Source organism: Lygodium microphyllum, chromosome 23 (assembly GCF_053477565.2).
Source record: "Lygodium microphyllum isolate KBCC chromosome 23, Lygodium_microphyllum_v1.1.10, whole genome shotgun sequence".
Taxonomy (NCBI): domain Eukaryota; kingdom Viridiplantae; phylum Streptophyta; class Polypodiopsida; order Schizaeales; family Lygodiaceae; genus Lygodium; species Lygodium microphyllum.
This window is the reverse complement of record NC_141157.1, coordinates 76,635,353-76,707,441: the sequence shown is the minus strand read 5'-3', so window position 1 is coordinate 76,707,441 and position 72,089 is coordinate 76,635,353. Positions and strand designations below refer to the sequence as shown.

Sequence of the window (72,089 nt, the reverse complement as noted above, 5' to 3'; positions counted from 1 at the left end):
GGTACACGAAATGGTGCAAATTGACATATGAAACACTGAAAGTGGACCTCAACTCTAGCTCGGCTAGCCTAATTACTTATTTATATAGAACGACAAATAATTGCCACATGGAAAGCCATGTAGACAACCACATGGATGGCCCGCGCAAACCCTAGCCAATAAAACAGTGCCACATGTTGCCTATCCCATAGGTATAAAAGATCAATGCTAGCTTACGTGGCTTACTTTTCGAATCCACGAGCGTGAATACACAGCAACGTCAAGATCAACGATTGTCACATCGCCTTGTACCGATCATCCACAAATACGGCGCAAGTAGGTGATTTTTAAACCTGTGCTTCATTGTATTCGTGCCGTATCGGTCATGCGTAAATACGGCACGAGTAGCTTCATTTCCAAACTGCGCTTTCCCCCTATCGTGCCATATTGGTCATTTGTATGTCATCCGCAAATACATCGCGAGGAGATTTATTTCAAACCCGTTCTTTTCTCCTATCGCGCAGTATCGGTCATTCGTATGTCATCTGCAAATTCGGTGCAAGGAGTATCATTCCAAACCTACACTTTTCTCCTATCATGCCATATCGGTCATTCATATGTCATCTGCAAATACGGTGCAAGGAGTATCATTCCAGACCTACCTTTTTCTCCTATTGTGCCGTATCGGTCATTCGTATGTCATCAAAAAATACGGCGCAAGTGCTTCATTTCCAACCCGTGCTTTACTCCGACTATCGCGTCGTATCGGTCATCCACAAATATGGCATGAGGAGCTTCACTTCAAACCCGGACTTTTCTCCTATCGCACCGTATCTGTATCTGCAAATACGATGCAAGTAGCTTGATTTCGAACCCGTGCTTCACTTCTTTCGCATTGTATTTATTGTTTCTGTTTGGGGTTTAAGGTTTCTTATTTACAATTTTAAAATGTTCTAACTAGTCTCATTTTTCAATAGGTTCATGGTTAGGACAAAGCAGACTGCAAGGAAGGTGTATATAGACAGCAAAGAGAGTGAGGAAGAGACAAGGCCATCAACTCCTCAATCTTCCTCTCCTGAGATCCCACCTACCCCAGGTTGCCCTTAGTCTCCTGCCATGGAATCTAAGCAATCTACTGCAAAGACATTGTCTTCTCCTATCCAAAGTACGCTTCATCATGTAGAGTCCTCCCTTACAACTGCCAAGTTTCCAACCTCCCTTAGAGCCCCTATTCAACAGATAGAGCAACCTGGACCCTCTTATGCCCATGGAGAAGAAGACCCTTCCAAGTCCAAGAGAAAGAGAAAGTCTAGATTTTTTTATGTTTAGAAATGTTTTAGTGAGATAAGGAAGGCACAAAGAGCTATACAACATGTGATTCCAAAGGCAACATTTATCAAAGTTGTCAAAGATATTTCTTATAGATTATCAAGGGTGTCTACTAAAGTTGGCATGCAAAAAAAATGGCAGCTTAGAGCCATTCTTTGCCTTTAGGAGGCTACTGAAGACTTTGTTATTGATTTTATGAACGATGCTTACATTGCTGCTGTCCACGCTCATAGAGTGAGTTTGATGAACAAAGACTTTAGTATGTTCAACAGAATCAGGTATAGGTTCGACAAGGTATTGAGGCCCTTGTCCACTACTAATAAAAAAGCATTTGAGATCATTAACGTTCCTCCAAAATTTTCTAGGGAAGCGAGTTGGCGAGCGATTGAGAAGGTGACACATTTACCTTTTGATGCTTCTTGAGTCTCCTTCTCTCCTACACAATATGTGTAGGGCTCTCCTCTTGGAGCTTGATTTCAGCAAAGCTTCCACAGCACTTGCACCTTCTCTTCTCCTCTTGGAACTTGATTTCAGCAAAGCTTCCATAGCACTTGCACCTTCTCTTCTCCTATTGGAACTTGATTTTATCAAAGCTTCCGCAACATTTGATTTCAGCAGGGCTTCCGCAACACTTACACCTTCTCTTCTCCTCTTGGATGCATGCAAAGTGATGCTTCCTTCACCACTCTCACACCCAAGGAGAGCCTCCTCTTTTATAGTCTTTCAAGAGCTTCTCTTCTTGGAGAGAGACTTAACTTGATCTTCATGCAAGATGTGGCTGTTCCAGGACCTACTCTATAGCACCAATTTCAAGATATCTCTCTGTCCGTTGATCGGATGAAAAAACGTCCGACACAAAAGTTGTAAATCTTGTTGTTTCCAATGACCTCCATGGGCCATTTTTAGAGATTGTCTTTCTATTGCGAGATATTTTAAAAATGGATTCACCATGTCTTTTTTTTTTAAAAAAGCTTCTTAAACTGTACTCTTAACTTGTGGTCCATGCAACCATCTTGAGCCATAAATAAGGAGAGTTCATTAGATTGCCTTGGGCCTCAACCTTAAGATTGAATTCCACACAAAAGCTTGTATCATTTTAGACCTTAGAAAAAGAAAATCACTTCTCTCCTCACTTCTAGAGGATCATGTCTCTAGTCTTTCTTAGTGAGAGAATTACCTCTCTTGTCTTTCTTAATGAAAGACCTTAAAACCTTGACTTGTAAGGGAGAGGATGACCCCAAATGAATGCAATGCTCATTACACACAAGTAAAAGTTTCCATTCATCCCCGAATGCACACATAAATACATATACATAATGCTAATGCACTTCCTCTTCTTAGAACTCAATCCATCTTCATTTATGTGTAACTCCTTGGTTCTTGTGTACACTCTTACACTTGGCAGACACCTCTTTCCCCCTTCATAACTTGTACTGCCTGTACCAGATATCCCCATCACAGTGCTCTAATCACCCCATTAAGTGATGCACTAGGAATAGTGGTCTCTAAATGGTCTCATGGCCATGCTAGATCATCATCAACACTTAAAGAAAAGTGAATCATTAATTTATTGACATAAATTCATTAAATAGAGAATAAGCAATCAATTTAGTGATATCCCTCTAGCTTCTAAATAGTTGACCTCAACTGTAGAGGGGATATATAGTCCTTAAGAAGATTTGGAAAGTCTAGTTCTCTTTCAGTCACATAAACTGAGCGTCCAATGGGGGATAATTCTTAAACTTAACCAGATACTTCCGTAATACCTTACCTCACCTTAGAGTATTGTCATGATGGTGTAAAATTCTTTCAAGCACAAGGAACTTTTATGTTTCTTCTATGTCAAGTAAATCTTCCTTGATTAGTTCCATTGGAGGTTCTCCAATATAGGGACATAGCAGACTTATATGGAAAGAATTATGAATGTTCTAATGACTTAGTAGATCCAAACAAAAAGTTACATCGTTTATCTTATCTGTGATCTTGAAAGGGCCATAATAGCGATTAGAAAGCTTACCCACTTTACCCTTTTGACTTTTTTGCTTTTTCAAGCAAGCTTTCTCAAACTTAAGAAGAACATATTGTCCCAACTTGAGATCTAACTTACGACAATGCTTATCAACTTTGCGTTTATGCTTCTCTTGTGTCCTTTGGATAGCAGCTTTTACTTGAGTGAAAGTTGTATCAATGTCTCTAACAAACTCATCTGCTGGAAAGATCTTATCCTTCGTAAGAAGAATGGGTGGTAAATGAGGCTTACCATAGATGATCTCTAAGGATGACTTACCAGTACTAGAGTGCACCGTATTATTGTATGCAAACTCTACTAAAGGCAAATACTTTTTCCATTCTCTTTGATTATCAGAGACATAGGATTTCAAAAGGTCCAAAACAGTAGAATTAGCACTTTCACTCTACCCATCTGTTTGAGGATGATAAGAGGATGAAAATTTTAACTTTGTCCCGAGGTTCTCGAAGAGAGCTTACCAAAAGAGATTGGTCATGTGGGGATCTCGATCACTTATAATGGACTTAGACATGCCATAATGCTTGAAAATATGAGCAATGAATAGCTTATCCATATGATTGGCTTTGATTGTCTTTCAAACAGGTATAAAGTGAGCTTGCTTACCGAATCTATCAATGATAGTCCAGATTGCATCGTTGCCTGCTTATGTGCGAGGAAGCTCCATGAGAAAGTCCATGGCTATACTTTCCCAAGGCTCATTAGGAATAGATAATGGCTTCAGTAGACCAGGTGGTTTATGCCTGCCATACTTTACTTTTTGGCATATCTTGCACTCGCGGACATATCTTTCAATGTCAGCTCTAATAGTGGGCCAAAATAAATATATTTCTAATGCTTGAGTAGTAGGTAGAATACCCCTATGTCCAGCATATGGAGATGCATGTGCTTCATTCATTACCTTGTGTTGCAATGGTAATGCTATACAAATTGCTTGATGATGATATAAATAACCATCTAAATCCAGTAAGGTGTAATTAGACTTTGACCTGAGTTAAGTTCATCCCATATGGTTGAGAAGTTAGGATCAATTGCATATATTTTGGGTAAATGCATGAACTCATTATGGTAAACAGTTGTGATTGCATTCACTCGAGGGAAGTCGCCATGATAGAGCATCTGCTACCACATTCTTAGTTCCAGATGTATGAAGGATTTGAAAATGAAACAAAGATTAAGAAATTTGCCCAACGCATCTGTTTCTCTGAGACCTTCTTTTGAGTGAGGAAGTATTTTAGACTTTGGTGATCTGTTTTAATAACAAAATTTGAACCAAGTAAATAGTGTTTCCATACTTGAAGAGCATGTACCACCATCACACACTTTTTCTCATATACTGGAGCATGTAGCTCATGATCCTTGAGGCGTCGACTCTCAAATGCTACTGCATGATGCTCTTGGTTAAGCACAACTCCAATGCAATCCCTAGAAGCATCGCAGTGAACTTCAAAAGGTTTTTGAAGATTCAGAACTATGAGAACTGGTTCTTGAGTCAAAAGAAACTTAATTCTTTCAAAGGCTTGTAGTTGCCTTGATCCCCAGTGAAAAGGCATTCACTTCTTAGTAAGGTCATGTAGATACACACAACCTCATATGAACCTCCTGTAGTATGAACATAGGCCCAAGAAACTTCTAACTTCATGTATAGAAGTAGGTATAGGCCAATCAACAAGCTCAAACATTCTCAAAATCCATTCTCACCAAATTGTGAGAAATAATATGGCCCAAGTAATGAATTTTTGAAAGGAAGAATTCACTCTTCTTAGCATTGACCTATAATCTATGCTTGCAAAGCTCTTGAAAAACAATAGATAGATGTTTTCTATGCTCTTCTTCAGACCGTGAAAATATTAGAATGTCATCAAAGAAGACACCTATGAACTTTGAGTGAGGTCTGAAAATTCTCTCCATCATTCGATTGAATGTGGCATGTGCATTAGTCAAACCAAATGGCATGACTAAAAACTCATATAGTCCAAATGTTGTACGAAAAGTTGTCTTATGAACATCTTCAGGTGCTATCCGTATCTGGTGATAGCTGCTCTTGATATCAATGTGACTAAAGATACTAGCCCCTTGCAACTTATCCAAGATATCATCTATCCTTGGGATAGGAAAACAACGCTTGATTGTGATCTTGTTCAAAGATTTGTAGTCTATGCACATATGGAAAGAGCCATCTTTCTTTTTGAACAAGTAAGATGAGAGAGCAGTATGGAGAAGAGCTAGGTTGAACTAACCCTTTTTCCAACAGTTCATTTACTTGTTTTAGGATCTCCTCTTGCTAACTTGCACTTACTTGGTAAGGCGGTTGGTTAGGTGGTGAACTTCCTGGGATAAGATCAATTGTGTGATCTTCTGGGCGCTTTGGAGGTAACTCTCCTGGGAGTGAATCACTAAAACAATCTTCATATTGTTTAACAAAATCATGTCTGACTTGATCAATTAAAGAGAGGGGTTCTTTTAAAGTCTAAGACTTAGAAGCATTAGTTGATATTGTGTGTTCATTAGAGGCATCAAGTGCTTCTTTTGACTCTCTCACAAAAATCATGTACGCAAAAATAGCTTTCTTCATTTCTTTAGGGATGCTAACATGACTAACCATTGGCACAGGCCAATCTCTAGCATCAGCAATGCATACTATGTTCCAACCCTTGAATTGAAATGCAAGGGTCTTCTAAACAAAATTAGGAAGAGGTCTAATCTTGTAATGCCGGGGCATACCTAAGATAACATCACAGTTACGAATGGGTGCAAGTAGAAAAGATTCTTGGTTGCAGTAATCCCCAATTCTAAGATTCAACTTCCCTTGGATAGGAGTAGAATTGTTTGTAAGTCCTTCAAATGCCAAACCTGATCCAATTGGTGTTCCCAATCGATCCGGTGGAATTTGTAGTCTTTTAACAGTATCTACTAACACAAAACTATCTGTGGACCCTGGATCAAAGAGTATCAAAACTCGTTGATTGTTGAGTGTCCCCCAACCCTTTAAGAGTTGTCTTTTCTTCTCATTTGAATGAGTGTTAGATTGCACATCCGGAATAGAATTTGAGGATGGTGAAGGAAGATCTTTAGCCACATTTTCTTCCTTCCTTTTGTGAGAAAATCATGCTTCATATGCCCTAACTCACCACAAAGAAAGCACCTTCCTTCCTCTTCGTACTTTTGTATCTCAGAGGGTGAGAGATACTTGCGCTTCTTCTTGTTACCCTCTGGCTTTGAATATTGGTCATGGGTAAGATAAGTCCTATCTCTTGGTTGATCATAGAGTTGCTCTTGTTTAGCTCTATAAGAACTCATCTCCAACTTTCGAGATGTACCAGGTGTATGCAAACTTTTAGCTATGATGGCAGACTCCATCATCCGAGATAAGGTTTCATGTGGATACACCTTCATGGTTCTGTGTAAATGAGGGAGTAGGCCAGCTTCAAACTTCCTTTTCTTCTCTTCATCGCTGATCTCCATGAAAGGAGTAACCTTGAGAAGAGTAGACCAAAAATTTTCCACATAACTAGTGACCTTCTCATGCTCTTTCTGGCCTAGCCAATCCCACTACTTCTTGACATCATTCTCAAAATCAGGAGGCAAGAGCTGAGCATAAAACTTCTTCTTGAACTTTTCCCAAGTCGTAGGTTTCCTTCCCTCCAAAATGAGAGTCAACCACCGATTGCTAGAGGTGTCTTTTAAGTGCATGCCTACACGCCTGAGCTTGGACTTTTTTGAGAAATTACCATCAGAAAAAGCAACTTCAAATTGCCTGACAAAGGCTAACGCCTTAGCAAGATCTCTCTTACTGAAGTAAGAGTCAAACTTTATGTCTTTATCCCCAAACTTGAAAGTCTTAGTCTTCTTAAGATTGCTCCTCTTATGGTCCCTCTTTGTCCGTTTGCAGATTGCACGAGACTTAGAACCAAGAGAGTCGGAACTAGAAGTTGATGAGGAGAAGGAGGAACTTGAGTAATCAGGGGAGTAGCTGTTTGTTGAGGGAGATGACTCCCTCCTTATTCGCCTCACTCGACGTGAGGTCTTTTTACTCATCTTGACCTTCATCTTGACCTAAGAGTCCTTCTTCCTTGTAGGAAGCTTCTCAATAATTGGATGCTTTACACCTTCACCATCAATTGGTGCAATGGTATTTCCTCCAGTATCACCATATTTTGGAGGATTTGTTCCTTCATAAGTAGCTTCTTTCCTTGCCCTTAAGCTATCAATCAATTGACATACTTCGAGAATTTTCAACAAGCTACAATACTCTATCAATTGGGCCTATAATTGCTCACTTGTAAGCACTTCATCAATTGCCATCTTTACCTTCTTCTTGCAAGGATCGCCTTTACTTTGAGAAAAGCAAAAAAGACATGCTCTGATACCACTATTATAATATCCAAGATACACACTCAAATTTCTTATATACTTAAAATATATATAGTGAATATTATGCTGGCGCAGAGAGAGAACATATGAGAGAAAAGAAAGATGTAGAGAGAGAGAGAGAGAGAGAGAGAGAGATATATATATATATATATATATATATATATATATATATATATAGAAATTGACAACACACTAGGGACTGGAAGATGGGCCAATCCCCCCCCTTGTGGAGTTATATTATTGACAAGGAGCAAGCTCCTCCATTACACATAAACCAGTTCTTACTTGTAGTATTTGGAAACAAGATCACGGTTCCTTGCACGATATACAACGGGCTAACACTTGCACAACTTGGAAGTTGGCACCTTTTGATCCTTCTTGAGTCTCCTTCTCTCCTACACAATATGTGTAGGACTCTCCTCTTGGACCTTGATTTCAGCAGAGCTTCCGCAGCACTTGCACCTTCTCTTCTCCTCTTGGAACTTGATTTCAATAGAGCTTCCGCAGTACTTGCACTTTCTCTTTTCCTCTTGGAACTTGATTTTAGCAAAGCTTTCGCAACACTTGATTTCAGCAGGGCTTCTGCAACACTTGCACCTTCTCTTCTCCTCTTGGATGCATGCAAAGTGATACTTCCTTCACCTCTCTCACACCCAAGGAGAGCCTCCTCTTTTATAGACTTTCAAGAGCTTCTCTTCTTGGAGAGAGACTTGAGTTGATCTTCATGCAAGATGTGGCTGTTCCAAGACCTACTTTGCACTACCAATTTCAAGATATCTCTCTGTGTGTTGATGGGATGAAAAAACATCCAACACAAAAGTTGTAGATCTCGTTGTTTCCGATAACCTACATAAGCCGTTTTTAGAGATTGTCTTTCTATCGCGAGATATTTTAAAAATGGATTCACCATGTCTTTTAAAAAAAATACTCTTAACTTGTGGTCCATGCAACTACCTTGAGCCATTGATAAGGAGAGTTCGTTAGATTTCCTTGGGCCTCAACCTTAAGATTGAATTCCACACAAAAGCTTGTGTCATTTTAGACCTTAGAAAGAGAAAATCACTTCTCTCCTCACGTCTAGAGAATCATGTCTCTCGTCTTTCTTAGTGAGAGAATTACATCTCTTGTCTTTCTTAATGAAAGACCTTAAAACATTGACTTGTAAGAGAGAGGATGACCCCAAATGAATGCAATGCTCATTACACACGAGTAAACATTCCCAGGTGTCCCCGGATGCACACATAAATACATATACATAATGCTAATGCACTTCCTCTTCTTAGAACTCAATCCATCTTCATTTATGTGTAACTCCTTAGTTCTTGTGTACACTCTTACACTTGGCAGAAACTTCTTTCCCCCTTCATAACTTGTATTGCATGTACCAGATATCCCCATCACAGTGCTCTGATCACCCGATGAAGTGATGCACCATGAATATTGGTCTCTAAATGGTCTCATGGCCATGCTAGATCATCATTAACACTTAAAGAAAAGTGAGTCATTAATTTATTGATATAAATTTATTAAATAAAGAATAAGCAATCAATTTAGTGACAAATGCAAATCCTCACTTTTTATTTTATTGTTTATTTTATTTTATTGTCCTTTTTTTATAACATGTTTCCATTTATAGTGCTGGTAGGTTGGTGGTTACCTTTTTGGACACTACATATGAGGATCTTGCTGATCCTTAAAAACCATATAGCTTTCTCTTACAAGAAGTGCCCATGCAAAATGATGCGTATTTTTGTGGATGGAGAGTACTTTCAAATATTTGTAGGAAAATAAATTCAAAGATTCTAAAGATAGATGGGATTAATGTAAGTATCTTTCACATTCTTTTTTGAGAAACATGTCTATCTGTTTTCACAACTACTGCATTATCATCAAATTTTATAATCATTCTATTTCTTTGTTTTTACTCCCTACAAGTACGAACTATCAGTGCCCTAACAACTTATTACAACTTTCATTGCAGTGCCAAGATTACCCCGATTCATACATACGGTGGATAAGAGAGAGATGTATTGAGTTAATTTTGGACAGAGCAATCACACCAGTCGACCCCGAGAGTCTCATCCACTTAAATCCTTAACTAAGAGTAAGAGTAAGGCAAAAGGCAAGTTATCTAGAAAGACAAGTAAGGTAAGCTCCAAAAAGATAGAAATGCCAACACTTTCTCATCCATCTCCTCATCAGCCCCCTGAAGAGAAGAGGCCCCCTGTCCAAGTCAAATTCTTCAACCAACCAAAGAAAAAAGCCACTACAAGGAGATGATGCCAGGAGGCATATTCCACGGTGGATTCCGTGCCACGGTGGATTCCGTGCCACGGTGGATTCCGTGAGGTTTTACGGTGGATTCCGTAAACTTAGAATGACCGAGGCTCATACACAAAGTGGATTCTTTGTGCGAGAAGTTGATGGGGACGCCTGTCCTTTTCGGGCGTTTCATTAATTTAGTGTGTACATGGGTGATTCCATAGCGGGTGATTCTGCAAAATACATATTAAATTAATAAACGTTTATGAGTTTAGAGTGCGCACTCGTAATAAATTAAGGTTAGGATTTATTTCTAACCCGTTGATTTATTTATGTAGCTGAAGACTGCTAGGTATTCACTTTTGTCGGTTTAATTGTATTATTTTACTAACGAATGTGAATGCTTCAGTTGATGTGTAGAGATAGCAGCAGTGGCGGAGGAAAGCATTGGAGTCTAGCGAGTATTCGACCTATGGATTATATTTTGATAGGCGCCACGCCTATATTTTGTCATGTCTATTGAGACATCGATTATTGATTATTATTTTGTATGCGCCTATGCGCACGGATATGTTATTTCTATTTGGGACATTGTGTTGGGCGTGCCAGACTCCATGGGCACCGTCCATTAGCTTTATTTCCTATTTTTGTGGAAAGCAAACTCAAAAGCTAAAAGCTTGTCATATTTTTGTAAATTGGGCTATTATTGAGCATGAAGATGGAAATATACATAAAATACATGCTTTGTGAAGCGCACACACAAGGCATGGGGGGAGATTGAACCCAACTGGTCTCTTGCTTCTTATCGTTCATGCTTTTACATTGTTTTTTGTGTAAAAAGGTAGAGTTCATTATTCTTGGGGACCTTTCAGGATTCATTACGTGAGCATACTGCGACCGATCTGCGCACTAGTGGTATCAGAGTGGAGCTGAGATCAAGAGCTTCCAATCGCTACCCATCTCGTGCGAAGGCGGAGCTCCTGGAACGATCAGGCTCTACAGTCAATCTCGTCGCGAACCGTCGATACAGGCAGACTTTTGGCGATCAAGAACCCCTGTTTCTACTCTCAGATCGCGAAGGACCAGGCTGTACAGGCGGAGGACCACGCATTCATCTCCATCATCAAGTCATCAAAACAGAGAGAGAAGCTTTCTTAATATCATAGTTAATTACTTCAAAAAAGCTTAAGACCAAGCTTAGAAGCTTTAAAGAAGCTTCAAAGCTTCAATTTTTCGCCGTGGTACAAGAAGAGGTGTCCGCGTTTTTCGCCGTGAAGAAAAATGCCCCCCCCCCCCCCCCCCCACGATTCGCGCCGTTGCTGCCCATTAACCCCCCCTTATTAAGCTTAAGCTATTAAGCTTAAAACACTAAGCTTTCTGCAAGTCAGACAAGACAATCAAGTTAACAAACTCCAGGTCCTGCACTTCCGAAGTCAAGTCCTGCAAGTCGACTGTAATCAAGTTCTGCAAGTTCACTAAGTTCTGCAAGTCGGCTAAGTCTGCAACTCTGCAAGTCAGACTAGTCAACTGGAGTTAGAACTGACTAGTGCTCAAAACTCCTAGAAGGGTTGTTCCTACGCAGAAACTCTGAACTGCAAAGTTGTTCGTGGCAAGGTATTCTACCCATACGCAGGTTCGCTGAAGTATTTTCAGCATACGAAGAAGGAAAAATCGCAGATTTTCTGAAAATTGACAAAGAAATACCCAAAAACACATAGCCTTGTAACCCCGAATTTGAGCTACACTCATCCCGCTAACCTGATTTTGAGTGAGAAAGGTCTTTTGAGTTTTACAGGATGACGGAACCACATATGGATGATCCTATGGCTGAAGACGACCTACCTAAACCTACCATGGAACAAAAGCTGGACCTAATCATGCTGCAATTGGAAGAAGAATGAAGGGCTAGGCAAGCATTGCAAGCGCAATTGACAAAATTACAAAGAGCGTCTACCGACAAAGAAGAACCTCAAGCTGAAGATTTGATTCAACGTACCATCGACGCCACTCTTGAAGCTCAAACCATTCGCAAGGAATCAAAGATAAGTAAACGAAGTTTCAAATTTCGCACTTTCAATGGCATACGAGAAGGAAAGACTGTTTTATCCTTTATTAGTCAGTTTGATGACTATTTCCATGAGGAAACCTATCCAGAAAAAGATAAAATCAAGTGTGTTACTAATCATTTGGTAGACAGAGCATCACTTTGGTGGACTGTAGTACGCAAGAGCATAGAATGTCCTGCTACTTGGGAAGATTTCAAGAAGAAGTTCATGCAGAATTTCCTTCCACCACAATTTCATGAGAAGGCTATCAAGCAATGGGATCTACTTCAACAACGGGATCGTGAGCCTATACCACAGTATACAGAGCATTTTTGGAATGCACTCCTACAGTTACGCATGCTTGAAGACGTACTAGAGAGGACACATAAGCGAAAGTATATGTCTGGACTTCTTGGACATTACTACGCTGAAGTGAACATGTTCAAGCCTGCTACCCTTGAAGACGCCATCTCACTAGCTCACGACACTGAAGATAAGTTACGCCGTAGAGACAGACGACCACAGCAATTCCAAGCCAATGGTAATTATGGATCTAAACAATTCAATTCCAATTTTAGAAGGTTTAATCCAGGTCGTTTCTCTTCACCATCTTTCCGCAAGAATTGGGCTAAACCACCTGCATTACCATCCAATGTCAATCCAAATCCTAAGCCTATTCCACAAGCAAATCCAAATGTACCCAGACTTCCAGCCATTGCAAATAATGTAACCAAAGCCAAGCCAATAGTATGCTATAAATGTCACCAGCCAGGACATCTCGCAGCAAATTGTCATTCAAAGAAGCCACCAGCACATATCAACTATCTTGGAGCCATGGACGAAGACGAACATGAGGATATGCCTGATTTCACTGAAGATGAAGACGACACTACTACTATTTCCGACACTTTACCAGGTATGCCTACTCCACATTCATTATTGACTATGAAATGTTTGGTGCATGGAAAGGAAAAGACTATCTTGCATGATGACGGTAGTACTCATGACTTTATTTTAGCAAAATTGGTAAAGGAATTGAAATTACAGACTGTACCTACGCATTATCGCATAAAAGCTGCATTTTTAGGCAGTAGGTATAATGGTACACAAGAAGTACAAGATTTAGAGATTCAAATTGGTTCATACACTAAAAGAAGAAATTTCTTAGTTGTTCCATTACAGTCGAGTGACATTATTTTAGGAATGCCTTGGCGACACCAACATAATCCAAATATAGATTATTCCACACACACAATGAATATTAATTTTCAAGGAAAATCTATTACATTATATGGTATGCATGCATCTAATATTTTTCCATTGCTTTCGCATACTCAAGCAAAAACGTGCATTACACAAGAGTAGTAAATCATATCTCATTTGGGTGAATGAATTGCAAGCAAAGGAAAATCATATGCACCCTAGGCATAAGGAATTTCTTGCATATTTTAAGGACTGTTTTGCAGAAGACCTACCACCAGGTTTACCTCCTTCACGTCCAAAAGACCATAAGATTGATTTGATCCCTGGCACACAACCACCTTGCAAAGCACCATATAGGCACAATCAAATAGAGCAAAAAGAAATTCAGAGTCAAGTTGAAGAATTACTAAATAGAGGCTTAATTCGACCTAGCAGTTCTCCATTCGGTGCACCTGTACTCTTAGTCAAGAAAAAGAATAATACCTATCGTATGTGTATTGACTACCGAGCTTTAAATAAGATCACTGTAAAGAATAGGTATCCTATACCTAGAGTTGATGACCTTATGGATAAATTGCAAGGATCTTCTATATTTAGTAAAATTGACCTTAAGTCTGGATATCATTAGGTGAGGCTAGATAAATCTGACATATTTAAGACTGCATTCAGAACACAGTTTGGCCATTACGAATTCTTAGTCATGCCATTCGGATTGACTAATGCACCTGCCACTTTTAGTAGAATGATGAACCGTATCTTTTTAAAATATCAGTACTGTGTGATTGTTTTCTTTGATGATATTTTGGTGTTTAGTCAAAATGAGAAAGAGCATTATGAGCATTTGTCATTAGTTTTTCAATTATTGAAAGAAAATCAACTGTTTGCAAATCCTAAAAAGAGTGAATTTTTTAAGACAGAAATTGAGTATTTAGGTCATATTGTATCATCTGAAGGAATTAAAGTTGATCCTAAGAAAATTGATGCAATATTGCATTGGCCTGTCCCTAAATACGTGCATGAGTTACGCTCATTCCTTGGTCTTGCTAGTTTCTATAGGAAGTTTGTACATAATTTTTCATTACTTGCTTTACCATTAACAAAACTTCTCAAGAAAGGAATTGTTTATCAATGGACTGAAAATCAACAGAAATCCTTTGACTTACTGAAACATGCATTAACCAATGCCCCTGTTTTACAGTTGCCTGACTTTAATAGACCATTCTTTCTAGTTGTGACCGATGCTAGTGGATCAGGAATAGGAGCCGTACTTATGCAAGGCAATCATCCAATAGCATATTCTAGTTCTAAGCTGAAACCCTCTGAGCTGAAATATTCCACTTATGACAAAGAACTATTAGTAGTTGTACAAGCATTAAGACAGTGGAAACACTACTTAATGGGTTCAGAATTCATGATAAAGACCGACCAGCAAAGCATTAGACATTTACTTAGCCAACCCCAAATCTCTGACCGTCATATCAAATGGGCTTCCTTCATTCAAAGTTTTCATCCTATCATTCAATACCAACCTGGAAAAGAAAATGTAGTTGCTGATGCATTGAGTAGAAGACCTGCAATTCATAATATTTTAGTCATATCTTTTGATTCTTTGATTGCTATGAAAGATACATATCACCAGGATATTACTTTTCATTCTGATTGGAATAAATTAGTTCAAAATAATTTTATTCCTGTTGATTCATTGTCATATAATGATGGATTTATGTTTTATGAAAAGAGACTGTGTGTTACTATTCCATTCCGATCTTTTGTTTTGAATGAAATTCATTGTCCCCCATATCAAGGTCATAGAGGTATCATATCTACATTACGTATGTTAACTGAAGATTTTTATTGGCCGCATATGGATGCAGATGTATCTAATTTCGTTTCTGAATGTTTGATTTGTCAAAGAGTAAAAAGACATCATGGTAAACAGTATGGATTACTAATGCCTTTGTCTATTCCATCTAAACCTTGGGAACATATTTCTATGGATTTCATTACTGGTTTACCAAATACTAAATCTAACCATGATATGATTTGGACTGTTGTAGATAGATTTAGTAAGCAAGCATATTTCATTCCATGTAAAAAAACTTTAACAACATCACAAGCAGCACAGTTATTTTTGAAAACTGTTTTTACGAACCATGGATTGCCAAAAGTGATTATTTCAGATCGTGATTCTAGATTTTGTAACAATTTTTGGATTACACTGTTTGCTAATCTAGGCACAAAGATTGATTTCTCATCTGTATTTCATCCAGAAACTAATGGACAAACAGAAGCCACAAACAGCACCATTCTAGATCTTTTACATGCATATACTATCTCTAAACCTCAGACATAGGACACTTATTTGCATTTATTACAGTTTGCATATAACAATACACCGCACACATCTATAAAGAAAGCACCTTTTGAAATCATTTACGGATATAGATTGTCTACACTTGTTGCATCTTTATCTAATAGAATTCAGAGTGCTGATGATATTGCTAGTATGCATAATAGTATTTTTGATGAGGTTAAGGATATGATTGCTAAAGCCCAACAATCATATACCAAACAAGCCAACAAGAAAAGACAAGCCATGAATTTCAAAGTTGATTATTATGTTTGGCTGAGAATAGAAAAACGTAGACTGCAAAGTGTAGATAGACACCCAGTTGTCAAATTAGCTCCTAGATTCTATGGACCATTTAGAATCATTCATAAAATTAATGATAATGCATTCAAGTTAGAATTACCATCTCATTGGAAAATTCACAATACATTTCACATTAGTTTATTGAGACCATTTAGAGGCCAATTACCTATCCACCCTGTTTATGAAAACCCACCTTTATTAGAGGAAGAGACTGAAATACTTGAACCAGAAGCCATCATAGACACTGACTATATGACCACTAGAACTGGCCGAAGGTATTCTAGATATCTAGTTAAATTTAAGAACCATCCTGTAGAGGAAGCACAATGGATGCACGCTAGAGACTTAAATGCTTTCCCCACTCTGTTAGCTCCACATTGAGCTAATAGCAATTGAGGTCAATTGCTATCCCACCCCGAGGGTATGATGCCAGGAGGCATATTCCACAGTGGATTCCGTGCCACGGTGGATTCCGTGAGGTTTTACGGTGGATTCCGTAAACTTAGAATGACTGGGGCTCATACACAAAGTGGATTCTTTGTGTGAGAAGTTGATGGGGATGCCTGTCCTTTTCGGGCGTTTCATTAATTTAGTGTGTACATGGGTGATTCCATAGCGGGTGATTCTGCAAAATACATATTAAATTAATAAACGTTTATGAGTTTAGAGTGCGCACTCGTAATAAATTAAGGTTAGGATTTATTTCTAACCCGTTGATTTATTTATATAGCTGAAGACTGCTAGGTATTCACTTTTGTCGGTTTAATTGTATTATTTTACTAACGAATGTGAATGCTTCAGTTGATGTGTAGAGATAGCAGCAGTGGCGGAGGAAAGCATTGGAGTCTAGCGAGTATTCGACCTATGGATTATATTTTGATAGGCGCCATGCCTATATTTTGTCATGTCTATTGAGACATCGATTATTGATTATTATTTTGTATGCGCCTATGTGCACGGATATGTTATTTCTATTTGGGACATTGTGTTGGGCGTGCTAGACTCCATGGGCACCGTCCATTAGCTTTATTTCCTATTTTTGTGGAAAGCAAACTCAAAAGCTAAAAGCTTGTCATATTTTTGTAAATTGGGCTATTATTGAGCATGAAGATGGAAATATACATAAAATACATGCTTTGTGAAGCGCACACACAAGGCATGGGGGGAGATTGAACCCAATTGGTCTCTTGCTTCTTATCGTTCATGCTTTTACATTGTTTTTTGTGCAAAAAGGTAGAGTTCATTGTTCTTGGGGACCTTCCGGGATTCACTACGTGAGCATACTGCGACCGATCTGCGCACCAGGAGATTAGATATCTTTTTAGAAAGTGATGAATAAGTTACAAAGCTAAAAGAAGACAAATAGATGCAAATGGCAAGATCCTTGTATATCTACACTTACATAATATTTTGAATTTAAAACTATGCATGGTTGCCTTATCAAGAACCTCCCAAATAAGATATGAGAGACTTGGCAATGGCAAATTCTCGATATGTCCCTATATACCCTCTTTAGACGGAACCACATATTGTGCGTAATATATAAAAATTATTCTCACTGAAAGAACCGATGGTCTCATCAGCATATATAATGTCTGCAAATGCCTTATGAGTCGCATTGAAAGTTCCACTCAAACTCTCCACAAGTTGCCATTCAATACTTGCTGATGGAAATATATCTACAACCGAGAATTCAATATTAATACTTGCTTAAATGAAAAAGTATATCATATATGTTATCAAGTTAAGACTTACAATGTGTCTGCTGCTACTGGCAAACACATTCGTTAGGAGACAAGTGCATATCCTTGCCCATGTAAATATGTTGCACTTTGACTAACCACCTCTTCATGCTTAATTTTGAAAGCAATGATATGCCCTTTCCAGTGATGTTTTATATCCTCTATTTTTCTCTTTTGACCTTGTGAGGAGCCTTTGCAAGAGGGCAACATGGTCACCCAATCGTTTATGCAAAAGGTTTTGGGCTCCCAATTTCTGTCTACTCCTTGGCTATAGAGAGTGCAGGAGTTTATTTAATGAGACGAGCGCCTTTTGGATACCATACTTAGATTGAATTCATAGAGAAAAGCGCTCACTGAGAAAGGCAAATGAGGAAAGAAATAAGCTCACCGAGAAAAAGACGAATGAACAAAGAAGAAATACTAAAAAGACTAATGAAAATATATTGGGGGCACCAAAAGCTCATGACTTTCAAAAAATTCATTATTAACTTCACAACATCTTTATCATAACCGGTTTTGTTACATTTTATAAGTAAATAAGGACTTCGAGACTATCAAAACATGTCAGAGTTTGGAGATTTTGGCTAAAAGAGAGAAGAGAATCACGAAGTGGACTCTACTATCTCCAAAAAGGAGGAGACAAGAATACCAGATTCTTGCATATGTGGCAAACTCTCTTTGGCCCTTTCCTTAATCCTGTGATTAACAAAAGTGCATTTTTTGAAGCGGTTTTGACCCTAATGGAAGGCACTCTATGGGTAGAAGCAATCACATAGAGGATGGTCTGATAAGATCAGAGAATATCTTGTCAATATTGGTTTTTATATTTTTTATGCTGATCACTCACTTTATGTGAGAAAGGGAGATACAGGTTTGGTCATCATAGTCATCTATGTGGATGACTTGATTATTATAGGTGACAGTGATAATGGGATTGCTAAAGTCAAGGACTTTTTGAAGAAAAAGTTTGAGATGAAGGATTTGGGTGAGTTGAGATACTTTTTTGGTATTGAGGTGATCACATGTGATGATGGTATTTGGCTATCCCAAAGGTAGTATGTCTTGGATATGTTATCCAAGTATGGTATGACAATATGTAAGCCTCTTTCAATACCATTGAAGCAAAATGTGAAGTTGAGTTCTGATGTTGGGGATGAGACAGAAGACCCTACTATGTTCGGGAGGATAGTAGGGAGTTTGATTTACATAACTATCACAAGGCTAGACTAGAGCTATGCTGTTGGCCTTGTCAGTTAGTTTAAGCAGATGCCTAAAAAGCCTCATTTGGATGCAATTAGGATACATATTGAGGTATGTAAAGTCCACTTTACATTATGGACTTTTTTATGAGGCAGGTAAGGATATACATGTGTTTGGATACCTCATTGGATACATAGATGTGGATTGGGCTGGTAGCATGTCAGCCAAAAGATCTACTAGAGGATTCATGTTTTCCCTTGGTAGTGCAACAGTTACATGGAGCAGCAAAAAGCAACCTACAATTGCTTTATTGAGTACAAAGGCTGAGTATAAAGGTGCTACTATGGTAGCATGTAAGGCGGTATGGTTGTAGAAGTTATTGGGTGATTTGGATGTGCAGGGAGATGGTCCATTTGTCATTCATTGTGATAACATGAGTAGCATATAACTAGCTGGAAACCTAGTGGTCCATGCTAGGACAAAACACACTGAGGTGCACTACCACTTTGTGAGAGAGAAGGTACTTGCAGGAAAGATTGACTTGGTATATGTCAGCACACAAGATCAGATAGTTGACATTTTCACAAAGGCATTGGGTGCAAAGAAGTGTCGAAAGTTTTGAAGCTTACTTGGAGTTGTAGAGATACAATTGAGCTTGAGGGGAAGTAAGGGCAGCATCCACAACTAAAACCCACGAGCCAATCCCAGAAGTGTCATCGCAGAGACACAAAAGCAAGTACATTATCTACAACATAAGATGTAGGAAAAACGACGAGTATATAGGACAAACTAACAATATTGAGAAAAGAATCCAATAACATCAAAGAAATCCCGTTAAGAAAATGAAGAAAGACATTAAAACATTGCATCCGTTTGAGGATAACTTCGAGGTTAACATAGAAGTAATAGTTGATAGCATAGACAAGGCTAAGAATTTTGAGCAAGCCACCATCTGTAAGAAAAATGCAACCCTGACATGGTACAACAATCTATACAGACACCTAGCAAGATGTAAAAAGTATTATTTTCTGAAGAAAAAAAACCTCATTTAACATAGCCAAAAAAATGTCAATGTTCGAAGTCACGATCATTCAACTGAACTATATATGTATATATATTTCTCTTTCAAGATTCTCTATGTATTTAAGCAATAATAAAACTTTTATGTAAACATAATTTGCTTTAAAACATGTCACATGTCTACACACCATCAATAAAATTGCTACATAACAAACATGCAAGAATCACATATGGAAATTTGTATTGCTTCATTAAGCTGCATTTGTCAATCTAGCTTTTCCCTTCTATTCCTATTCTTCGTTTTCTTCTCTTCTCCTTCTTCTTCTTTTTTCTCTTTTCTCATTTTTCCTCTCTCTCTCTCTCTCTCTCTCTCTCTCTCTCCTTTTCATTCTTTCTCATCTAAACCATGCGCACTAACTATGATACCATAACAAGATTTTTTTTCTAAAAATAAAACCATACAACCATGATTTTCAAGGCAATACCACCCCAATCGAAATTGATAAAATCAAATGATTTTTTAATGAATAAGAATAAAAAATATAATCCTATCCTAACTAGAATATGTAAAATGATTTTTTTTTTCAAATTGTTATTGCAAATCAACACTCTCAATAATCCAACAAAAAATATCAATTTCTAACTACTCGTGAAAGCATTTTGAGGTTATCATCACAATGCCCCTTATTTCACATTGCGATATATGCGTGAGTGATCATGTGGTCAACACGTCCTTGTTCCCAGCAGCGGAATCAAAATGTTGTGCTACACGAGCTCAACGTATTGGAACATTAGCATGTATCACGTGGGTTCAACATGAGGGATTTTTAAAATACCATTTTTACACATAGAAAGGTCCCATATAAAGGGGTTACTTACATATTGAATAGAAAAGAGTTATGCTTTATTAAGGAAAAATTAACAGATAAGGATATTTATAAATAGGCTTTGAATGCACGTGATATAGAGGGTATACATATAGTGAATTGCCTGGGAACATTGGACACACTCTTGTTCCTTCAAGAGCTTCGATGCACGAGAATCAACGACTACCTCTCAGGTAGTCTCTCACACACAAATGCAAACATTCGTTTGTAGTGAGTGGCATGGCCTTCCCTCAATGTTGCAATTAATATTAGGGTTGGGTCGCACTTGGTGATAGTTGGGGGAGGGGGACTCTCCCTCCCCCCACTAGCACACAATCACACATGTTGCATATCATATTAGCAAGGTTTCTAAACCCCAAGAAGTGCCCACAAAATCTTGTAAAAAACAAAGGTCTAATCTAGTACTAGTAACGCTGTCGACCTCCAATGGTATGTAGAATAGGTGAATGGGTCCTCCACCAATGACTCTCTCAATCTTTGTCATTGTGCTAGAGACTTTTTGCATGATGATCTTTAGTAATTACTAATACAGTGCAACCAAGAGCTTGAGAAAGCTTGTTGGTGGACCCTGCGTCTATCCCACCATCCTTGGGGCGACATGGCTCGTACATTAAACCTTGGTTTTAAATGCTTAGTACGATGGCTATAATACCAACAGAAGGTCAAATTGGAAAAAGAAATAATGACAATAAAAGGGCAAGAAACTGAAAAAAGAAATAATGAAAATAGTGACAATACAAGGGGAAAAAAGAAGGGTGCCTGCAAGAGGACCAAGTGTTAACACGATGAAGCAACACGTGGGGTGGTGAAGGCGCAGACAGACATGGACCCTGTCCTGTGTCTTTAATCAGACCTCCTAGAACTAGAAAGAGCTTGGAAGACGAATACGCGGGAAGAAACGTAGGAAGGATCAAATACAGTCACCTTAGCTGCTTCTTCCTCTCAATCCAGCACAGTAACATCTCCATTAATCTATATTTGTGAGGTATGATCCTTTTACTAATTGCTTGTTTTCCATTACCATCCTTTCTTCAATTTCTGGTTAATGTCATTCAATGGAAGAAGAACATTGATCTTGCAGAAGTGTCTTTCCTGTTTAAAGCTGTATTGTTATCATTATTATTGTGCTTCAGTTTGTGGTTCTTCTATTACAAAATGCCAAATATTGATCAATGGAAGAACAAGATAGACCTCGCATCAGTGTTTTCCTGTGTAGTGTCTGTTTGGCTGCTTAATCTCTCTCGTCCATAGCCAATCACCATGCTTTTTCATGCAGGGCTGTTAATAATGTATATGGTTTTGGGGGTTAATTATGAGCCGTGTTCTGATGTGATGTGAGTTCCGATCAATCTACCTGCTGACATGCATGCACGACAAGGTCTAGACAAAGTCCCGCTATAATTGCCCACATTGTGAATAAAGACAACATCATGAGCTTCTGCACGGGATGCAATGCATACCTAGCTAGGTGTGGGTTGGGGGCGGGACAGGGCTGGCAATTGTGAATTAAGACAATATCAGGACCTCCTGCTCCAGAGGCTTGGCTCCGCACACCCAGCTAGGCGGTGGTGGGTGTGGGCAGGGGATAAGAGCCCTGCCCCCAGCAGCACCTAGCTAGTTATGCGCTGCCTCTTGAGCAGAATCTCATGATTTTGAATAATGTACGGGAAAAACAAGGGAAAAGAGCCCGTTCTAAACATGGGAAAATGACAAAAGCTTCTTGTGATGGTTCACACAAAAGATGCTTGCAGGCTTGTTACCCTGTGCCTTGACAGACACCCCAATACCTCAAGTTTGTTCAATTAGTTCAAATATTGCTGATCAACATGTGAGATTCTGAGTTCTCAAGCTTGTTTCTCAAGCACTGCATGTATTCTGCATTTGGCATTGCCCCCGTCTTGCAGTCTTGGTGGCCAAATTACATATGTTGTATCCCAACATCCCAATGTAAACAGTTTCTAAGCTCATTTGTTTCAATATGGTGCTTTCATATTCACTTCTGTTTCTTGATGCCATGTGATTTACCTTATGCACAGGAATTTCTCGATATCAGGCATGGCATCTGCTCGACAAAATCAATCCAGCCATGAAAATGATAATGGGCATCAAGAGAAGTACAGTGTTATTGCTTTCATAAATCAATAAGAGCCGCATTACTGTTGTTGAATAACATGACAAAATTTTAGTGTTGTCCTTCATTCAATATCTTATTTTTCCTTTTCCAAGTATATAACCCTCACCATATCAATGCAGGTTCTGGTTTGAGCCTAAAGGTTGAGTTTTTTGCACAAGTTACCCATATAATTATTATGCAGTGCACCAACGTCTTACATGAAAAAACCAGCAGTTGGTGAAAGCCTTGTTGTATTTACATGAAGAGTCACTTGATAACCATGCTGCAATGCACTGCTGTACATTCTACATCTTAATTTGTAACAACAGAACTTATGGTCACGTACATGTAGGACAAAGGAAATGCATGATGCACAATGTACCTGGATGATTTGGTGCAAGCACATATGCATGCCCATGATACACATGGTAAAATGCATTTTATGTGTACCTATGTATGTATGCTGAACTGCTTGATCTGCACCCTCAATCACTTGATCACAATCATCAACTGTATGAAGAGGACGTATGACCCTTAACTAGGGCTCCTTCAGCTAGCTTTGCACAAGCGATTTCAGATAGGATGCTATTGGTTCTGAGGCTGTCCACATTCACAAGTTAACAACAGCTTGAATTGGTTTGGCTATCTGGCCACCACCATTAGATGTATCCATTGCTCGGAGATCTTTCATGTATTGCCTTTCAACTGTTCTGGCTATCCGGTCAACAAAAATTTTAGGTGTTGGATGACATTTGGTTTATCCTTTCTTTGAACTATGTTAAGTATTGCTGTTCTCTCCACTAGCTTAAGGGCTGTAACTTCTGTTTCCAACAAAATCTTATATCCTGGCTGGGATGTCTGGGCTATGGTGGTCATCAACCATCCTGATCAGGTATTGCTAGTACTTTCTTGAATCAATAAACGTTTCTGATGGTAACATGAATGTCGGCAAGTGCTTACTTTGTGAAGATGAGGTTCTTGTAAAAAAGAATATATTCATGCCCCTCAAAGATGCAGGCTGCTTTAATCCTCTTCAAGATGTGGCTAATACATGGCTCATGGCTTAATGAAAATTATCACAACACGAGAACATTGTCAAAACTCAAGCGACTACACCTATGTAACAGTTTTGTCACAAAGAAATCAAATTCTAATCTCGAAACTGCTAGGACAGTAGTTGGGGCTGCAAACACAACATGCCCTTTGGGAAAAGGTACCAATGCCTTAAAATCAGGCAGCCCAGAAGTGGGGCATAAAATATGTCGGTCAGCCATAAATCAGGCTGCTTGGCCACATAAAAACAGGTGCAAATAATGCAGCCCTCATCACGATTAGTACACAGCCCACGAATACAATACAGACTCACACATGAACTGAGAATATCCACTAACGGTAGTGTATTCGCGCCAAGGTGGAAGAAACGAGGTCTACTCTTTAGTGTTGTCTTGTTAAAGGACAAAGATTATGAAACATTTGCAAAGCGTCTGAGATTTTGAAGGGAATGAATGAAAAGATGGGTGAACTCGTTTATGCACATTCTTTAGATTGAAGTTAGAAGATGGAACTAAAGAAGAACATCATCTTCATCATGGAGAAGTTAATGCAAGCCTTATTCATTGGAGAAGCTGCAGCTCTCCCTTTCAAATGTGAAGAAGTAAAAAATGCCAAATGCAAGTGGACAAAAGGAAGGCTTATGCATTGGCTTGAAGCATGCAACAAACATGGGCCAAGTAGCGATCACTACAAATTTACTAGACCGTGATGGTGCCTCTTGACCAAGAATATAAGGTAATGGCTTCTAGAAGCATGAAAATTGGAGGATAGGGAATTTTTGAGAGAACTGTTGGCTGTAATTCATTGTGTGCAGTGGAGAGATGTTATAACATCTTATATTAGGAGAGAGAATCAAGACTACTTAATGAAAATATTTGACATTGGGCAGAATATATGGGAATCAGCTAATGGCCACATGTTGTAGTCCTGGTACTAGCCTAGCCTAAAGGATATTGAGGTATCTTGTATGGAATATTTCAGCATTAGAGGAATGTTGTCAGCGATTCACAATGGTTGTCAAGTAATTGGGCAACTTTGAATTGTCTTGTAATTCCATTACTTAGTTCATCGCCATGGTTTCAGCAAAGCAAATAGCTATCAATATATTTTATAGTTTCTGAGTATAACATGTCAACAGAATAGCCTTCTTATTCAAGTATTTTCTCATGATCTTTGCTGCAGACATGTGGGAGTTCCAATGCTAGGTCCCTTTACTGCAGGCCGGCAGGTTGTTGAAAGTCATCCGCTAGTAATTGAGAGAGCAGAGGTAAAGTACTTCAAAGCACCAATATAATGTCAAGACATCTTACTTGCAGATTTGGAACACCATGGATTTTATTTTGACTAGTAGACATCTTTTGGTCTGGACTTGCATGCACTCTCTTTTTTCCAGGGTATCTATGTTTATGATAGTTCTGGGAAGAAATATCTGGATACAATGGCTGGTTTATGGTGTACTGCTTTAGGTACGAAAAGGACTTGGCTCATCGTTGTCAGAAGACATTTGGTTTCATTTTGTATTGTAGGCTGACGATATAGCTTTCTTACATGTCCTGATCACTGTACATCAAAAGGTGGCAGTGAAGAGTGCCTAGTTGAAGCTGCTACACAACAACTCCGAAAACTTCCGTTTTATCATTCTTTCTGGAATCGAACCAACAAGCCTGCATTGGTACGTGAAGTAGTCTATACTTACTTGTTGGTAGTCAAGCTCACTGTAAGATTCCATATGTGTTGTAATAACATGACCACGTGCAGGAATTGTCGAAGGAACTTTTGGAATGTTTCAAGCGGTTTCATATGGGAAAAGTTTTTTTCACTAACAGTGGATCAGAGGCTAATGACACCATGGTACTTGACAAAGTTTTGTTGTTGTTTTCGATGGAATGTCCCTCTTCTTGTTCAGGTTTCTGATTTTCTTGCTTCCTAACGGGGATGGGATTTTTGTTTTATAATCTGCTAATGGCTTCCAGTGCTTGCAGTGCATGTCAGTAGGATGGATACTGTTAGCGTATGGAATATGAGGGAGTGGTTCAGAGTAATACAGGTTGTAGAATGTATACTGCCTGGGATTCCACTAACATGACTTACACTGCAATCAGTAGAACTAATGAATTGTGTGCAGCTGTAAGCTGACGGGATAACAGAATAGCCTGAAAACTTATTTTAGATGATAGCGGATTAGGATAAGGTCTTCCAGTGACCCAGATGCAGCATGATCCAGCTCACTGCTATCCGAGCACTTTGGCCAGGCTAGGAATGCAGAAGTGAAGGATGAATTGTGAAGGTGAGAGGGAGGATGCTTCACATCAGCAACACCCAAGATGAGGGATGCACAAAAACTGTGAAACACAAGGTGCAAGAGGTCCAAGTGTGCTAAAGCCAATAGATGCATGAAAGGTGATGGCAAAAGATATCTAGGAACTAGGAATGACAACCAAAATAAGTTTGCAAGCAGATAAAGTGTTTGGAAGGGGCAATCAAGGACCTGTAGAACCCTTTAGATCAAGAACATGCAGCATGATATGTGTGTGACAAGGGTCGGGACTTAGGAGGCATCAGCAAGATAGTGAGATCTGATAGATTGCATCAGCAAGACGAAGTGCTTCTTAAAGGTCAGCCCTATGTGTCCCAGCCATTTTACCCTAGCACCAGGATACCTCTTGCTCCAGAGTGGAGGAGAAGAGTATGAACTTATTTAGACCTAGGTTGTCTCGAAGTTCACTTCTATTTGAGTATAAATATGTGAAGTCAAATATCATAGACATGGATGTGGGCACCACCAAGTGGCCTGTTAGGAGGAACTTAAGACTCTCAAAAGGGCCTTTTAATAATCAAACCCCCCTCTTTGCTAAAAAATGGGGTCATTATCAAATTATTGCAAATTCAATCAAAATTTGGCAGCCTTTTTACATTTAGAAAGTACTGTTCAACTCTTTCTAATAATATGTAGCATGCCATGAGATTCTTCATATTGGAGAAGGCTTCATTTTGTGATGTCATAGCTTCTTCTATTTGAGAAGAATGTACTTGCCAAGCTTTTTGTGTTGTTATATAGCATGCTATGAGATGATGGGATTCTTCATATTTGAGGAGGTTCTTCATATTTGAGAATATTTCAACTTTATATTTGAGAGAATATAATCCCCAAGGCATTTTTGGTATTATAAAGCATGCCATGAAATTCTTGAGAGATTCCTTATACATGCAAATATTTATTACAAGTCCTGTCAACATGAAAAATCTCATGGCATGCTTTAATTACTAAAAAGAGCTTGAAGAGTACATTGTAAGCATATGAGTTTTGAATTTTGAGTGAGTGTGTGAAAATTTCAAAATGAACCATGTTTGAGAGGAGTGGGAAACTTCATTCTTAAAGGGCTGTTTGAGGGTGCAAATTTCTCCTAATGCTTGTATTTGTTTCCAGTTGACTTTATAGAAGTGGTCCCTCTCAAGATCAAGCTAGTGAAAAAGGTAGTCAAGTAGATAGTTGATTGCTTAATAATGGCTATCTAGGAGCTTGGGGTTACAGGGCCTCAGTTTCCTAGCCTTGAGCTAGGGTTTCATGCCACTAACCCAAACCCAATATTTGTGTGATGTGGTAGACCACAAAGATCAACATGAATCAATCTAAGAGAAGCCTCAGCTCTACGTGTAGACTGCTGAGAGAATGGGGTATGATGCTGTTTTCCGAGTTGAGAAGCTTTAAAGACATCCCGCGATAGCTTCAGGTGGGGAAGGCCATCAACCATCTGCCGGCATGAAAGCTCATAAAGAGAGTCGTATCCGGGATTTCCTAAGCGAAAATGCCAAAGACACTCAGTGCTTGTAGGCTCCAGTGTAATGCCTAAAACTTAGAAGCAGTTGAACTTAGAGCCCTTGGCTATCGGCTTGGAAAGAAACTGTGTCATGTGGTTGTGGGAGCTTTCGCTCAACCGCCAATACCCACGGACCGCGTATTGTTCAAGCGTTCCAAGCGAGCTCTAATGTCTATCTCTCACCTAGCCGATGTGCCGTCGATCCTATGAGTGTAGTGAGCTTACCTTGATGCTTGATCGAGTACCCTCCTCTCTCTTGCACTCCGGTAGCTCCACGATTCTTGATGCTAGCTCAAGCATCCTCAAGCCTCCTCCATCTCCAAGCTCCATCCTCCATAGCCACGCGCACGAGAGAAGAGAAAAGAAGAGAAGAGAAGAGGAGATGGTGAAGAGCTTCACCCTCTTGATCCCTCACTCCCACATACTCACTCCCTCACCCTCTCACACTCCCTCTCTCAAGAGCCCACACAAGCAAGAAGGAGAGAAGAAGAGAGGAAGAAGAAGACTCTTTTTGCCACACACCAAAAGAATGAGCTTCTCATTCACTTTTCAACTTTATATACAAAACCCTAAATCCCTTTTTGATGGTCATCCCCTTTTTCCCTTTTTTATATGGCCGGCCGTAGCCTAGGCCCTTTTTTCCATTTCCCACCACTCTAATTTTATCCTATTCCCAACTAATGCGTACAATTTGCACAGGAGCGAGCCTGGCGCTCTTTTACAAGGATTTGAGAGCGCTTCTATATTTAATGGTGTACCTTTTACTCTTTTGTTGTCTCAGGGCGACACTGAGACTTTCTGAGGGTCATGCCCGAACGTTTAAATTTTTCAGGGTCTGGTTACTGGTCAAGGCATCATTTTCTGCTTTTATCCTGCGCCTTTTTTGCTATTTCCTTTTTTCCATTTTCCGCTCCTCTGTGCTGCGGGAAACACGGTAACATTACCCCCCTCCTAGCCAAGTGCCAGTCCCATGGCACTGCGGTGGGAAGTAGTGGCTAGTTAGGTCTGCTGCTAGGCGGAACTGGTAGGTGGATGACACTGCTTCCAAGGTGGTTGTGTGAATGAGAGGTGATGGAGTTTAATGACGATGATCAGGAGAGATTCCGGCGTGCTTTAGGCTTCATGAAGATGCTCGGCCTCTCTCACACAGTTGTGGCGTCCATTTTGCGACGGCTGATTGGGGTTCTAGTTGGCTGGTGGAAATCATGTAGCCGGTCGTCCCTTGAGCATCAGAAACGCTTGAAGCAATAAGCAATCTTTTAGGAGGATGGTATTGGAGGGATTTATCCTGGAGAAGCCCCCCCGAACTCTGTCTTGACAAAGATATGGTTTGTCTTCGCATTGAAAATCTGTGTCTTTGATTTGAAGATCTTTGTCTTTGAGTTGAAGGTCTTCAGTACTGCGTTGAAGATCTTCAACCTTGCATTGAAATTCTTCAGGCTTGTGGAATCAATAAGCGATCCGTAGATCTTGAGGCATTGGGCATGTATCTTTGGAAGATGAGGTTTCAAGATCTATGCCAATGGCAGATCTATCTTGATTTGGTTCAATCATGGTAGCCATCAGCAGGCAGATGGCTGGACACCGGCACATGGAAAAAGTTTTTGGTCATTAAAGGATGCCGTGGGTGATCCTCTTCAGCGGAGTAGCCAGTTCTTGAAACTCGAACATAACCTGCAAGAAAAGTTGTGTACTCCCTAAGGGGTGTGTCTGTCTCTCCGTGTAGTGCGCGGTGCCCGTGGCAGTGGAACTGGGAGATGGGTCTAACCTTGGGCAAGCCCTTGGTAATGTCCCACACTTGAGGACCCAGTTCGCGTGTCGTTGGAGGTGCGGTGCAAGTCTTAGGGTGACAGGTCTGAAAGTCCTGCCCTTGATGTGTCCTAAGTGTGAAGTGGGGAGGGGGCTAGGGAAAACCCTAGGTGCAGTGACTGTGATGCACTTCTCTTTTTTTTTTTTGTTGAAATGATAACCAGGCCTAATTGTCTTCATCGGAATGAGGAGGGGAAGGGGTTCGGATAGATTTGCTCAAAAACTGGCGACTTTGCATGTAATCTTTCAGATTCATGCGGACATGAAGAGAAGTGGTGGAGAGGAAAGGGTGATTGCACCTAGTGAATTGGTTGTCATTCATATCTTCTAGGAGGGCTAGGCAAAAAGAGGGAAGGAGACTAGCCCTCATCATAAGACGAGCCATGGCGCAGTTGTCTATAGTGTTAGGGTCAAAGAATAGGGGAGGTAGGCCGCGCTCCTGTGGAGTCGGGTCCTGCTTAAGGAGTAGCCTAAGTAACCTAAGATAATTACAGGTGGTTACAAAAGCGGGGTCAGGACATGAGAAGAAATCCGCAAGAAAACGTGTCATAGACTCATCTAGGCTTTCGGCGGTAAAGAGAAGGGCATGCTCGAAGGATACTATAGTGGAGTTATAAATAATAGGGAAGTCGTACCGCCCGTGAAGGGTGGTATCAAAATCCACCCCTACCCTTCGAGGATATGCCATGTAGGTAGGGTTGTTCCGCTCGAATGGCAGGGTGTTACAAAACGCCATCTAGGCGAGCATGCTGATGTTGCATACTCGCCTTCTCCACAAGGGTTGGCTTTTATAGCCCTGTACAGTGTGTGGGACTTCAAAAACTTTATTCTGCCAGTAGTCAGCCACTTCTGTGCCCCAAGAGGTCGGGGTATTTTCTCGCTCTTCTAGCCATCTTTGCCCCAACCGGCCACCGACCGCGATTACCTCATCCATCACCTTGAGCGGCAAGACCCTCCGTAGACTGTTGGGTAGGAGGGAACTAAAGGTGAATGGATTCTTTCCTTGTTCGTGTATCTCCCACAACACCAGTTCTGCGTGGAATCCCGCGGGGAGATCATCAGGGCACGGTGGGAGAGGCGCGGACGGCAGCACAGTTGGTTTGGCTCTCAGCTGTTTCCTGGCTTCCTCTACTAGCTTTCTACGTCTTTCCCTAGAGGCGGCTTTTCTTTCTGCAGATGGGTTCTCTTGTGGTGGCTCTTGAGATTGCGGCGAGGGGGGTTGTGGAACTACATCCTCCATGAATCGGTTCATGTCGATTTCCAGTTCTGCTTCCTCCCCCTGCCGTTCTCCTTATGCTGCTTCTTCTTCGAATTTGAGGGCGTCGATTTCCTGGGGGGTTAGGCCGGCCAGCAATAGGTATTTTCGTTGCTCATCCAAGCTCAGCCTAACCTCCGCAGGTAAGGGTGGCATCTGCAAATCAGCATGTAAGGCTCTTTGTGCCATGCCGAGCTTTCTCTGCGTCACCTCCAATGACTCTCCTTGCGCTGCGTGGGTGGTGTCTAGGATGGTGTCGAGGAAGGCCTTCTGTTGAGTGTTGAAGGCCACTTGGGCAGCTTCTGCCTTGCTCTCTGCGATGATTTTCTCATTCTCTGCCAGAGCAAGGCGCCGCGCCAGTGTCTTCACCCTCTTTTCATTGTGTGCAGCCCACTCCTCTGCTCTTTTGTTCATCACTTCCAAGCTCTCTCCTTGCTTTAGGGTTAACATCATGAGTTTCTGCTTATAGTCTTCCAACTCCCTGACCAGCCTCTCTTGCTCTTCTTTTCCAGAGTTTAGTTGATCTGTCAGGCGCTCGATCTCCTCTTGCTGCTCCTTTATGCCTTGTTTACTCTCCTCGTCCCTGGCATTCAGCTCAGCCACAAGCGCATCAACCTGAGCAGATTTTGTAGCGAGCTTCTGGTATTGCACTGTCAAGAGCTTGTGCTCTCTTTGCAATTTCACTAGTTCCTGTGTCTCGTTTTCGAGCTGCTGTCTCCAGTGCTCCTCCCTCTCATCCTTAGCCTTCATTTCTTGTTTAAGATCTGCGATCTCCCTCTGCTACATGGCTATCATTCTCGTTTTATCCAGCTGGAAGGCGGCCACTAATTTCTTCTCGGCTGCCAACTCAGCCAACGGCTATCTTGCGTTCCTCCTTAGCTTTCTCCAATTGGGAGAGCAGCTCGGCGACGTACTCGTCGTAATTAGCCGATGGCGTCATCGTTGTGTGGATGGGTGAGGTTGAGACTTCTACCTTCTGCCTTTTGGGTTCTTGCCTGGATTCTGCATCTCTAGCTGGCCTTTTTTGTCCTGTGGCCGTTGTTTCAGTGCTCTGTCCCTGGCCCATCTCTTTATTGATGAAGTATTGCATCCACGCCACAAAGTTTGACACGTCGGCACTCGTCGGGATGCTAGGGGTGATGGTGGTGGGTTCAGCAGAAGGCACCAGGAGGGTAGGGATTGGATGAATCGTGGCCTTGCCCTTGCCCTCAGGGACTGGAGGTGGCACAAACTCCGGCACCTGTGTGCTAGACCTTGGCCCTTTTTCTCTATGCAGGCTCAAGTTTCCCAGTTCGTCTGCTCGGTTTCCCTTTTTCTTCTTTTTCCTTTCTTTTCTTCTCCTCTGCTTCTTGTTTTGATGTCTTCTTTGCTTTCTGTAACTCTTCTTTTTCCTTCTCCTCCTTCTGTCTCTTTGTCCTCTCTCTCTCCTTGGCCTCTTTTAGGGACTCTTTCTTTGCTCTTTCCAAGTCTTCTCTCTCATTCTTTCTGCCTTCGTCATCCTTCTTTTTTCTCTGCGTTGTCTTCTTCTTGGGTTTCCTGGTTGCCTTTTTGCTTGTCTGTTCCTCCCCTTCTTCTTTTGTCTCAGTTCTATCGGTGAACCTATCCTTGTCCTGATGAGGAGGCGACCTCTCTGGCGTTTCTCCTTCTCCTTCTTCCGCCTCCTGTGCTTCCATCACTGCCTCCTGGATAAGTGCAGTCAAGACACCTCCATACCCGATGAAGGAGGCTTTTGAGGAGGGTTTCTTTCTTTCTGTAACTTTAGAGGCCGGAGATTCTCCTCCTGCTGGTACACTTCCTAGGGCCAACGCTTTGGCTGCCTGATCGATCGTTTTTCGCATGTACCCATTCCAATCTACTTCATCTAGGGTATGGGCTGCTACATTCTCCAGCACTGGTACGCTAATTCGATACATCAAGGAATTGTAATGCTAGCTAGAGAAGAGCACATGTATCAGCTTGGCCTACATCTTGGCTTTTGCGTTAGGGATATCCTGGATGCTTATGCCGTCATTTGTGAGCACATCTTCCTTCTTCATTTTAAGCATAGCATAGACATCCCTTTTTTGTTTCCTCTCCGTCTTTGGTACCAATCCCAAAGCCTTCTCCACCAAGGCTGGATCTAACCGGACCTGTACCTGCTTTGCATCTTCTCCTCTGCCCACTGTTACAATACCACATTCTTGATCTGGGTTGCATGTTTTGAGGAACTCCACGCACTTTAGGTGGTCCGGCTCCTGCGAGAACTTTTCAAGATACTTCGTGAGGTTGCATTGTTCAACCACCCTCCTGGCTGCTTCCTCCTTGGCCACCACGACTTCTATGTTGTGGATGGTTCGGAATTTGAGCTGGCTAAAGGCGCGGTTCTCCAGATGGATGCGGTATTGCTCCCTTTCCTCGTCTGTGAACGGGAGTCGATGGGCGCGGTCTTGCTGCGACATTTTATGCTCCTGCCATAAATCGTAACTTTCATTAGTATTTTCCTCATATCAATTCGCTGATTGCTGGAAAAGAAAAACTCTATGCTTTTTGAATGAATTCATTAGGAAGCCCTGTAGATTTTCCTTTTTAGACTTGGACTTTTTTCCCTTTACTTCAAAGTTTTCTTGCCCATTTTCCTACCTTGTCCGTTTTTTCATACTACATATTTATGCTTTTCACTAATTTTACTTTGATTTATCCCCTTTGATTCATTTCTTTTCTGATTCCTTCCACCTTACCCCCTCCCCTTTCACCGTGAAAAGAATCCTTCCTAGGATTGAGGGTCAAGAGGTTAAGGGCTTTCGGCATGTTGGGGTAGGAGTTACTTGTGAAGAAGCCAAGTATAGAAATTTGGATTGTATTCCAGTTGAGCTGCGCGGTCCAAATTGAAGGGTCGAATTTCCACGTGCGTGATGTATGTAAGAACATCTGTGAGGAAGTCACCAGAGTCGACCTGACTCGCAACGTGGAGTTCTTCCTCTGTTAAGAGGCGGTCAAGGTAGGGATGCCCCTTGATGTGCTCTTCCATGGGTCGGCCCCGAAGAGTGGTTAACACTCTATACGAGGTGGGCGCGACGTAAGTGGGATCATACTCTGCTATTTTGATGGCGCGGCGTTGCTCGGCGTTGGTCATTATGCGACATCCTTCAACTTCCCATTGCAACCTAAGAGTGTACCACTGCCTCAAGAAAGGTGATCCAGTATCAGCAAGGTGTGATAACTCCGCGATCTCTTGGTCAGTGATAGCAGAAGTGGTTCGTGGATCGTATGACGTGATAAGGCACTGTTTAATGGCTTGCTCCTTGGAGATCTCGCTATTAATCAACTCAGCGGCGGCGCGAGAAGCTTTGGCAAATGCGAATTCAAAGGTCTCCCAAGAGCAAGGCATGTTGCGCACTTCCGTTGCAAAGGGTTCTTCTAATAGACCTAAGTCCAAGCGGTCGTAGCTGAGGGCTAGCGACACGAAGGTGGCATCGAGTCGTTTAATGCATTCCACCACGTCATCCCCGGTGTCCTCAGCAAGGTCAGCGGCTAGCGCTAGGAAGGATTTGCGTTCGTAGGAGGGCGTAAGGTCGACAGGTGGTTGAGATTTGACAAAACAAGCACTTTTGACAATGAAGATGGGCGGTTGAGAGTTTCCTTGAGCCTGCAGTTGGGCTATTTGGAATATGGGTGGATTAAGGTCAGCCACAACGGATGGACTGCTGCATTCAGATTTGTTTTGGGGAGTTGGATTGATTTGGTCGGATGATGCCTCCTATGACGGTGGTTGTTGCTTGGGCCAATAGGCTTGTGCGACTCTCTTGGCCCGAAGCATGGATGAGTCAGATAGCTGGGGCTCTGGAGAGCACTGCGGCTTATGGTTTTGAGGTGTTATGGGACGTGGGCTGATCAAGCTTGAGGGTAGCGTATGAATGGTGCGTTTGGCCGTGGGGGCCTTAGGGATCCACAACCAGGTATTTCCCTCGTAGTAGCCTTGTGCATGCAAGAGGGCTTTAGGGACCCATCTTTGCTTGATCATGCGGCTCTTCCTGTGATTGCGTCTTGGCCTCCTAGGTTTAGTGTTCTGGGTCTTTTGAGGATAGGAGCATCGACTCCTAGGCGGTTGTTGCGGCTGTTTAGGCACCCATTGAAGGAAGGGTGTTGGGCCTTAGCTTTGGCTGCTGCGGGTTGCGGTTTATGGAAGTCGGGGAGTGGTGGCCTTGCACTACCCCCCTCCTTAGTCTTGTCTACGGACGTTTCTACCGGTGGCTTTGCGGACAGTGATGGTGTTGCGTAGTCCTTGCTGAAAGCTGTGACAATGCACACGTTGCCTATTGCTAGGTGGATGCGCTGCAACTCATAATCAATATTGCAGTGAGTCTGCTTTTTGAAGATTCGCCCCAGCAGTGACTCCGTGCCTGCATCTGTAGCACTTGGTAATACGTAAAAAAGCATTGGAACAGTTTCGGACTCGATAGAAACGACGACTCTGGACTTGCCGAGAAGTGCGTATGAGTGGGCCCCATATGGGTTTAATTTGATAGTTGTGGGTTGAAGTAGTGGTTCGCCGAGTTGGATCCAATGACTGTGGGTTAAGACGTTGAAGTCTGCTCCCTTGTCGATCAAGGCGTTGAAAGCACACGTTTGCTTGGCAGTGACCGTGATACGGAGGTAAGCAGGTTCTACGGCTTCCTCCTCCCCTTCGTTAATTTCAATGATTGTAGCTACTCGTACTTTAACCGGCGGTTCTGACAATGGTGGCTCATGCAGAGGATGCGTGGGAGGGTAGTACTTCTTGACACGACTGCCATTGAAGAAGCCTATTCCCTCACCGTCTAGTGTCTCAAGCTCGACATTGCCGGTTCGGCTAATCGCACGAACCTTGAAGGGTCCGAGACCTCTGAATTTCATTTTTTGCTTATGCCCCTTAACTGAGTAAAGGAGCACTAAGTCACCCTGTTCAAACTCACGCTGCTTGACATGCTTGTCAAACCAGCTCTTACGGCGGGCTTTCTCATAGACAAACGCGTGGGTGGCTAGAAGACGAGTCTCTAATAGGCGTTCAAGCTCGACCAGGCATTGCGTCCATGTCTCCTTCCCTTCCTATCGTTCTTGAAGTGCTATTCTCAGGCTAGGAACGAAGAATTCTAATGGTAGAATTGCCTCAGTTCCATAGGTCAGCCTAAAGGGGGTTTGGCCGACAGCTATTTTATAAGCTGTGCGGTAGGCCCACAAGGTTGCCATCAGCTTGTTGTCCCAGTCGCTGCGTGAGGCTGAGACTACTTTAGTCAGGACACTGATAAGAATCTTGTTAGTTGATTCTGCTTGGCCATTCGCCTGAGGGTAGTATGGTGAGGATTTGCGATGGATAATGAGAAAGGTAGATAGGAGATGTGCTATCACTTCGTTGATGAAGTGTGTGCCTTGGTCGCTAACCAGTTCGATGGGGCAGCCGAAGCGCGAGATCACTTGCTCCCATAAGAACTTGGCCGTCGTCCTGGCGTCGTTTTTTCGTATGGCTCTTGCCTTTGCCCATTTTGTGAGGTAATCCGTGGCCACAACGATGTACTTGGCTTGTGAGTACTGCGTCGCAGGACTGATGGGCCCTATGAAGTCGATTCCCCATTTTTCGAAGGGTTGGCGAGCAATAATTGGGGTCAACTCCATTTGATCTTTACGAATCGAGACTTTTGTCCGTTGGCACTTGTTACAATGCTTGACGAATTGCTTGGCATCGCGGAAAAGTGTGGGCCACCATAGTTGAGACTGCAGCATCTTCCGTGCTGTCGTGTCTCTACTAAAGTGTCCTCCCGCGATGCCGCTGTGCGCCTCTGAGAGCACATCGTGCATCTCATGCTCGCACACGCATCTACGCAACAATCCGTCTTGCCCCAGCCTATAGAGTTGGCCTACAATCAGCTGGTAGGGTTGGATCTTCAGGATTAAGCGCCTGAGCCGGACTTTTTCTATTGATCGCTCAGGAAGTCCGTGCTCGAGCACTTGGACTATGTCGTCTGCCCAATATGGCGTTAGAGGTCGGTAACTCGTCAGCGATGCCTTGTCCAGCGGCTTCTCCCGTGGGGATGCATGACATGTGATCAGCCTTGTAATGTTGCTTTCCCTTCCGTACTACCACGGAGAAGTCGAACTCTAGAAGTAGGAGGAGCCATCGAGCTATGCGCCCTATAGCACAAGGTTTGTTTACTAAATAGAGTAGGGCTTGATGGTCTACGAAAAAGATGAAGGGTGTGGCCAATAGATAATGCCGGAATTTCTTCACAGTGAATACCATGGCTAATCCCTCTCTTTCTGTTGTCAAGTAGTTCATCTCCGTCTCAGTGAGTTGTCTGCTAGCAAAGCTCGCTGGATAATCTAAGTTGTGCTCGCTAGGTTGGCACAACACTGCCCCTACGGCAAACTTAGAAGCATCTATGTGCATATGGAAGGTAATGGTCCAATCTGGGGCTCGTAGAATTGGTGTTGTTGTCAGAGTCTTTTTCAATTCTTCGTACGCTCCTTGGCATGCTTCGGTCCACTCGAAGACAATCAGCAGCTTGTACAATAGTTTGGCGATCAGCGCGTAGTTCAATACAAACTGCCGATAGTATCCTGTATGGCCTAAGAAGCATTGAACTCCCTTGTAATTAATTGGGGGTGGAAGGTCAACAATAACCCTGACCTTCGAGAAGTCAGTGGCAATGCCGTTCTTCGACACCACGTGTCCTAAGATGCATCCGTGCTTCACCCAAAATTGACACTTCCAGGGGTTCAAGGAGAGACGATATAAGCGACACCGTTCAAAGACTGCGCGGAGTTTGCCTAAGTGTTCGATCCAGGTCGAATGGACACACAGGTCGTCGACAAAAACCTCTAACTCCTTGCGGAGCATGTCCTTAAAGATGGTGCACATGAGATGTTGGAAAGTGGTAGGGGCATTGGTCAACCCGAAGGGCATGACTATGTATGCAAAGACGCCCCACTCAGTGGCAAAGGCGGTCTTGTGCCTATCCGCAGGATGCACTTGCACCTGGTTGTATCCTGAGAAGCCGTCCAGAAAACTGTAGGCTTCCTTGCCTGCCACCCTCTCAAGCATGTGCTCGGTGTACGGCAATGGATAGTTGTCTCTCTTCGTAGCAGCGTTCACCTTCTTGTAATTGACGCACACTCGGATTTTTCCGTTCTTCTTCATCACAATAACTATGGATAATACCCAGTATGTGTGCTCAATTTCGTAAATGAATCCAGCTCTCATCAGCTTATCAATTTCCTCTTTGACAGCATGAGCGTGTTTTGGATTCATAGGTACGGTCGCTCCTTGACCGGCGTTGCGTCCGACGTCATGGGTATGTTGTGAGTCACAACACTCGGATCTACCCCCTGTAGCTCCTCTAAGGACCAGGCAAACACGTCTATATACTCTCGCAAGAGAGCAACAAGACTCGTTTCTTCTTCACCAGTCAGGTCGTCGGCAACGAACACTGGTCGGGGTGTTTCCCCTTCCTGGGCTAAGTCTACCTCCTTGACTTTGGCTGGTCCCTCGATTGGTTCGCTCGTTTGCCCTTGACGTTTGGCACCTAACAAAACTACTACCCTATCCCCTTTTTTGAATTCAGTGAAGCGTTTAGGGAGGTCTTGCGGCTTTCGCTGTTCTTCTGTTCGTGTATCCTTGGGTTGCTTTGCCTTTTCATGCCTTAACCGTCTACGCCTCAGGTGGACGGGTAGGTCCCCCTTGGTACGTCTGGTCGTGGGCGGCCTAGGGATCTCTGGATCACTATCCGAACTAACTTCCGACTCAGATTTAAACCCTCCGTCTTCGCTGGAAGAGGTGGTCTCTCCTGGTGGCGGCAGTTCAGATGGTGATTCAGTCCTAAGTATTGATGTCGTTCCTGGCTGGGCTAGGCCTGCTTGCTCAAGGTCTATGGCTCCTACGCGTTCCAACCAAGCGCGATCACATTCCATGCGCATGACTCCTCGCTCTACTCTAAGGGTCAACCTTTTCTGCGGCTTGGCGTCTAAAACTCGTATCTTCTCAATTTCTTGTCCTTCAGTGTCGTATTCTATGGTATCTACTTCACCCTCGCTCTCATCATTGAAGGATTGGCAGTCTTCGTATTCGTCGCTAGAATCTTTGTCATCCGACTGCTCGTCGTCTCCTAGGGTTTGGTATGCCTCGTGTCGTTGGTCAGGAACTAGGGCCCAGTTATACATGAGGTTTAAATCATGCACCCTGGTCCATTGCCACTTGGATTCCTCCAAGAGATCCTGGAGTGGTTTGAAATTTGCAGCTAGATTGCCAGCTAGCTGGTTCGTTAGGTATGCCGGTATCCCCTGTAGTTCCCTTTTGTTGGATGGTACGTGGAAGGTGACAGGCTTAGGCTTTCCACGGAGGCTTCCTGCCATCATGCAGACAAGTGTAGAGAGTGCTTTGTTAGACTTGCCGATCGTTTTGATGGCTTGCTCATACGCTTCATGATCTGAGAATGGCAGGTCGATTGTAGTAAGAACATGCATCCAATCCCGCTCATCCTCTGGGCATGGGATATACTTGGTCAAGGGCCCATAGGGCTTCTTGACTTGAGTGTTCCCCTTGAGCATAGCAGAGATGGCATCTAGGTCGATTGGTGAGGTCTTCCAAGTGTCCATCTCTATTCTCACGGCATCCGTTCTATTGTCAAGGAAGATTAAGCCGTTACCCCAATCTTCGATGACTCTAGCGTTGCACATCCAGGGTTGGCCTAATAGGATATCATAATCCACTCCCTTCATGACTATAAAGTCAACAGAGAACTGGACACCTGTGATCTTCACTGGCCAATTCTTAAGTACCCCGAATGGCTTCACTCTCATACCGTTTGCTAACGTGACATTAAACCTAGCAATTTCGACAGGCGGGTTTCCCCAAGTCTGGAGCACTATGTGGCTAAGCACACTAACCCCAGCTCCCATGTCTACGATTCCCTTTCTTGTTGTGTCACCTAGGGCTAGGACTGGTAAGACCGCGTGCATCTCAGAACCTTCCCAAAAGGCATTGACGTGCAAGGATTTAGGCACGGAGTGCAGCGTCAAACTCGGTAATTGCGTTTCTGCATCATGGTCTTGAGGGTCTGCTGTGACCTGCTCTTGTGACCCTTCGACCCATTGCTTAAGATATTGCCATAGGATAGGATGCTACTTAAGCAGATCTCTTAGGCTAAGTGTTACAGGGATGGTCACTAGCGTGGTTAGGAGATCGTTGGATACTCGTCCTTCCCCTAACCTAGATTGTTCGGGTCAATGGCTGCTGCTGACCTGCGGCTCTGTCGCATCAAGGTTTGGTCTTAGCGGCACTGCTTGTGGTGTTGTTGCTTCTGCCGACTTAGGTTGAGGCAGTGACATCGGCGTGCTTGTGCTGGAGGGGTCATCGATCTCGTCCTCTACGATGGGCTCAGCGTCTTTGAGATGCTCTTGAGCCTCCTTTACCCATTCCTTCACCTTTTCTATGGCCTCTTAACTGTTGCTTCAGATGCGGGTATTCCTCTACCTTAGCGCTTCCCTTTTCGGCCGTCTTAGGGGCTGAAGTCTCTGCCTCTGCGTCTGAAACCTTCTTTCCAGCGGGCAGAGTCGTAGCACTCTCGGTCTTTAGTGCAACCTTAGCTTCCGGTCTCTTCTTTTTCCGCCTGCGGCTTTTCTTCCCTATCGAGGTTGCGTCAAGATTGCTAGGTCCTGGCAGAGAGATGCCGGCCTGCTTCGTTTGGGCTCGGGTCATGACCCGCAATGGAATAGGTGTGGCCTCCCTATCGAGGTTTTCAATACCAAACAGCCCCAATGGGACAGATGGCAAGTTGGCTGAGCTAGAGGATGGCTTTCGCTTTGGGCAATCTACGAAAAGATGGGTGATTCCACACTCTGTGCACCTTTGATCAGCCTTGTCTCTGTTTTGCTGCTCTCTTTCAGGGCAGCGTGATGAGATATGACCGGGGTGACCATAAGTCCAACGAGTGACTGGATCCTGCAGCTGCCCTCCTAGACCTCTACCTCGTCCTCGTTCTAACTCCATCACCGGCACGGGTCGATAATCCATGAGGACCGCATTGCCCTCATCATCGTGCGAGATGTAAGGGTATATGTAGGTCTCTTCATCATTCGGCTCCTCCATGTAGTATACTGGAGCGTCGCTCGGTGGGTGGGTCACGTAAGGACCAGGCGGTCTAGGAATGCCGGTAGGGTTGATGTCCATTCTAGGGATGGCTAGTTTCATATCGTTAGGCGCGGGAAGAGCCAATGGGGCTCCCCTTCCGAAGAATGGCTGCGGCCTGTTCGCTAGATAAGGCTGGCCATAGAGTTGCGAGTATGGAAGTCTTCTTGGTAATCTACAATGCGCGACATCATAGCCGAACCTACTGCAGTTAGCACAAGATCTTGACCTAGGGTCTTGACACTCGGCCGGCAAGTGGTTTCCGCCACAGTACACGCATTGGATGTGCGGGGGCGTCGGTCGTCTCAACATGTCTTGCAACTTGGCTAATTCCATCTTGACCTCAACCAAGCCTTGGTCTATCTCGGTGGCCTTCCCCTGATCTTGGGATGATGGGGTTGACCGCTCACTAGGGGCTGACGTTCTCTCTGAGCTTCGCGAGTTGATCTCCTCTCGATTTGAGCTCCTGGAGCTCCGCTCTTTCAGCTGATCATCGACTCTGATAGCTTCCTCAAACACTCTAGCCACAGCGTCCCGCTGCAAGCTTGAGTTGCCTACCAAAGCCTTACATAACTCCTCGTCTCGAATTCCGTTGATGAATACAGTCGAAACCGCTCTTTCAATCGGTCGCTCGCCCAGAGGGATTCTCTTAAAGAGACTCCTCACATGGGTCACGTAGTCGCGGATGTCCTCTTTCTGCTTGATGTTCATCAAGCGTACTAGCAGGTTATCGGAGTATCCGGGCTCGGCGAATCTCTTGATGAAGAGACCCTTGAGGTCATTGAAGTTGGCTCGCTCTGCAGCATCTAAGCTCATATACCATGTCCTACCCTTGTCGCCTAGGCAAAGCCCGAATGCTGGCGAGTGTTGAGTTTGGTCATTGAGGCCATTGGCTTCGCAGACTTGCTCAAACTGCTCAACAAAGCTGTATGGGTCGTCATGAGGTTGGTACTTATCGAGTTGTTTGGCAACAATCGGTATTTTGGCCTGGCTTTTTGAGCCTTGGTTCGCCCCTAATCCTGCGAGCAGCGACGTCGCTAGTGCGGTGGCACTTTGCTCCACTGCTGTACTATCGAGCAACCGTTTTATGAGAAGCTTGCTCAACGTCAAGTCTCCCTTCAGTGCTCTCTCATGGTCCATTCGGTTTCGGCCAGCCAAGTTCAGCACTCGTTGCACCTCATGCAACTCCATGCTTTGCCTTTGGCTCCTAGCCTACTGATCCCTATTGTACTCGGCTATGCCCTGCAATGCCTTGCGGGCTAGCCTTCTCTCCTCTTCTAGATCTGCAATGATTGCATCTGCTGTCCTGCCGCGATGCTCCTACCGGGCGTGCGCATCATAACTGCTCACCAGCTGCTGAATAGCATCTAGGAATATATTCAAATCGAGCTCCTCATTAGACCGATGGTCTGAGCTCTCTTCCGTCATGGTCGAGTTCGCGCGCTCCACTACGCTATCGATCAGGTTGAATAGACTAGACAGATCCTTGTCGTTGGCGCTCCTTGCTTGGTCCTACTCTGCGCTTTGATGGTTTGTCTATGTCTTGGGTCCTCTCCTATTGGTGGGTTCCTTGAGTGGTTTATCTGAGTGAGTTCCTTTGGTTATTGAATGCAAACCTCAATTTATGGTCACTCGATGAGTGTGTCGTTTCTCGTGCACTCTTGCCCAATTAGGCTTTCGGCTTTCTTAAGTGTACATCAAGTACGGAGATTCAATGTGAGTGCTGTTAGCAGTCATGTTTGTCATGCCTTGTCATCTCCTGCCTGCGAGCCTCAGTCTGAGTCAGACGAGGACATTAGGAGCTCTGACATGTCTGTCATGTGTTATGATGGGGGAGGCTAGTCACTCTTGACTGGCTATCTTAGGATGTGTATTTCTTTTTGGCCTCTTTTAGTGGGCAGCCACTGGCTGCCCGGCCACTTTTTGGTCACTGTTGTGGGGCGCCCATTTTAGGGCACTTTTAGGGTTTGCGCCCATTTTAGGGTTAGGGTTAGGGTTTGTCCGTTGCCTATTTATAGGCAGCCCCCCTCCCCACTTGGTCACTTGTCTTCTTGCAGATTCCGACACTCCTTCTCCCCTGTGGTGGTGCTGCCATCATCATCAGCCTGATCTGGTGCCCTCACTGACGCTGTGGGCTGCGTGCAGGGACTGATCAGTCCATTTCAGTGTATTCAGCATTCATTTCAGTCAGTGCAGATTTCTCTTCCTTATTTTCTGCTTTCTCTCTCTCTCTCCCTCCGTGTTCGTATTTCCTCTTCCGCAGCGCACTCTCACATGGTATCATCGCCAAACTGAGAGCACGAAGGTCTTCATCGACTGGAGAGAGACCACACCTATCATCTGTTGCTGCCCCCCTTCTCTCCAACAGCCAGGCGGCCCCTCCAGGTGGTCTGCATATTTGCGTTTGCTGCATCAGCCCCTTCTAGAGGCTGCCACGTCATCAACCAGCCCCTGTCTCCTTGCGTTTTCAGCTGGGCGGCCTTCTCTTCAGCTGGGCGACTCCACTACAGGCTGCGTTTTGCATCCACGGTGGTCATATTCCCTCCTGGTGGCTCATCTCCAGCTGGCGCTTCTCTTCTTGGCTGCGTTTTGGTGCCTGGCAACTTTCCCTCCAGATTTTGTGCCCTACACAACTGCGTTTTCACCTCCTGGTGATAGGCGACCTGATTTCCTGGAGTTTGGTGGTTCTTCTGGTGGTTGGTGACCCTTCTGGTGGTCATTCTTCGGCATCGGCACAGTTTTCTTTGGTGTTTGGTATTTTGCAGATTGGAAGATGTCTTCTCATCAGTTTACAGGCTTTGATGACTCAGATGACGAGCTTTTGTCTCAACACTCATCTGAACGGAGGCGTGATTTCTATCACGAGGACCGTCGTCCGGAGTCTATTCCTCTTTCCCGTCCCCCTTCTATTCATGTATCTCGGCGAGCCTCTTCCAGTGGGCCGAAGATGCAGCCTTTGGTACCCCCTATACAGGTACCCGTACTTCCTCATCTGCCCAAAGAGGACCGGTTGGATGGCTCCAACTTTTCTCTATGGTCCTGCAAGGTGGAGTGTATCTTGGACTCCTTCGATCTTTGGGAGCTTGTTTCTGTTCCTATTCCCCAGCCTCAGGTGGATCCCGCAGATGGGACATCTATGGATCGTGCAGCCTTATGGGATCGGCTCAATTCTAGAGCTCGATCTTTCCTCTTTCTGAGTTTGCAGGATTTTGTCCTTGTTCATGTTCGCAGGTTGAAGACTGCAGCGGACGTGTGGAGAAAGCTCGCGTCTCTCTATCAACAGAAGACGTTTGCCCACCGGATATCTCTCGAAAAGAAGTTGCGGATGCTCGCTATTGATGATAGTCCTTCCATGAAGGACCACATCAACAGATTACAGGATATGAGGGATGAGATTGCATCCCTCGGTCGGACGATATCTTCTGAAGACATGGCTATGATTCTTTTGACTCGGCTGCCATCGCCTCGGTTTGATGTCTTCTACACCAGCCTTCTTACATCGAGGACCCGTGAGAAGCTTCTATGGGAGGAGCTATCCCCGCTTGTCTTGGAGTATGAGGAGCGACTCAGAGAGGTCAGTGCTAGTGGATCCGACTCCACTAGAGCCTTTGTTGCAGGTTCGGGAGGATAGAAGAAGAAGAAGAAGTCAAAGGCTACGAAGAAGGATAGTTCTTCAGGCTCTGACTCAGATTCAGAGAGACTGAAGTGCCCACACTGTGGGAAAGGGACACATCCCGAGGAGAAATGCTGGAAGAAGTACCCTCACCTTCGTCCGGGAGCGAAGGGTGGATCTACATCGGAGCCTTCTTCTACCTCTACACCAGCTGTTACCCATGAGTCAGTGTTCCTTCATATCCATGCTTTGGAGGAGGATCCTTCTTCTGTGGCTGCAGTGTCTTTTGCGCAGCCTTGGTTAGTGGACAGTGGTGCTTCGAGTCATATGACTCCCCGAGGTGATTTGTTACAGGATCTCCGTCCATGAGAGGGTTCAGTCACTGTTGGTGACATTTTATCGGTGCCTATTAGTGGTGTTGGCACATTGCCTTTGTTTACCGACCGACCTTCGAGCTCCTTTTCACAGGCCCTACATGTTCCGGATTTGGGCCTTCCCCTCCTCTCAGTTTATGGCCTTACGAGGCTTGGCACACGAGTGATCTTCACCGAGCATGCCGTTGTTATTGAGGATTCTTTTACAGGAGCTGTCTTATCTACAGGTTGGCAGGAGAGCGGGCTTTACAGGCTCCATTCCCCTTCTTTGATGCAGGGTCCTCCGAGGCAGTCTATTGCTACACCCGTTCCCGCTTGTGCATCTTCTATTCCACAGGTTCCTTCCCATCCCCCACCTTCTCCTCCAGTGGTTCCCTCGTACCCCCCATCCCTTTCCGAGGGGGACGATCTCGGTGATTCGGCTGTGGATTCCCTGGCCCCTAGTGTTTTAGAGGGGGATTCCCAGGATCGTGAGGAGCTCCTTCAACGGCAGTCTACATCGACGGACTTCATCGACATTGGCATTCCTCTTGCCACCCCAGGATCTATTTCCTCTTCGGCCTTCAGCCACATCCAGGATCTGAGAGGGGGTGTTAGCAGTCATGTTTGTCATGCCTTGTCATCTCCTGCCTGCGAGCCTCAGTCTGAGTCAGACGAGGACATTAGGAGCTCTGACATGTCTGTCATGTGTTATGATGGGGGAGGCTAGTCACTCTTGACTGGCTATCTTAGGATGTGTATTTCTTTTTGGCCTCTTTTAGTGGGCAGCCACTGGCTGCCCGGCCACTTTTTGGTCACTGTTGTGGGGCGCCCATTTTAGGGCACTTTTAGGGTTTGCGCCCATTTTAGGGTTAGGGTTAGGGTTTGTCCGTTGCCTATTTATAGGCAGCCCCCCTCCCCACTTGGTCACTTGTCTTCTTGCAGATTCCGACACTCCTTCTCCCCTGTGGTGGTGCTGCCATCATCATCAGCCTGATCTGGTGCCCTCATTGACGCTGTGGGCTGCATGCAGGGACTGATCAGTCCATTTCAGTGTATTCAGCATTCATTTCAGTCAGTGCAGGTTTCTCTTCCTTATTTTCTGCTTTCTCTCTCTCTCTCCCTCCGTGTTCGTATTTCCTCTTCCGCAGCGCACTCTCACAAGTGCAGCAAGCAATTCCTTAGCGTCTTACACACTCTCGCTTGTTTCGGGCCTGATAGGCTTGTAGATCCATTTTTTGGCCGTTTTGTCAGGGTTTAGGGTTTCCTCGTATGTCGCCTTGTTTGTTTTCGGCCAATCAGGTTTTACAGCTCAGCGGTTCGCGTCTAAGTCCCTGGGTCTCGCAATTGCCCACTTCTAGCTGCCCAGCGGCTGCGCACTACAATTTCTCTTAATACGTGTGTCAGAATCAAGTTTTGAGTGCTCGAAGGGTTTCGACAGTTTGCGTTGCTGCGTATTTGCCGGGTCAGGTCAAATTTCTGAAAAATTTGATAAAAAGTTGTACTCGGACCCACTGGTCCGAATTGCAGGGTCCAAGTAGGTCACTCGGATGGGCCGAACGGCATAGGGCCGAGGGCCGAATTTCAGGAATAGACTTGGACGGTTTTGATTCGGACGGGCCAAATGACTTGGACAAGGTGGTTCGGACGGGCCGAATGCACTTGGTCCGAGGGCCGAATTTGAGACTCGGACGGGTCACCCGGACAGGCCGAGCGCGGATGTACCACGTGGCAAAAAGTTTTGACTCGGACAGTTTGCCTCGGACGCGGTCCGAGGGCCGACTAGGGTTTAGCCGAGTGGGCCGAGTGACAAGGGCCGAGAGCCGATTCTGGGACTCGGCCCAGGAAAGGCCACTCGGACAGGCTGAATGCAGCGCGCGTAACCCGCGCGAACACGATTTCGATCGATTCACCAAATGTAGGCCGGTACCATGGCCATGCACTTCCAGATCCTATCTAGGGAAGTAGGGGGAGAGATTTGTATACCTGAACGGGCCGGTAAGTGCGTTGGTGATGCGATCGAATCGATACGAGCTGGAGCTCTCTATCTCTCTCTCTCTCTCTCTCTCTCTCTCTCACTGAAATGGCACAAATGAGCTCTCCCTTGGCCTCCTGGCTCTTATATCTCTTCCCAAGTGTGGCGTTGATGCCCCCAATCACTCACTTGCCGATCCTAGGCATCACTAGCGAGCATTTTACCCATTTTGCATGATTTTTGCCTTGTTTTGCCCTGTTTTGAAACAGCAAACCCTACCCTTCTCCGGTTCGATTTTCTAACTCTAACCTACACTAAATGCAACAAAAATCAAAGGCAATAAACTGAAATAGATTCTCTATGCTTTCCAATCATCAAACAACCAAAATATCCCAAAATACTTACTTGTTTTGAAGATCAAAAACACCCAAACTTCCTACCTATCTCAAGCTCCCTTTCGGGGATGAATCCCCTACTTCGACGCTCAATATGAGACGCGCAAGTGCTCAAGCTTCAATCCGTTAGTCCCGACAACGGAACCAAAACGTGGGAGCTTTCGCTCAACCGCCAAGACCCACGGACCGCTTATTGTTCAAGCGTTCCAAGCGAGCTCTAATAGCTATCTCTCACCTAGCCGACGTGCCGTCGATCCTACGAGTGTAGTGAGCTTACCTTGATGCTTGATCGAGTACCCTCCTCTCTCTTGCACTCTGGTAGCTCCACGATTCTTGATGCTAGCTCAAGCATCCTCAAGCCTCCTCCATCTCCAAGCTCCATCCTCCATAGCCACGCACGCGAGAGAAGAGAAGAAGAGAAGAGGAGATGGTGAAGAGCTTCACCCTTTTGATCCCTCACTCCCACACACTCACTCCCTCACCCTCTCACACACTCTCTCTCAAGAGCCCACACAAGCAAGAAGGAGAGAAGAAGAGAGGAAGAAGAAGACTCTTTTTTCCACACACCAAAAGAATGAGCTTCTCATTCACTTTTCAACTTTATATACAAAACCCTAAATCCCTTTTGGGCGGTCATTCCCTTTTTTCCCTTTTTTACATAGCCGGCCGTAGCCTAGGCCCTTTTTTCCATTTTCCACCACTCTAATTTTATCCTATTCCCAACTAATGCGTACAATTTGCACAGGAGCGAGCTTGGCGCTCTTTTACAAGGATTCGGGAGCGCTTCCATATTTAATGGTGCGCCTTTTACTCTTTTGTTATCTCGGGGCGACACTGAGACTTTCTGAGGGTCGTGTCCGAACGTTTAAATTTTTCAGGGTCTGGTTACCGGTCAAGGCATCATTTTCTGCTTTTATCCTGCGCCTTTTTTGCTATTTCCTTTTTTCCATTTTTCGCTCCTCTGTGCTGCGGGAAACACGGTAACAGTGGTACAAGCCATTAGGCTGTGCCTCACCGTGAGCAATCACTAAATCAGTCTAAGAGCCAAGGACCTCGATTGTGGTTGTGGAGAAAAAGACTGCTCGACCAATCAACAAAGTTGCTGAACGGATGTTGTTCACCCCAAGCCCGGGGGACATAGTATACATCATTTAGTGTAGCGCGATCTAGACCCTAGTCAGTGGGAAAATTGGCACAATCGTAAGCTTGAATCGTGACCGAGAAGTTGTTCCCAACTCGGATGTGCATGATTACAGAGGCTTGGGGAAGGAAAATGTCCACGATGGGGCATATGATGAGTAGCTTCACTGTCCACAATTCAAGGAGTAGCTAAAGTACTCAGCTCCAACAAGTGAACCTATACAATCACCTCATCAAGAGGCAACTTGCAAATGTGGACGAGACTCACATCCTCAAACGTCTCTACAAAGCCAATATGGGCCTTTGTAGATCAATCAGGCAAGCCCTCTGGTGTTAAGAATGTTGTCGATTATGATGTCTGATTGGTTGTAGTGTGGGTCTAGCCTCGCCATTGTCCTTTGATCGACACTTGTTGTCAAAATGGCTAGCTTTTTGACAATGTTGACAATACTGATTCTTCTTTGGTACATTTTGCCACTTGGGTTTTAGAGATGACTAGGAGTTTTCTTGGGTCTCACTAGTTTGATTTTAGTTTTGATTTTATTTTTTATTGGAATTTTGAAAACCAGATGCTTATGATTGAAGAAACAAACCATGAACTAGTGAACCTATTTAATGAAGCTCTCTAGAAGTTGAATTTGATTACTCGTAAAATTTAGAAGGTTACTAATTTTGGAAGTTGCTCAAATGGAAATTTTGTGCGCGTCAAAGACTTCAGAATTTTGCAAGGAGCAATTTTGTCTTCAACAGCTATCTCAAATTCTTAACCATTTGAGAGATTTTTAAAATAGAAGGTTTGGAAGCTTTTTTCTCTAGAAAAGTCACATGTGGCATCTAGTAGAGGATGTGTGTCATTTTGAAGCAGGACGTGTGTCATTTTGAAGAGATGAGTGTAGAATTATTTTCAACAAACACATGTCATTTGTAACCTCTACTTTTCACTTTTGAGCACCCAAAGCCCACACCTATATATTGGAGATCTCTCTCTTCATATGGAAGAAACTCTCATGTTGAAATTTCAGCCACATGCTTTGTATTCTCCTATCTATCTCTCATCCAAGAAGCATTTTCTACTTAGTTTGATCTAATCCAAGCACTAAAGACAAAAATTCTTTTAGCTACAACTTTGTGGCCCGGATGGCTAAGAGTTGTTCCTCAGAGAGGATGATGCGCAAGGTGTTTGACTGGGGGGCACTCGCAGAATGCGCTGGCGTCTGATCAGGGGTTTCCATTGCACGTCCCTGCTGGGAACCTACCAATCACGTTGCTGTGCTACCAAGGGGGAAGTTGCTGCAGGGAGGAGGGAGCAACTAGATGTGGAGGGAGTCGATGGCAAGGAGAGGGGGGTTGGAGGGGGGGGGGGGGGGTTTACTGTTTTCTGAAAGGTGGTAAGACCGCCTGGCCGGGCCTGAAGGTGAAAGCGGCGTGCCGGGGGGGAGGGGCAGTGAGTGGCCACAGGTGGAGGTAGGGGGGGCTGGTGCGGCGTCGGATTAGACGGAGGCGGGGTTCAACTTGTGACGTGATGGACCTTATATATTAGATAGGTTTGAGGTATTTTTAGTTTTTAGCTTAATAGATCTTAAGAGCGGGTATCATCAATGAATTTGCATAAGCCAGCTTTCAAGAACATGTTTGGGTTGTCTGAGTTCTTGGTTATGCCATTTGGGATAACAAATGCTTCTACAAGTTCCAATCAAATTATGGATGGAATGTTTTAAAATCATGGATCTGTGGTACCCTCTTTGATGACAACATGATTATGGACTCCAGCAATGAGGCAAAGCAACGGAAACATTTGGCTATGGTTTTCATAGAACTCAAAAAGCATAAACTGGTCATTGATGGGAAAAGGACTAAACTCCTCTTGTCAAATATTCACTTGTTGGGGCACATTTTGTCTTTGTCCTAGAGCTCCAGATGCTCTGCACAACACTATTGCTAGATAGGAGGCCAGCTCACATAAAGGAACCCGCACAAACAGTAGTGACAAAATTTTTTCATAGATCAGAACTGAATAACACTACTAGCCTAGCAGAGATAGAGCCACCCTGCCAAACACCTTCCACTCCATGCTGTGGAGTCATTGGACAGAGCCATTTCACTTCACCAAGTACGACAATCCTTTCTAATAGGACCACGTCCAAGAAGGCTGCACCATAGTCAAATTAGAGCCATCATCGTGAAACACTAGAGACTCACCACCAAGCATATCAGTCATCTTGCAGCTAGGGGCCACATCACAGTTGACATCATGTGTAGATCTTGAGATTAGCTACATCCTATAGTCCCCACAATTTCTATAAATAGCTACTTTCAAATTAGGACTTCCTTTTCATTGTTTCATAGGCCACTTATTTTACTGTTATTCTCAACATTGTTTTATAGGCAACTTATTTTATTGCGATTTTCACCTTACTGATGAGATGATAGTAGACATAGATGTACCCCAGATTTTCTCTCATAGGCCACATTGGCCTTATGTAGATGTTAATATATATTTCTTATTTTTTTCTTTCTTTCCAAAGATGGTGTACATATGGATCCCACCAAGTAGTGTTGAGAAATGTGCATTCACACCTGCTTTGTAGTCTCTTTGTATAGAATAGCACGGTAAAGGATCACACTACAAATAAACCTTAGACTAGGTCACTTTATGCATGCTTGATTATCACCATGGTAGCTGGAATACCATTCTCTCTTTCCATTCTTTGCCACCTACCAATATCACCTACTATAAGCCTATAAAAGGCACTCATCCCCACACTCATTTCATCCTATCACTCTCATTCAGTTGTGCTTGCATTATGCTTCAATAATATCAGTTGTTCTCTTTTGTCATTACTTATGGTCCATTAAGATTGTCTTTTGCTCATCAGTGATCAACCATAGCATGCATCCTCAATATTTTAACATGATATGAGAGCCATGGCAGTTCTATTCTTCATTAGGTGCATTAGTCATGTCACTGGATTAGTTATAGTTTGAATTTTTGGCTTTCCTCTCTTTTCCTTGATTTTCTCACCTACCTCCATAGCCAGCCACCTCAGTTGGAGGACGTGAATCTCTCAATCTAGGCAAGATCTCCATGCGCTCTCTTCTGGAGAAATTTTCCTTGACTCTAGGCATAGCGGCCTGTCACCTCAAATCTCAACATTGGTGCTTCCTCGCCCTGGCATTGCTTCCAGCTCGCTGCCTATTTTGCACCCTTGCCCTAGTCATATGTTTGTTGAGACGGCACGCAACACGATCAGGTTCCATTTACATGGGCTGATAAGGAAATGCAGCATTCAATAAACTGAGATGAAATCTTACATTAAGCCTATTGTTGATCTTTCCAGGTCTCCAAGCTTTTGTCATCTAGTATGATGTATGTGGGAATAGTGCTGGTGCAGTCCTTATGCAAGATGGATGAGTGGTAGTTTATGAGAGTAGAGTTTTGCAGGTTTCAGAAAATGATTTGCACATTTATCAAAAAGAGGTTTTGGTTGCCATATGAGATTTGGTTCATCTCATATGCTTATCAAAAAGAGGTTGTTATGAGATGGACCAATATTTATCCATGTTGAAATATCAAAAAGAGTTTTTGGTTTCCATGTCTACACTTAGCAAGGTTCTTTGAGAAGCATATGAGATGGACCAAATATTTATCCATGTTTTAGTTTTGGAATGTAGTGATTAATCCATTATCAAGGAAAGTATATGTTTCAGTAGTGTCTATAGGATATCATCGTGAGTTGGATGAGATGAGGTGAAGACACAGAATGTAGAGGATGAGGATTTTTCAAGGTTTTATGACTAGTTGTTTGATGGTCAGTGACATGAGCACTGTAAGGGATGGATTTCTTATGATGTCATCTGTGTGTCACAAAGTCATTGATGCCTAAGGTCATGGTTAAAAATGATGCTCCATTGTATGTAGGACATAGAGGCATTGATGTTATTGTGGAGGTAGCAAAGACTTTGTTTTATTGGCCAGCTTTGAAACATGACATAGGTTACTTTGTGTGGACATGCATCATTTGCAGGAGGTCAAGTTTGACCACCAAAAGGTATTGCCTTTTTGTTGAATCCTTTGCCTTTTTCTGATATACCATGGGCGAGCATTGATATGGATTTTACCTTTGAGCTTCTTAGTACACCTTCAGAAATGACGGCATTGGGGCTGTGATATGTAAGTCCAGTAAGCTAGAAAGCTTCTTATAGACACCATGATTAATGATAATTTTTTATGTTCATGTGCTCAATTCTCTCTCTTTGTTTCAACAGGAGCCTCTTATGCATTTGCATAGCTCTCAACATTGTGTCAGATCCATACTTCCAGTCTGTCCTTCTCAAGCACTAAATCTACCATAATCATAGTCTAGGCATCTCAATAGCTTCATTTTTTCTCTAGCCAGTCACCTATGAATAGTATCCTAGTTATCTCTCCTTTGCATCACCATTTCTTGAGGTATTAGGTTCAAATTGAAGCCAAATTGAAGATATTTTTATGGACTATCAATATTTTGATCAGTTATTTGTGCCCTCAACTTGGTTTGTAAGGTTTGGCAGCTAGGGATTTCTGCAACCAAGCTCTGCTTACCCATATCTATAACCTCTTCTTTTGAATCATCAATAAGAATGGAGATTAGTGATAGACCAGTGCCTATTGAAGAATTCACCAATGTTCACAAGTTCAAAGAGCAAGAAGTAGTCTCTTCAAGACCCCAAATGGGAAAGATAAAAAATACCATCAAGAAGTCGTCGAGGACTTGCAAGGGAATAGCAATTGTATTGCTTTTTCTTAGCAATTTTGTTCAATTTCTTTTTGAATCAAACTATTTGTGACATAGTTTGTAAGGAGTTAAATATTGCTGGTTAGTAACCACTAAGATGTCTCCATGGTAAGATCTAGCTTAAGTTTTCAAATAGGCAAGTTCAATGGACAAGTGATTCACATGTGCTCTAGAACAATCAGATTTTAGTTTCACACAAAAATCTTTGGGATGTTGTCTTGGAAAGTCTTACCACATTCAACTAGAAGACACCGAATCAGCAATCACTTTCCTTGATTGCTTTCTATTCAGCCCCCAGATTCAGTCATCATATTGATGTCAAAGGTTCAGCCAAAGAAGCATGGACTGGGCTCAATAAGATAGGAGGGGTTAAATGCATCATATTGATGTCATGGGTTTAGCCAAAGAAGTATGGACTGGGCTCAATAAGATTTTGGACCTAAAGCCAAAATCAGGAATCCCATTTAAACTAACTTCTAGCATGAATTTTAGGAATGCCTTGCTGAGAATATTAACTAGGTAAGCAACATGATCCAGCTTGATGGGATTGGTGGAAAAATATCCTGAAATAGAATACAGTTGCGATGTTGCTTGTCAACCTCACCCAGAAAGGAAACTCTCTCAAGAACATGGAAGCTGTTAACCTTGGAGCATTGTGTTTCTACTTTGCTTCTGAAAGAGGAGGCTAAAAGGACAAGAGAGTTCTTTCCAATGAAGTATCTCACCTTCTATTTGAAGAAACCTCCAAGCAACAAAGGGTCACACATTCATGCTACATAAGAACTGGGCATGAAGTTTCCAGCTGCTACCACAAGAATAAGCCCAAGTGCCTCAGTTGCAAAAGGATCAGGCATATTGCACAAGAATGATGGAGCAATCAAGCAAACTTAATGGATTAAGAAGGCTCTCCACCTACACATTCACAGTGGATTCACACCAACCTTTTCAAATCCCTTGTACTTATCAAACAAAAATGAAACATACCCTTGAAGGGGAGTCTTGAATATGCGAGGGTGGATTAGGGTCTCTAGATTAATTCAGGTTCATTAGAACCTTAGTCTCTAGTACGATAGCACTTGCTAACCCAATGATGCAATCACTAATATAATCTGTCAAAATTTTCAGTCTCAACAATAAAACTTTTATCATGTGAAGGAGGTGGATATTTGTGGATTACCTTGGATATTGTCACAACTCTATAGAAACAGAATTTGTATCCTTTTTTATTAATTTGTCTATATAATGATTTATTAAATTTGTTTCCTTTGCACTAATTAGATATAAAGAAAAGTGCATTGGAGCTGGCCACTGATGAGTGATCACAGGTTATGGTGGGCCCACGCGGTGGGTTAGAGAAAAGATAGTTCACACTTCCACCTATATGGCCCGATTGGGCGCCTGTGACTAGAACTCACGCATATCATGGTTAGACTCGCACACAGAAAGGATTGATGCCTTGAAGTGCGGGCTAGATCCGCTAGAACAGACAGTTACAATCAACAAGATGGCATGATCATGAAATGCTTGTACAATGTGCATGTGTGGGCTGAAAGCTTGAAATGCACATTTCTTTGCATAGGAAAGCCACATGAAGATTCTGATACCGTTTTTGCGATGTACACGGAAAAAGCTTTCATATGACACCCATATTGGGGGGTTCCCTAAATTTTAGGAGGTCCTTAAATTTTAGGAGCCTTGAATTAGCCTAAAAATGCTAGTCCTAAAAAATAGGAATGTCATTCTAAAAATAGTAAATTCTATACTCTGACTGTGCTTACTAAATTTGGTTGTTTCTATTCTTGACAGTATTCAGCCCAAAAAGGAAGGCCATAGAGAAGAGACAAGTGTCAAGACACTTGTCACACAAGTTTCCAAGTGTCCCACCACTTGTCACATCTCATGACATGTGGCTAGACACTTGTCTTGTGCTACTCCACTTTCCCCTTTTATACTAGCTCTTCCCTCTCCTATAAATAAGAGCTCGTTTTGCTTCATTAAGCATAATTTTTCTTTGCTGCAAACTCATGTACAACACCCACAGATAGCCAAAAACTGGCCCCATCCATCCCCATCATCATCCCCCACTTCTCCATTATCAAATTCCTCCATATTCCCTCTTTTATCACTGTTGTTTTACAGGACAGCAAGCCTGTAAATTCATTACAGCACCTCCTTCTCGAGCTCTTTCTTCCATTTTAGCAACAAGAAGCAAGCCCTATCCATGTACTGCTGATCAACGATGGAGAAAGGTTGATTTCCCCTCTTTCTTCTCTCATACTGTAAAGAAATCAGTTCTTATCATTGCATAATAGATAATGCATGTGTGTTTGTACATCTTTGCATAATCTTGTGAGAGTGAGAATTACTTCTCCTCACTCTCAAGTTGATTGTAATTGAGCTCTTCCCTAAGGGACTTGGGTTGAGCAGAAATACATTCCTTCGAGGGGGGGGGGAGGGCCATCTTCGACCCTCAATCTTGTCTCCATTACTTTTACATTTTCATGGATGTAATTTTGTGAATAATTTTCATTTTCAGCTTTAAGTGTTCATTCTCTTTTATATTAAATCTCGAAAACAAGCGAATATCATAATTGTTAAGCATACTACGTTATTCGGGGCGTTTACAGTGGTATCAGAGCTTTGGCTCGGTCCTCACCCCAACATTGGTAGTACTTACAATTATAAGTTTGTTTGTTTTCAGTTCTTGCATTGAGTGCTTGAGCATATTTTTCTTAGAGTCTCAATGGATCAGTTGAGTGCTATCCTTCAAGCCATTCAAAGTCTTAGAGAGGAGAATCAGCAAATTCGTGAGCAACTTCTCAAACTAGAAAAAGTTGAGAATCCCAAAGAATTTAAAGAAAGAAGCCCATCTGCTTCAAGGAGACAAAGCCATACCAATGAAAGGAGCCGATCAAGAAGTCCAACTACTTCTAAGACGCAGTCCCATTCTACTTCAAGACAAAGAAAGAGATCGCGTAAAAGCTCATCCTCTTCTTCAAAGTCATTTGGCGCCTACTCTGATGGACCCTCTTCTAGTGATGAAGAGTCACACCCTTCTCATGGAAGACCTCATCATTGTCAAAGGGCGTCGACATTCTTCACCCTCGTCTCCATCTTCATCATCTTCAACCTCAAGATCCGGGCATGGACGAAGGCATAAAAGAAGAAGAAGACTAAGTCACTATCTCAACTTGAAAAGAAGATCAAGTTGAGTATGTATGATGGTTCCCAAAATCCTGATTTTCTTCTGAAGTTTATTCGTCAATTCCAAATTTTGTATAGTCGTGACAAGTATAAAGAAAAAGAAAAGATTAAGTTTGCAGCTTTACATTTGACTGACTTAGCCCATACTTGGTGGACGGGGTTGGAATATGATCATGCTGCCCCAAAATCATGGCGGTCCTTTGTTCGCATGATACAAAGCCAATTTCTTCCTGTTCATTTCAAAAGAGATGTAAAAATGGAATGGGATCGGCTTTGGCAAAGGAAAAATGAGTCACTTGGTGACTATACCAAGAGATTTTGGGAGCTACTTTTTAAGGTCCAACATTTCAAGAAGATCAGCAATTCGGAAAAGCTTAGGAAGTTTCAAGGAGGTTTACATTTTAAACTTCGTACTGCTCTTAATCATTATCATTGTTCTAGTCTCAGGGAACTCATTGACCATGCTGAGACATGGGAAATGGAGCACAATGGCAACAAATCATTTCAAAAGAATGATAAGAAGAGAGTAGCTGATGATGAGGAGTATTCAGCCCCAAATGAAGGACAAAAACAGCGGCAAAAGCAACCATCAAATCAAAAGAAGATGAAGCCCTATGCACCTCCTAATGCTCCTCAATTTCGCTCCAATCTATACCCACAAGCAAAGCAACTTTCCGAAGAAGAAAAGCAGCGCTTCATGAAAGAAGGGAAGTGCTTTAAATGTGGACAAACAGGCCACATAGCGAAGGAATGTCGAAACAAAGGACAAAGCAAGGTTTCTGACAACAAGCCTAAGTCGCCAGTGAAAATCAATGCTATCAGTGATGTAGTTGCAAACACAACTCACACTCCAGAGATGCGCAAATTATTAAAAGCTTGGGGACAGTTGCAAGGTAAGCAAGCACTATTCTTGATAGATCTTGGAGCGAATGAAAATGTCATTTCCTTGCAATTAGCTAAAGAGCTTGGATTAAAGAATGAAGAGATGGACACTTTGGCAGAAGTTCGCCAAGCTTTAAATGCCGATGAAGGTGACACAGTGAAGACTGTGACACCCTACATTGGCAAGCTCAAGTTTCAAATTCAAGGCTACAGTGACGAAGATACCTTCTGTATCGGAGACCTTGATGGTTGCGATGTGATTCTTGGCATGCCCTGGAATCATAGAGTAGATTCAACCATCTTCTCTCAGAAAAAGAAGGTAGAACTCACCAACAAAGGTAAGAAGTACGAGATCCAAGCTGAAGTTTCTGGAGACACCATACCTATGGTAAGCCATATGCAAGTCTCTAGAGCAATTAAGGATTGTGTTCAATGTTGTTTGCTTTATGTCACTGATGTAAAAGATAATATGAATGCTGAAAACCAAGAGCGACTTCAGCTCTTGGAAAAGTATAAAGATTGTTTTTCGGAAGATCTTTCTTATCAGCTTCCCCAGAAAGGCCAGAAGACCATCATATTGATATTATTCTGGGCAGTTCTCCTCCTAATATAGCACCATACCGTGTGAGCAGCCCTCAACAACCGTGGGCTAATTAGCCCAAGTAGCTCACCATTTTGTTCACCAGTTCTTCTTGTTCAAAAGAAAGATGGCACATTCAGGATATGCATTGATTATCGAGCCCTCAACAAAATCACTTTCCTATTCCCAGAATTGACGACATTTTGGATTGTCTAGGAGGCTCAAAGGTTTTCAGCCGCATTGATCTAAAGAGTGGTTATCATCAAATTAGGATAATACCACAAGATGTACACAAAACTACTTTCCGCACTTCATATGGTCTTTATGAATTCTTGGTGGTTCCTTTCGGATTAACCAATGCACCAGCCACCTTCAATCGAATGATGGAGCGCATCTTTAGAGAGTATCGACAATATGTCGGTACTTTCTTTGATGATATTCTTGTCTTTAGCAAGAATGAAGAGGAGCATCATCAGCACTTGGAGATTGTTCTACAATTAGTTCAACAAAATCAACTCTTGGTAAATGGTAAAAAGAGTGAATTTTTCATGCATAAAATAAATTACCTTGGGCATGTCATCTCTTCTGAAGGGATTCAGATGGATCCTGAAAAGATCAAGATAATCCAAGAATGGCCTCATCTTCATGATGTACATGAGGTGCGATCGTTTCTTGGCTTATGCTCTTATTACCGCTGCTTCATCAAGCATTTTACACATATGGCTTCTCCACTTCATGACCTTACAAAGAAGAAGACCTCTTTCCAATGGAAGGAAAAAGAGAATGCAGCCTTCACAAGGCTGAAAACAGCTCTTACTTCTGGACCTGTTCTTATCATTCCAGATTTGGTAAAACCATTTATGGTGGAAGCAGATGCTTGCGGTGATTGTATTGGTGCAGTGCTAAATCAAGAAGGCCATGCCGTAGCCTTTGAAAGCCGCCGTCTAAATGATGTGGAGAAAAGGTATGACATTTATGAAAAGGAGCTCTTAGCAGTGGTTCATGCTTTGAAGATATGGAAACATTATCTTTTAGGCAATGAATTCCTTATTAAAACTGATCATCAGATCTTGAAGTATTTCAAGACTCAAAAGCATTTGCAGGAGAAACATGCAAGATGGAAAAATTTCTTGTCTATGTTTCATTTTCAAATTATGTACACTCCAGGGAAACAAAATGTAGTTGTTGATGCACTTTCTAGAGTGCCTTGCATTGCAACTATTATAGTGGCTCATCATGAAGATTTTCAAACGATGAAGAATACTTATGATGAAGATACTGACTTTGCAGTAATTTGGTCAAATTTACAGTAAGGAGGTTCTCATCCAGATTATTCCATCAAAGACGGTTACCTTCTCATGAACAATTGCCTTTGTGTCACTCTTCCTGTTCGACAAAAGGTGCTTAAAGAAAGTCATGAACCCCCTTATGCAGGGCATAGAGGGAGGGTAACCACTCTAAGTGCAATTGAGCGCTACTTTTATTGGCCAACATTACGAAGAGATACACTCAAACTAACGGCCAAACAGAGGGGATGAATCTCACTCTTTTGGATATGTTGAAAGCTTATGTTAGTGAACATAAGTCACAATGGGAGAAATATCTTCCATTATTGGAGTTTGCTTACAATAATACAGTGCACTCATCCACAGGGAAAGCTCCAAATGAAATAGTATAGGGTAAAGTGATTCCTTCTCCAATTATTCGCACTAAAGATAAGATTTTTGCTACTGATGAGTTTGCTTCAGATTTAAAAACAGCAATGGATCAAGTTCGAGCCACTATCAAAGTTGCCCAAGAGTGGCAAAAGAAGCAAGCAAATAAACGAAGATCTTTGGCTTTTGAAAAAGGTCAATATGTCTTGCTAAAGTTTAATAAAAGGAGGCTCAAACAAGGTTCCGGTCAAAATTCATCTTTTCCAAAGCTCTCCAGTAGATACTTTGGACCCTTCAAAGTGATTGAGAAAATAAATGAAGTTTCTTATTGACTTGAGCTTCCTACTCATTGGAAAATACACAATGCTTTTCATGTAAGTTTGCTAAAACCTTACATAGGACCTGAATCAAAGGAACCCATTACTGAAGATCCCCTAGAAGTTGAAGAAACAGAGCAACTCTTGGAACATGAACAGATTTTGTTTCACAAGGATCGAACCACGAGAAGTGGGATTGTGACATGAAAATTCTTACTAAAATTCAAGAATCTACCCACAACAGATGCACAGTGGGTAGATGAAAAATTCATGAAGGATTACCCAGATATTCTTCAGCCATATCAAGAAGCTTTTCAGCTGAGGACAGCTGAATAAAAGCCAGAGGGCTGTCACAAGTCTATAGAAACAGAATTTGTATCCTTTTTTATTAATTTGTCTATATAATGATTTATTAAATTTGTTTCCTTTGCACTAATTAGATATAAAGAAAAGTGCATTGGAGCTGGCCACACCACTGATGAGTGGTCACAGGTTATGGTGGACCCACGCGGTGGGTTAGAGAAAAGATAGTTCACACTTCCACCTATATGGCCCGATTGGGCGCCTGTGACCAGAACTCACGCATATTAGGGTTAGATTTGCACACAGAAAGGATTGATGCCTTGAAGTGTGGGCTAGATCTGCCAGAACAGACAGTTACAATCAACAAGATTGCATGATCATGAAATGCTTGTACAATGTGCATGTGTGGGCTGAAAGCTTGAAATGCACATTTCTTTGCATAGGAAAGCCACATGAAGATTCTGATACTGTTTTTGCGATGTACACAGAAAAAGCTTTCTTATGACACCCATATTAGGGGGGTCCCTAAATTTTAGGAGGTCCCTAAATTTTAAAAGCCTCGAATTAGCCTAAAAATGCTAGTCCTAAAAAATAGGGATGTCATTTTAAAAATAGTAAATTCTGTACTCTGACTGTGCTTACTAAATTTGGTTGTTTCTATTCTTGACAGTATTCAGCCCAAAAAGGAAGGCCATAGAGAAGAGACAAGTGTCAAGACGCTTGTCACACAAGTTTCCAAGTATCCCATCACTTGTCACATCTCATGACATGTGGCTGGACACTTGTCTTGTGCTACTCCACTTTCCCCTTTTGTACTAGCTCTTCCCTCTCCTATAAATAAGAGCTCGTTTTGCTTCATTCAGCATCATTTTTCTTTGCTGTAAACTCATGTACAACACCCACAGATAGCCAGAAATTGGCCCCATTTATCCCCATCATCATCCCTCACTTCTCCATTATCAAATTCCTCCATATTCCCTCTTCTATTACTGTTGTTTTACAGGACAGCAAGCCTGTAAATTCATTACAGCACCTCCTTCTGGAGCTCTTTCTTCCATTTTAGCAACAAGAAGCAAGCCCTATCCATGTACTGCTGATCAACGATGGAGAAAGGCTGATTTCCCCTATTTCTTCTCTCATACTGTAAAGAAATCAGTTCTTATCATTGCATAATAGATAATGCATGTGTGTTTGTACATCTTTGCATGATCTTGTGAGAGTGAGAATTACTTCTCCTCACTCTCAGGTTGATTGTAACTGAGCTCTTCCCTAAGGGACTTGGGTTGAGCAGAAATACATTCCTTCAGAGGGGGGGGGGGTTGCCCATCGGGGGGGTTTGTCCATCTTCAACCCTCAATCTTGTCTCCATTACTTTTACATTTTCATGGCTGTAATTTTGTGAGTAATTTTCATTTTCAGCTTTAAGTGTTCATTCTCTTTTATATTAAATCTCGAAAACAAGCGAATATCATAATTGTTAAGCATACTACGTTGTTCGGGGCGTTTACAGATATAGAGGAAGCACAACTCTGTGTGGGTAATTATGGATAGCTTAACCAATATTCCTTGGTTTATTCCAACCACCTCTGATTTTTGAAAACCCAGAATAGCTAGATTGTTTGTACAAATCTTATACTGATTGTATGGCCATGAATATGGCAGATCATCTGGAAAAACTGAAAGGATTGATCAATCATGAAAAAGAGGTCGTGAGTATATGCAAACAAAAGTGAACAGGTTGGAAATAGTACTTAGCTATAGTAGAGTTCCAAGCACTCTTCCACCAGATATAGCCTGTTTACGATAATGTATAGGTTTCATCTAGAGCTCCTTATGCAGTGGGATTGCAAAAGGAAAAAGTTTAGGCAACTAAGGATTTTCTAGAGAATGTGAATGAAATTTTAAAATTTGCATAAAGCAGCATTAGGAAGGTGCAAGATAGAGCCAAAGGCTATACTGGACCACATAGAAGGTGTCTTATTTTTTAGGAAGGATAGCAAGTTTGCCTCAAGTGCCTGAGAAATCTGAGATTATGAAGGCAGGACAATGTCCAAAATTATCACCTAGGTAGTGTGATCCTTTCACAATAGGCATATCCAGTAATTCTTGTAAGCTTAAGAGGAAATTGGGTGACAGAGAGAATCTCATCTCAGGGGAAGAGAGTGTGTAACTCGTTGATAAAGAATCGCTTCCACATGAGCCTGAGAGGATTCTAGATTTATGTAAGCACAATACAGAAATGGTTCCCTGTGGACCTCTGAACTGCATTTTTGAGAACGAAAGCATAAGGGGTGGGGAAGTGTCATGTCTATTCATGTGGCATGACAAAAAGACATCATTTGGATCTATTGATCCCTTGTGTATTATGGAATATACATGCATGGGGTTGAGAGGCATGACTGTTATAATGCACAAGTGAGACACACATGTGAGTGATATGGTAAGCATGCACCAAATTTACTTTACAATTAGTAAATATAGCATTAATATAGTCATGTATGGACAATTCTATCAATGTCTTATCTTGCTTGAACACATAACTAAATCCTAATTTATAGATCAGACAAGCAAGCTCTATTTTCAGCCTATTAGAGGGTGATGCTGGTGGCGAGGGAGGGAGAGAGGGGTGGGGGACCAAGAAGAAAAGGGGGAAGGGGTGGGAAAAGAGGGAGGTAAGGGGTGATGTAAGAACTTTTCATGATGAGGGGAAAAGGAAAAAAAAGGCTTTGTTTAGCATTCTAGCATGGTGTGCATTTTCTCCACTTTTCAGAAGTGACGAGGGCACTTGGCCTTTCTTTTCTGAAAAGGAGATGGAGGATATCCTTGGAATTTTTCATATCTATTATCATTACTGGCAATGTATAAGGAAACCTTCTGAAGCTGGAAGCTAAAAGTGGTGAGATTATGCTTGCATATGTGTTGTGCCTAGTAAATCATTACTTTTGATGCCTGTTAGTGATTCCTATAACTTGATAAGAAATGATAGTCAATGCTGACAGTGATTTTGGATGTGCGGGCACAAGTTTCATATTGGTAGCTGCAAGAATCTCTTTATGTTTTGAGTAGTTTCTGGACACCTGCAGGTAAAGCTGGTTTGGTATTATAACAATGCTTTGGGTAGATCGAAAAAGAAGAAGATCATTGCCAGGAAAATGGCGTAAGTTGTGTTTGTGTTTAAATTCAGCCAGTTATAAGTTTTTGATAGGAAAATGTTTTCCATCAGCAACTTCTGCTTGTTAGCTGCCAACTGCACAGCTAGATGAAATTAGCAGAAAGACTGTGCTACAGACTGCTTGTGTTAAAACATATTAGGCCTGCTATTTTTTATTTTCTCAATTCAGCTGCAAAAATATCAAATTAGTTGCTTCATGGAGCATTTCTGATCACTTGACAAGCTGATGCTCTAGTTTTTGAAATGTCTATGTAGCTACCATGGGTCAACAGCTGTTTCTGCAAGCCTTTGTGGGTAAAATAAACTTATTATTTGAAAGTGGAATCTTTTACTTGGAAGTGGGTAAATAAGCTCAAGTAGTTATGGATATTAATTCTTGCTATCCTGTTGCAGGATTCCTTACATGCATCAAGGCTTTGATTTACCCTTTTCATTTGTGATCCATACAGATTGTCCACATTACTGGAAATATCACCAGAAAGGTGATATGCTGGTGCTTTCCTTGTGAAGGTCCTATCTATGCACAAGTAACGATTAGCAGACCTATTTTCACACTGTTGGACTATCACTGATCTACCAATATGAATCTTTACATTGAATGTGCTGGTTGGGAGTCTTTGCAAGTGGACTTTCTGAAATACCAGTTGTCATCCTGCCCTTGGTAGAATGTGTTTGAAACAAGTCATGCGTGGGCCCATCCTACTCATGCTGTAGATTGGGCTGAAGGACTTATTGGATCTTAAGCTCAAATTTGACGATACTTTTTTGATATTTCACTGCATCAAATTTACGTTTCTGCCAGCTGATGCTGTGCATCCAATTCAGGTGAGAGTGAAGAGCAATTTGCTACAAGATTGGCTGAAAATTTGGAGCGTCTTATTGTTGTGGAGGGGCCTGAGAATGTAAGTCCATTTACATTATTTCACCTTCATAGCCAGCAAAAATCTAAATTAAAATATCTGCAGCATTGGATGGTTCAACTATTTATCCCTTATTTGCCACAGATTGCAGCTTTCATTGCAGAACCTGTCATGGGATCAGGTGGTGTTATTCCTCCACCTGCCACATACTTTGAGAAGGTTTGAGATTAATCACCCAATGATGGCATATATGAATGATAAGGAGATAGTTTGAGGTCACTTGATGTATTCCAACCAATTTAATTCTGGCAATGTTTTGTCTAATGAGAACTTCAGGTACAAGCTTTGTTGAAACAATATGACATTTTGTTCGTTGCTGATGAGGTAATGATCATTTCCATTCTGTTTTGCATACTCTTTTTTAGCTTGGGACTTTCTAGGACTTTCCTTTCCACTTACTCTACGAGTTTGTAGATAGGTCAGCCGACATGACTTTTGATTTATGTACAGGTGGTTTGTGCTTTTGGAAGATTAGGTACATCATGTGGTAGTGAGAAATACAATCTTCAGCCTGATTTCATGATTTTGGCCAAGGTTGTCATTTCAACCTAGCTTCTAGATACTTAAAACTCTTGCCTTTGAATAGATAGGTTTGGATTCTGCTACAATCTTCTGTTGATTATAATTACCTCTGAGATGCATCAAGGAGAATTTCCATTATTTTTGTTAGCTTTAAACTCTATCTGCAACTCATACACTTACGGAATGCTGAAGCCTGCTTTAGGCTATACACCATCGATCTGTACAGTATTCCAGTTTCACATGCAGCTTACCTATATCAGATGTCTTTTCTAGCTTTAACTCTGTATTATTTCTTTGTGTAGGCACTGTCATCTGCTTACTTACCGATTGGTGCAGTTTTAATCAGTTCAAAAGTTTCAGATGTCATCTTGAAAGAGAGTAATAAACATGGTGAGGATTCCTCAGGTCACATACTAGGAATTTTGAGTCTTTGTCATGGTATAAATTAGTATTGTGTTTCTAGTTTGTGTTTTTCAAATGATGCTCTCTTTTTGCAAAATAATGTGTTGTAAGAGTTCTGAAGGATGTTTTGAAACATATATTCCAGGCATGTTGGCACATGGGTTTACATATTCTGGACATCCAGTTTCTTGTGCAGTTGCTTTGGAAGCTCTTAAATTATACAGGTTGGTTTCTAAATATGTAGTTAGAGTTGTCCTGGAATTGATTGTTGTACAGCTTGGTTTTGACTTCTCAGTTTGCGTTCGTGCAAGCTAATCTCTGAGAAAGAGTGCCATATTGGAAGTGTTTAACATGACATACTTGCTAAGGCACAGTACATCCTAGATGTTTCTGATATTGCTACAATGTATGCTGTATGCGTAAAGCAGAATGGACACATTCCTACTACTTGCTTCAGTTTAGTCTGAGGCTTTTCTAATGACATGAGTGTCAGCAATCAGCATACTGGATCTTATGCTGGCTAATACTTGCATTATGTAACATGAAATTGATGCATGTTATGTATGCAAATCAGAGCATTGACGAGTAAAAATATGGTAGATCCAATGCCCAAGAGTAGGGAGAGAATCATTGTAGAGCTGAAAATTGCCATTTTTGGGGGCATGGAGGAGGTGTTGAAAAAAATGCTCCCCTCCCTCTGGCATTTCATTTCTTGAAGTTTCCTCTTCCTAATCAAGCTTAATTGCTAAGCTTTAAATTATCTAGTTCAAATCTTGGTATTCACACTTGATCCAAAGTGGTTTCAACTTGATTGAGGGGGCAAAGGAGCTTGAAATTGTGGTCCGATTGGATGGGTGACTTTCTAGCATCAAAATCTATCACTTTGGCCTTTGTCACATGCTTTTCGGCTTCAGATTTGGTACTGCTTCATAATGCCAAACCTTGCGGCCATTAAATGGGGGGTCAAATGGAATTCGATTGATAAAGGGATACTTGTGTTGGATTACTCCATGTTGAAATGCATCTAGGAAAAACTCTAGCTCCTTTGCCTTCTGTTAGGCCACTCTATTAAGGGACCTCTCACAGTTCCATGGGGCATTCCTTTTTGGGATGCTGATTGGACTAATAAGTAGTGATATATGCACCAAGTTCAAGCATTCGCAGGCATCTTAAATTTGGCATAAACAGCAGACACATCTTCAGTAATCATTGTATTCTAATGACAGTTTGGGTTTACAGCAGGGATGACTTTTAACATCATAACATGTTCCAAACTCATAAATCTTGTGGCACAAATTTTAGCAACTCCAAACAAAAGGAGTAGGGTGAAATCCTACGTGAATTCTCTAAAACTTTGGTATACCAAAGTGTGGCAAATCTTATTTCATTGTTGAATGACTTTTTAAACCCAAGTTCTGTTTCGGGGAAAAATAGCCAATTGATCAATATGGCCACTCAAAACATCCATCCCTTATAATTGTACTTTTCCATGGTAGATGTTCGTGGTGGACATTGTCTGATTTTATCTTATTGTGAAGGACAAGTGTATAGTTATCAGATGTAATCCATATTCTAAGCAACATTCATTGCTTAATACTTGAGTGCCGATCTCATTATAAGCATACTATTAGGATGCTGGATTAACTCTAACCTGGATTTTCTGAGTTAATGTTTTATTTTCAGAGAGCGCAAAGTTGTGGATCATGTGCGAGAGGTTTCCACATTGTTTCAAGATGGCATGAGGACCATGTATAAAAATCCTATCATTGGAGAGGTAGAAGGCTCTACTGATCTGTGTTTAATCTGGACCAACTCAAAGAAGAAAGAACTTACAATCATACTCGAACAAGTATTTTGCAGATTCGCGGATTGGGGCTGATTATGGCAGTTGAATTCTCTGCCAGCAAGGAGACTTACAAGCCTTTCCCTCAAGAATGGGGTAAGACCAAATCTTTGTTTAGTGAAACCTCGGCTGCATATCATCAGATTTTCCAGTTTTAGCCATCAGCATAGAGCAGATGGCACAAATTTTCCTCATTATACCAATGGCTACACACAAATGATACCTGATCTTTATAGATTCTAATCTAAGCTCTTCCAAAGTTTTCACTCCTTATCAAAATTTGCATTGCATTCAGATACTTACTAGATGAAAGATACGTATGCAAGTTTTGGTATTGTAAACGGACAGTGTTTTGCTACAGCATCTTTTTTGAATGACCCATACCATCAAACGTAGACATACCTATGTAACAGAGAATATAGTCCCCGTGTATCTGTTACTGGTTTGACCCCTTTTAAAAGTGTGCCGACTCTCTGAGCTTTTTCGGCAAAGATTTTGTCTTGAAGACCTTTCTCATTGTACATTTATGAAATAATTAGTTTCACGAAGAAATGTGCATGCACGTGTGTGTATATCTGTATTTGCAATATGGACATAGTGATGTGTTCTGTAATTTTCTTCAGGTGTTGGCTTATACTTTCGAGAACGATGTGAAGAGGAAGGGTTACTCGTTCGCTTGTCTAAAGACGTCATTATACTGTCACCACCCCTCATAATCACAGCAGAGGAAATTAAGCAGGTCCTGTTCACATGTGAATTGCAAATTGGATGTGATTTCTGGTGATGTATCGAGTTGATTTTTTAGAAGTTGCTTGGAGAAATTGGAGCTCATAATTCTCTCCTGTGACTGCTCAGCAGACAAGGTCATAGTAATGTATAAAATTTATCAGGTAGATAACATTACAAAGCTGATAACATTGTTCATGTTGCAGTTAATTTCAAAATTTGAATCTGCATTAAAGAGGACAGAGAAGCATGTTTCCGAACTGCAGAAAGGGAGCATGTGAAGTCCCTCAGAGTTGCCCTTATCAATGGATGAGAGGATAATGAAATAGAGTCAGGATGGTAGGTTAAGAGTTCTTGTACAGTTGAATGTGAAAACTGTATGTATTGAGGTTTTGTAGAGTGTACAAATACAAATACAGGTCTGTCCTGAAGGATTATCCGACCTTTTCCAATTGACACATTCTTTTTATCTGGAAGGAGAAAATGCATGTTCAAACAAAAATGTTTGAAGTTGATCTCATGATCTGCAAGAATTACTTATCCATCACGTTACTGTGTTAGTGTACGTGATTGGAGAAAGCTAGATCTATGCTGTGCCAGTTTTTTCAATTCATCATCTCACTGTTTTAGTGCACATTATGAAGAAATAGATGGATCTTGTTATGACATTTGTCATGCTTTTGCATCTGCATGCCGCTTTTGTCCTTGCTTTGAGGTTTTGACATGTGTGGCATATGACAGACGAGTGCAGACTTTTTATCAGAGCTTGCAATCTCTTTTCTTAAATTAGGGGCAAATTTAGTCAATCAGTGCGTACAAGAAGGCAGTAAGGAAGGTGGAGACACCGTTGAGCTGAACGCGCCTTAAAGGGGCATTTAAACGCTTTTATTACTTTGAGGCTTAGCAAGCAAGGGAGATTACCATGGAAATGACACGAATATGTTAGATCAAGAGTCACCACTCCAAGGTGATAAAAAAGGGATAAATCCGCATAGATACATGTTTATATGATTAGAATGCCAATCCATTGGAGTTGTTCAAAGGGAGATGCATGATGTCATGCTTACGCAAAATTGCTATGTAATGGTGATACTTAGACAGTGCCCTCATTAGGGAATTGTTCACCTGTCCAAGTGCGCTTTTACAATCATGTCATCCTAACAGTGTGGATGAAGAAACACAATATTCAAAAATATATAATAAATACAAAGTTTGAAACAAATCAATAAGCATCAGTAGTGTCTCTTTTAAGAGAAGAAGTCGCCCCCTCTTAAAGTGGAAGGGAAAGTTGTAGATATTGGATGGTGGAAGGAGATGTAAGCACCTTGTTTGTCTCCAAGATGTTGATGTCGATGGGGGAAAGGAGTAGCATCTAAAAACGAAGAGTGAGATACATGTCCAACTCGAGAAATGAATAGCCTCCAAGATGAGCTGAGGCAATGATGAATATTGAGAAAGAAGTGCCACTAAAAGATGCAACCATGAGGAGTGTTGAACGATCCAAGTCTTTGCTCTGAGCTAGGTAATAGATCATGTAGACACAAATATCAACCTACAAATGTCAACCTACAAATGTCGACCTGCAAAAGGAATAAAAAACAACTACATAAGATCATAAAACATGTAGACCTCAACTTCAAGAGAAAGTGCAAGTGGGTTCTATATACAAATGTGAAAAGACTTTCACTACCATAAGGTAGGCACACTAAGAATGTAAGAAAGTAAATGGAGAAATGTGTAACAAAAAAGAGAAGACAAGAGTGTACCGTATAAGGATCAAGTGATGTGTAGATGGGAAGTGAAAAGGAATCATGGTCAGTATCACAGAGATTCGAACTAGAGAAGGAAGGCTCCAAAATTTTTTGGCCAAAGGATCTCTAGCGAAAGTGGGCTCAAGTGCTTCTTCTATTCCCCAACTAACTTTTGGACAAGACTCGTGTGCCAATGCCTCCACCTCCACCATCACCACCATATGGAAACATTTATGTTCCATTGCCTCCACATCAATTGGCACTCTTTGGATACTCACAGCCTATTCCTGTCTACCCACCTAATCCCTCACTCTCTTATCTACCTCCATATCCTACACCACCTAGCTATCCCCACCTACATCCCACAACCAAGCATGCATGTTTAGACAAGACTTATTTTAAGGTAATGGGACAAACCTTACCACTTGGTCTAATTTGATGAGGCATGTCTTGGATTCCCAAGGTTTGTGGGAGCTTTCCCTCTAACAAGAACCCAGCTTGATCCCTATTGTTTTCCATAAGAGGTTTATTGTCCTTGGAAGGGCTGAAATGCCATAGCCATTGTTGCGAGTTGATACAAGGTCTCCTTCCTGACTTCCATTCTCACCTCCAACACTTTAGCTTGCCTCTAAGCATTGGGTCCATCTCATTGACCACTATGTGGTGCAGGATTGGACTCGTCACATCAACTTAGACCATGAGTTGCATAATAAGGATGGCTTGGAAGTAAAGTTGGCCGAGTATCGACGTCTCCTCACTAAGTTCTCAACCACCGGGGCCCCCAAGTCCCTTGACAATCAGGTAACATTGTTCCTTGATAAGTTGCCGAGGTAATATTTCCATTTTGTGCAGCAAGTGATCTCATAGCCTCAAATGGCCACATTCTATGAATTTGAGTGTTAGTTACTACATTACACACTCGGTTGTTCAATTAGTTTGATAGGACATCCTCCACAAAGGGGGCCTTTTTTGCATCTTCTCAAAAGGGGGAGCCAGGGAAGGACAAGCAAACTCAAACTTCCAATCAAGATCCAAATCAAACCCACCCAAGCTATTGAGTCCCAACAAACTTCCCAGTCAAAACTTAAACTCTGAGTGGTAAAATGTACCAAAGAAAAATCGGTATTGTCAACATTGACAAAAGGCTAGTTACTTTGACAAAGAAGTATCATTTAAAGTTTAAGGGCAACCCGCCTAAGACTCACATCTCGAGCACATCCTACAAGGGCACTCCCATTTCTCTCCACAACCGAGATAGTAGGGAAGACCCATTGCTCACATGGCAGCTACTGCTTTTGCTCCCTCTTCACTTGAGAAGAAGTCAAAAAGGTCTACATATCCTAATATTGTGGACTTCAATTATCCTTGAGCACATATTCTCTCTTGAGAACATACTTGATGAGTCTTCTTCCCGCTCGTAGTCCACTAGGTAATGCCATGGAGGCAAACTGTAGTACCAATAGGGCACACTTAGGTATGTTTGGGATGCACTCCCAAAGGGATAGCCCAAAAGTGTGTGTGGTGGGAAAGGTGGAGCCTCCATCATGGGCACACTACCCGAATAGGTATAAGGAGATATCCTAAAGGTTGTGCCTAACCCCCCTCCCCCCCCACCCCCCCCCAAAGGTGGTATGTGATGGAACATGTGATGTAGTTAATAGAGGCTGAAGGAAAGCTATAGCGAAATATGAGGGTGGGATAGGTGGGAGCCCAAAAGTATTTGTGATTGGTGTGGAAGTGGGAAATGACATGGTGTGGAAGTGGGAAATGATTGGTTGCGGAAGTGGGAAATAACATGGTGTCCTTGTGAAAATTGAGACGAAATGGATTTATGATGGGTGCAGGAGTGGAAAATGAAGTGTGTTCCTTTTGTCCATTTAAAAGGATTATCATGATGTGGATGTGGATGCACCTACTCCGGTTTGACTATGAGAAACACAATCATTTGAGGGAAAAGGAAGTGAAGGGATACTTACAACTTCTTGCTTCAATTTCTTACCTTCTTTTGAGTTTAGGAAGAAAAATTTATCTTCTTCATTGCTCATAAACTAAAAATAATTATAGATAATCCCTTCATCATTTATCTATAGACCCTTGAGAAAAATAGAAACTAGCTTGAATAGAATCAAAAATATGTGTTCATACCTGACAGTGGAGGAAAGATGAATGATGGAAGTGGTGTATAGTTTGTGCTAGTTTCCACTTGCGAATGGCCAGTCCGTAGTGGAGATTCCATCTTTCCTGCATGGTCATTAGTTCTATGCATCAAAGCTAAAGGAGAAAACTGAGTCTTACCTTCAATTTGCTGTTGACCCCTATGCATAAGGATGAGATCATACTCTGCTCCTAAGAACTTTTATGGTTGATGGACTCCATGGTATTTTGAAGTCTCTCCAACCATGCTAGATGTACTATTGGCAAGCTGGGAGGCCCACTCATGATTGTTTCTGGACATGTTTGGGTATGGAGACTAAAGTGGCGTGGAAGTGTTCGAAGTCAATTGACCCTTCTGTTGTTCTTGCTTCTATGGATGAGCTTTCTGATCAAAGTCCTAGGTATCTCAAAGAGAACTTGGCTCTAATAACATGAGAAAACACAAAAACAATCGTAGGACAGAGTACAAATTGATAAGACATAGTTAGGTTTAGGGTAACTCAG

The 72,089-nt window shown here is 42.3% G+C and overlaps 1 protein-coding gene across 1 annotated transcript; it reads left to right on the top strand.

Moving 5' to 3' along the window:
- Nucleotides 1-21,509: 21,509 nt before the first annotated feature.
- LOC148016357 (gamma-aminobutyrate transaminase 1, mitochondrial-like) lies at nucleotides 21,510-68,303 on the top strand. The gene is made up of 19 exons (XM_087663761.1): nucleotides 21,510-21,705; nucleotides 22,757-22,834; nucleotides 25,069-25,153; nucleotides 25,280-25,352; nucleotides 25,461-25,558; nucleotides 25,645-25,737; nucleotides 63,179-63,252; nucleotides 63,523-63,561; nucleotides 63,661-63,749; nucleotides 64,093-64,169; nucleotides 64,272-64,346; nucleotides 64,464-64,511; nucleotides 64,638-64,721; nucleotides 65,012-65,099; nucleotides 65,257-65,335; nucleotides 66,795-66,885; nucleotides 66,972-67,050; nucleotides 67,578-67,693; nucleotides 67,887-68,303. Exons 2-19 carry the CDS (start codon nucleotides 22,776-22,778, stop codon nucleotides 67,959-67,961), a joined length of 1,422 nt encoding a protein of 473 aa, XP_087519887.1. The 5' UTR covers nucleotides 21,510-21,705; nucleotides 22,757-22,775; the 3' UTR covers nucleotides 67,962-68,303.
- Nucleotides 68,304-72,089: the final 3,786 nt, after the last annotated feature.

Excerpts from the sequence above, each read along its gene's own strand:
- LOC148016357 (XM_087663761.1), top strand. The coding sequence starts at position 22,776 with ATGGCATCTGCTCGACAAAATCAATCCAGCCATGAAAATGATAATGGG. Across the intron at positions 64,170-64,271 it reads TTGTGGAGGGGCCTGAGAAT|ATTGCAGCTTTCATTGCAGA; the intron begins GTAAGTCCATTT and ends TATTTGCCACAG. Across the intron at positions 67,051-67,577 it reads GCCTTTCCCTCAAGAATGGG|GTGTTGGCTTATACTTTCGA; the intron begins GTAAGACCAAAT and ends AATTTTCTTCAG.